Below are 72089 nucleotides of genomic sequence, written 5' to 3'. Positions count from 1 at the left end.
CTATGTCGTTCGTAATAGTTGTTTTTAAAGGCGGCTTATTGGGCCTGCGCAAACCTCCTGTCTCGTCGGAGGGCCGTCGTGTCAGGGCTGTTTAGCGTCCCACCTAACACCAGGACTTGGGCTTGTGCGTTTTGAGCGGCACACGGTCGCTTTGGTGGAGCTTACTTGCGGATACATGCAGCTTTTTATAGAGGTTTAACAGGGCCCACTGTCAAACTCCACCACATCCTAGGCAGGCGCTACAACTCGCAGATGGCCTGGGGAGGGATCGTCAAGCCCTTGGACATAGTCCCTGCTGCCCGTAAAGCACTCATGTGTTTGAGCTCGAAATACAGGATGCTGTCGAAGCATGGGGCCTTCATATTCTTCGACGATTTGATATAGGCCGTCAATTCGTCAGCTGAGATCTCCAACTCCTCCGAGAAGTCGTTGGGAATCAAATGGATGTTGTTAGCATGCTCGTTGACGGCTGCTTCGTGTGGACTGACGATGTTCTGCCCAAGATTGTGTGAGCTGACGAAGTGACGACCTATTTCAGCGACCTTCTCTGCAGGAGTTATCAAGCGATCCTTAGAGCCATTATTGTCTAGCGGGATCAAAGGTGGAATAGGCCGAGGCTTGGATTTTAGAATTTTTTGTCATTTTCCAGAACGGCTTAGCATAATCTGGGAGAGTGCGGATCTTATTCGAGAAGTCGTTATTTTTGAGGTCCACCATTCTGGCCTTGATAATTTTTGTGATTCGATTGCAGCGTGCCTTAAGCTCAGGCAGTCCAGTACGCTGAAACTGCCTGCGAGTGACATTCCGCAATCGAATCAAATCTTTTGTGAGTGTATCGATGTTTAAGGAGTTGCTTACCTGCCGAGCCGTCGGGACATGCTGCTCTCTGGCCACCGAGATTGCCTCTTCGATGGCGCACAGCTGGCGGTCGTTACTTTCCGGCGTCTCCGGACGCACCTCGTAATCGACGGAGTTGTCGACGCACTGCTGGAACCGCTGCCAGTTCACTCGGTGGTAGTTCCGCCGTAACTGCTGGTGCCGATTGACCGAGGAGCCCAGTTCCGCCACCACCGGATAGTGATCCGAACTGAGCTCCTGGTATACAACCGGGTGCGAGACGTGGTCACTCAGGTTTGTTATGTAGAGGTCGAGGGTTGCGTGGACACCGGACCGACTCAGCCGAGTGGGGGAATCCGGGCTCAAGATCGTGTAGTGGCCTTCCTCCATGTCGTTGCTCCAGATGGTGCCGTTTCGATTGCCGCGACTGTTGCCCCAGGCTTGATGTTTGGCATTCAAGTCGCCGGCAATGATATACTGGCCTTGCCTCCGCGTCAGCTTGATGATGTCCCTCCGAAGGGCAGCCGATGATCTATCTCCGGCTTTGGCTTGCGTTGGACAGTAAGCCGCGATGAGCGCGATTGTGCCGACCGAAGTGGTGATTTCAACACCGATGGCCTCGATGGCACTGAGCTAGAAGCTTGGAAGCAGATGACAGTTGATGTTGTAGCGAAGAGCGATGGCCACAACGCCTCCCCTGGTCGGCCGGTCGAGTCGCACGATGCGGAAGTCCGGGATGTTGACGTTCACCTCCGGTTTTAGGTGCGTTTCGGTGATGAACGCCACGTCTATTTCCTTCTCCTCAAGGAAATCCTTCAGCTCAATTATTTTGCTCTTGAGCGAGCAAGCGTTCCAGTTGACCAGGCCCACCCTAGCAGCCATTTTCAATGATGAACATGCCAAGAGTGAAGACCTGGTCGAAGCGGGTTTTGCAGCCGCGCAGCCGAGTGGCGAGCTGCGCGAAGATCGGCATCAGTTGCTCCGGAGTGTACAGCGGAGCAGATTCTTCCGGTGGGACGGCTTCGTTCTCCGACTGCCGACGGAACCCAGGAGGAGGGAGCGGGGGCCATTCGCTGGTGGATGGTGCCGACGATGTTGGAGCTTGGACCGATGCAGCTGCCGCTGCCAGTCGCTTGTGCGGCTGTAGCGGTGGGAGTATTGGAATCACACGACGGGGAGCCGGGATGGCTGGAAAGTTCACCTCGTTGATTACAGGAACACGGTTCTTCTTCGGAATGGTCCTGGTGGAAGCCTTCTTCCGGATTTCCAGGAACTCGGCTCGCTTTGGGCAGCCCTTTGTGGTGGCCCGATGTTTGTCGCCACAGTTGACGCACTTGGGATCGGCCACCTCCATTTTGTCGCACTCGTCAGTCGGATGGGGTTCGCCACACTTGTTGCAGCGCGGCTTCATTGTCATTATCGGATTGATTACGGTTTATAGAGCCTTAAGCGTTTGGTATTCCTGCAGACATCGATTCATAATGTTTTAAACAATCATAAACTCCCAGTTGAACCGCTCAAGAGGAAATTTACATCTAACATTGTGAATGGATCTTTTCAGAACCACTAATATACTTACTAAAGAGTTTTTCGCAATAGAATCATTATGAAAATGTAGTATAATCAAATAATTAGAGAGCGTTTGCGTGACAATTTTATTAATTCGCGTTCATGGCGATGAATTGTTACAAAATTCTGTCTTCCTCGCTCAAAAGACAAAAAGAAATGCGTTTCTTATTCTAAGATTTCAACGAAAATTTTTGAAATTTCTCCATTAGAATTCCAAAAATTGTCACTGTTTTGAGTCTAAATATTTCAATTTAAAATTTGATTTAGGTATTTGTTGATGTGAATAGGTAAATAGCTACTGAATTTTGTGTAACTTTCAAACGTTGGTATAAAGCTTTTGAGTATTCTTGGTTAACGTGATTTTGTGTTTCAGCAAGTATACTCTATTACCATTACCACTATTACCACTCTAGCTAATTTGAAGAGTTAACGCAGAAGCGTCGCGGTATCACAAAAGACAAGTAATGTACACAGATAGAAAAATCCACTGAAATTTACGCCAAAAATCATGCACATAAATGGAACACCATTATTAGCGTAATTACACCATTATTAGCGTAAATCATACGGGATATAGCCTAAAAGTATACAATATTCGACGTGTACAAGTTGTAAGCAATCTTGTTAGCAAGAGGAGCATTTCAGCGTAGAATGGCGTAAATTTTCGCATGTCAGGTTTTACGCGCTGTTTATTTTTCATTATTTTTTTCTGTGTAGTGAAGAGTAAAGACACTATAAACAAAGACGGGAAATGTTCCAATTGGAATTCCAAATTTACTGTCAGTGCTATTCCAATCAAGCAGAAGACCTGTCATTCCAAAAAATCACGCGGAACATTTGGTAAGGGCTAATTTAACTTCCGCAAATAAACATGTTTGAATTATTGTTGTAATATTTTTGGATCATTGTATAGCCTAATAAACCCCTACAAATGGTAGAAAATGACTCTCAACTTGTTTATATTGTATTTGCTATCTGATTTGCGTGGGTATAAGCGTTACTAACCATTTTTTTGAAATTAGGAAAATCACTTACACCAATTTGAAAACTTTATGCAATATGAGCAGTGTTGCGCATTCAGGGTTGCCTGTCGAATTATTTGCTCAGGGATCAGATTTCGCGTCTTTGTATATAGTATGGGAATTTGCAGAGCGAAAAGAAAACACGTGTGTTTCGTAGGTTTGTTTTGATTAACTGACAGGGGGTACACGTTTATTAGCGAGTAGTAAATAGAGGGTTACAATTGGGTAATTTTAGAAATATAAATTCAGCAGTTACACTAGTCAACACTCCCCCTTAACTGGGAATTTCTGAAATCCCAAAAACTGTCTTCATCTGTCCAGCAACGGGTTTTGTTAGCGCATCTGCTTTCTGGTTACCCGAACTGATGTGCTTCAATTGGATTGTATGATTCTCCAACTGTTCACGCACAAAATGGTGTCGCACATTAATGTGCTTACTTCTCGGCGAGTAGCCGATCTCCTTCTCGGCTAGGCATATTATACTACGGTTGTCGCAGTAAATAGCTATTGGTTCATTTATGCCGAGAAACTCCGCTCGAAAGCCACGCCACCACAACGCCTCCTGCGATGCCGCTGACAAGGCCATATATTCGGCCTCCATCGTAGAGAGCGCCACAGTTGGCTGTCTTCTGCTGCTCCACGAGACTGACCCGCCTCCAAACTGAAACAGGTATCCCGTGACTGATCGTCGTGAATCGGGGTCGTTTCCCCAGTCCGCATCACTGTATCCTTCAAACACCGCATCAGGTACCTTCCGGAAGACCAATCCCTGCGTTTTTGTACCTTGAAGGTAGCGTAGGATACGTTTGGCCGCTGTCCAATGGGCTTCACCAGGATTGCTGCAGAAGCTGCTGACAGCGTTAACCGCGTACGCGATATCAGGACGAGTACATTGCGCCAAAAACTGTAGCCCGCCCACTAGCTCGCGGTACGGAACGTCCTGCATCCTTTCCTGCTCCTGCTGCGTCTTTGGGCTCATTGCTTTCACAAGCCGCTGGTTCACTTCCGCTGGCGTCGACGTCGGATTACAGTCCACCATATTGAACTTTTCAAGCAACTCATCAATATATCTTCGCTGGTCCATCGTTATGGTGTCACAAGTCCTGCTGATCCGCATTCCAAGCACCTGTCTGGCCTCACCCAAATCCTTCATATGGAACTTTTCTGACAGCTGACGCTTCACCGAATCAAGCCACTCGGTATCGTTCGAGAAGAGCAGTAAATCATCATCGTATACTGCGATGATAATGATCCGCTTCCCGTCCGTCATATAGTATACACAAGGATCATAGCTGGAACGTTTCAAGCCGATCTTCTTTAGTTCTGTGTCCAGTTTCACGTTCCAGACGAGACTGGCCTGCTTGAGGCCGTACAGTGCTCTTTTTAGTCGACAAACCTTTCGTGGATCGCCTTGAACAAACCCCTCTGGTTGTTCCATAAAAATTTCCTCACCTGACAGGTTCCCTTGCAAAAAGGCGGTGACTGCATCCATCTGATGGACCCGTAAGTCCAGCTGCGCTGCCATGGCCATCAGATATCGGACACTGGCATACCTGACCACAGGCGAGTACGTCTCGGTGTAGTCAATGCCTTTCACTTGAGAAAACCCCTTAATCACGAGACGAGGTTTATGCCGGTCCAATGATCCATCGGAGTTCACCTTCTTCTTCAGCACCCATTTGCACTTTAGAGCCTTGCGTCCTGGTGGTAGATTTGTCAGTCTCAGGTGTCGTTCGTCATCAGTGCGTGGAACTCCTCCTCCATAGCGCGTTGCCACAACTGCTTCTCATCGGATGCCATCGCATCTTGAAAAGACTGCGGCTCGACAGTGCTCGAACCAGCGCCGCCGTCAGGTGGTAGTTCCTGAGACACGGATAATCTTTTAGGGATAACACTGAAAGTCATATCATAATCGCGATACTTGCCTGGTATATTGCGCTCCCGTTCACTGTGCCTGATCGCGAGAGGATCTACTGATTGTGAAGGGAGCGCGATGGCTTCTTCTGATGATGATTCCAAAGATTCGTCTGCACTGATATACAACGGCCCGTAGTCATCGTCGTTCTCGGATTCTGCAACATCTTGGGGTTCTTCACCAGCTCCGTCACCCACTTTGTCATCGAGCATTAACGGTGATCGGTCTACTCCCCCTACTTTCGGTTCACTGATCAGTATCTGCTGCACCGTTGTTCGACTTTCCGGAAATACATTCACTGGAACTTCTGCCGAAAACTGCTCCTCTTCGCTCAGGAAAACTGCATCTCGCACAATATGTATCGCTTTCGTCCTCGGTAGGTACACTCTATATCCTTTCGACTGGTATGCAAAGCCAACAAAGATACCCGGCTCAGACTTTGCATCCCACTTTCGCCTGCGCTGCTTGGGAATGTAACACATCACCTTGGCGCCAAACACCTTTAGTCCAGATAGATCTGGTCGCTTTCCGGTGAAACGCTCCTCCGGAGTCACCGGAACACCCTTGGTTGGCGATCGGTTTATCAATAAAGTCGCCATGGCTGTAGCTTCCCTCCTTGGGAAGTGGGCCCTCCTTAGCCGTGCGGTAAGACGCGCGGCTACAAAGCAAGACCATGCTGAGGGTGGCTGGGTTCGATTCCCGGTGCCGGTCTAGGCAATTTTCGGATTGGAAATTATCTCGACTTCCCTGGGCATAAAAGTATCATCGTGTTAGCCTCATGATATACGAATGCAAAAATGGTAACCTGGCTTAGAAACCTCGCAGTTAACAACTGTGGAAGTGCTTAATGAACACTAAGCTGCGAGGCGGCTCTGTCCCAGTGTGGGGATGTAATGCCAATAAGAAGAAGAAGAAGAAGAAGAAGAAGAAGGCTGTAGCTTCCGCCCAGAAGCGCTTGCCCAGGCCTGCATCCAGTAACAAACAACGAGCCTTCTCAACAACGGTCCTGTTCATGCACTCCGCCAGCCCATTTTGCTCGGGGTTATACGGTACAGTCGTTTCGTGACGAATACCGCAACTGCGCAAAAACCGCTTCATCTCCTTGTTGACATATTCGGTGCCATTGTCGGTGCGAATTGCTTTAATCCTCTGCCCGGTCTGGTTCTCCATTAGGGCTTTGTATTCCTTGAAGCAGTCAAGCACCTCTGTTTTTGACTTTAGAAAGAACACGACCAGTTTGCGACTGGCATCGTCGATTAGCGACAAAAAGTATCTGTTACCAGCGATTGACTCCTGCTCCATCGGACCGCACAAGTCCGAGTGTACTAGCTCTAGCACCTCGGCCGCTCGTGTGCCTTCGTTGTTAAACGGCCGTCGGTAATGTTTGCCTTCCAGGCACGTGACGCACGTAGGAATCTTGGCATTACCAAAATCAACTCCATTTGCCAAATTTCGGAGCTTCATCAAACTTTGCTCATTGAGATGCCCCATTCTGCGATGCCACAGTATGATGTCACCCTTCGACTTTGCAGCGCACGAGATTTGCTTGTTGGTCAAGCACAGTTTGTACAGTCCATTTATTTCCTGTCCAACGGCAACCAAATCACCACTATTGGACCTCACTTCGCACGCATCCTTGGTGAACTGAACTCTGTAGCCCTTACTGCATATCCTACTCACCGACAGAAGGTTGATCGCAATCTCCGGAACACACAAAACATCGGAAATCGCCAAATCACACGGCTCTCCTCCAACGTCCGCCTCCAGCTCCACATTCCCAGTAGCAATCACGGATAGTTCAGCATCGTTGGCCACACTAACGCGCTGCGACGCTTCCTGCACATTCAGTAATAACGCCGTACTGCCGCACATGTGCGATGTGGCACCTGAATCGAAAAACCAATCCGACTCACTTTTCTTCGGGTTCTCAAATGTGGTCATCGCTGCATTCCTTCTTCCAGACTTGTCCTTCTTATCCTTCGGTTCATTTGGTCCTTTCTGCTGGCATTCCGAAGCAAAATGACTGAATTGCTTGCACCTGTAGCACTGGATCTTCAATTTGTCGGTCTTCTTCTTGTTGACAGGCTTCTTCTTGCTGTAGAATGCTTCCTGCTTGCAGTCTCCCGTCGAAACACCACCAATTTTCACATCCTGAAGGATCTTTGCTTTGACAGCGTCCGCCGTGATACGAGTTCCTGACGCTTCGAGACCCATAATCATGGGTTCGTATGACTCCGGCAAACCCATCAGCAAAAGACACGCAAGCCAGGTATCATCCACCACGAAACCAACTTCCGTCAACTTGTGACTGGTCGACATCAACTCATGTACATACTCCTCCACCGACGAATACTCTGACAATCGAATACTTGTCAACTTTCGGAGCAACCCTATTCGTCGGGTCATTCCGTCGTCCCGAAAAGCGTCCTGTAGGTTTTTCCACGCCTGCTTCGCCGTTTTCGCACTCTGCACCAGGCTGTAATTAATCGGCTCAATGCTCAAGCATATCGTCGCCAATGCCCGCAGCGTATGTGCATCCTCCGGATCCTGTCCCTGTCGTATTACTGCGTCCCAAGTGCCTTCTCGGATCATCAGCATCTTGGTGGCAAACGACCATGTTGAGTAATTCTCCCGGCCACGCAACTTATCCACTGCCGGCAATGAGATGCTTCCTCCTCCTGCGCCAATGTTTACATTAGCCGCTCCGCCGACTGTACCTCCTCCGGCACCAAACGATCCCGCTCCGCCGACTGCACCCTGTGCTTTCGAATCCGTCGACATTTCGGAATCTTCCGCCACGGCACTCGCGAAAACTGACTCGAAACTAACTAATTAATCGCGCAATAAACGTTTTATTTTTCTGCGGCCCATAACCTACACGCTTACTTCAGTTCACCCAAATATGGGTGAAGAGTACCTAAAATCACCAAAAAGTGCACATACCTAGATATGGGTGAATTGCCATTTACCAATTTATGGGTAAACCCGGTTCACCCTGAGATTCACCCATATATGGGTACTTTAATGGGAGCGGTTTATTAGTAAAATTCACCCATATTTGGGTAGTTGATTGTTTTCTTTATGTTTGAGAATATTTTTAACAGAAACAATTTCCTTATATTTACAATCAAAGACACATTTCAGTTTATTATCAAGAAAACTTTAATCATAGTTAAAAATAGGTACATCATTAAAGCCTCTATTCAATCAAAACGAAATATTGTCGTAGGGTAAAAGTTCCGATAGTCGTGGGTGCTCCTATAGTTGCGGTAGTGTTGTTTTTACACAATCTACGTATTAAACGCAGCAACCCATATAGTCTATCAATTTGTTGACCTGTCATTACACGAAATACAGGAAAACAGGTTGAGAATTGCATCAAAATTGGTAAAGTATCACTGAAATACCTTTTCCTTTTCTCTGCTTTGCACCAATAGTTGCGGTAGTGTTCCTATAGTTGCGAGTCCCATATGTAAACAATGGGATTCGCAACTATAGGAACACGAATTAAAAAAATACCGCAACTATTGGAACACTGCACCAATAATTGGAGGTACCATTTTAGGTAACAATGATGGATGCTACTGCAATCTGAACCCCTTTCGCATTAAATATAATTAATAATCTTCCATGTGCACCCTTGAGGTAAGTGAAATGAAGTATAGGCTTGGTGTGAACCAACAAATAGTAGTGGAACATGCTTAGTTCCTCCACTATTGGGTCTTTTACCCTACCACTTTTAAAATCGAGAATAGTTGGAGTTGCTTATGGTGAAATAAGTAACAGCTGGTGCTGTCGACATGTCGCCGGATATTCCTGCTTGCTGCGTGGGCGAATCGGGTCTCCATCTCGTTGAACACTTTGTAGTACCAAACCCTATGTTGATGACGATATGACCACAGTTTCCAGCTGTTAACAGGGAGGAGGGATTCATTATTTCCATTGTAGAGATGCGGATAATTGAAACTTACCTGAATTTGGAACTGTGTATACGGTGGCTGCTGATTCGACGGATTCCCCATTGTGGTTCGAAAGGAGGAATGCTCACCGCGTTCTATGTAAGCCTCAGGTTGTCGTTTGTTCAAATTCTCCGCTGGTGCCATCACAGTTTATTGATTCGCTGGGTTATTAAAAGACCGGGTGGAATAGGATGTGTTTCAATATGGGTTTTACACTGCTGCTGGGGTCCTCATAGCCGCCCGAAATGCAGCTACCAGTCGTAGAAGTTTCTGCTTGAAATAGTCTCTGCTGCGGCCATCGATTTCCTGAAACATGCAATTAGGTCAATTATCATAGCAAAAATCATATGCTTCCAGCATCACTTACCGCTATGTTAGGGAATCTCCTGATCACAATAATAATCGGAACTTCACTTTGAGTACCGAGTGCTGGTATTTCATTTCCGGCCGTCGGCTACACGCAAGCCGGATTTTTGTCAGTTCTGTCACGACCGACAACGGAGGTTCCACCAGCGGAAATCCTTGAAAAGCGAGCAGCGCAGTCCTTACAAGGGTGCATCGGCTTATGCTGTTCCTATTAGGGTGACGAAGGAAATGTCATGAATGTTAGAGGAGCGGATCTTTATTTCAACTCACCTATTGACCGGGTGCATACATCGGCTATTAATTCGATGGGTATCCGTTAACGGCTGAGAGGTGATTATACAGGCGCTAATGTGAAGCTAATTATGATTTCAACTGATGAAACTTTGACAGTTACAATTTTTATCACCAACTTCCCAAAACTGATCTGTTGGTCTGATCGTGGTTCTGGTGCAAATGTTTATTTTTTCATCCAAATATGAGTTAATTAGTTTACCCATATATTGGTAAAGTCATATAACAAATAATTTGAGTGAAACTGACTGATTTTCTCAGTACATTTCACTCATAATACGAGTGATTTTTGCAGTACCCAAATATGGGTGATTAAAGTACCCATAAATAGGTAAACTGATCTAAGCGTGTATGGGAATTTGCAGAGCGAAAAGAAAACACGTGTGTTTCGTAGGTTTGTTTTGATTAACTGACAGGGGGTACACGTTTATTAGCGAGTAGTAAATAGAGGGTTACAATTGGGTAATTTTAGAAATATAAATTCAGCAGTTACACTACACTGAAAGCATTATACACGCCCATGCCACTAGTTCCACACATGAATTTTCACTAGTTGAGCAACATACCAGAATAACGTGTAATTCCAGTTTCAAATGTCAAAAATCTAAACGTTCGATACATTGGAATCACACGAAGAACAAAAATGGAAAACACGTTAAATTGATATGGATTGGTTTTATGGAAGATGTCAGAATTGGTACCTTAGTTTTTTTTTACGAACTCCAAAACATTAGCAATTAACTGTAATTTACAAAGAATAATAATACCGTTTTTTATGATTTTTTTAATGAAACAATTTCCATATTTATTGGTTAAGTCATTATTATTTTACAAGACACAAATATATCACACTTGCTCCGTGCTAGTACATATGCAAATAGCTGGTCAATCATCCACATATCTCTAAATCTGAAAAAATCGATCACGTTTGAAAAAGAATAATCTTATAGAAAAAAAAAAAGATGATAAACTTACCTTTATCTTCATCTGATAGTAACAAACATTTAGCGTCTCCGTTTATAAAGCACCCTACATTTTCGTGTTATTGCACAACAAGGATTTCGTCATCCTACTTGACAAAAAGACACAGCATACTGAACCTATAGGAAACGATGTTCCAAACACGTTAGAATAAACAGGATTGGCAAGTGGTGTCGATTCAGTTTTATTTCAGATGAGTTTAACGTGGATTGTTAGTGAAAAATGAAACATTATAAAACACGTTAAATTCTAGTGACAAGAAGCATTGGAGCTAACGTGGATCATTAGTGAAAATTGCGAGTAATGAAACACGTTAGATCTACGTGGAAAAGAACATTGAATGAGCGTTTAGATTATTTTCAGTGTAGTCAACATATAGTGTCTTTAGTGAAGAGACATTGCGAGGGGTGCTTAAACGTATAATTCAATGTGCAGCATAACATGTCGAAATAATGTGCTAGAAATCAACACATGATCCCATTTTGGAATCTTAGTTTAAAAATGAAATGTTGAAAAATGTAATTAAAATTTTCAAAAATTGTAAAATTAGTGTAATATTTATCGCACCCCTGGCAATCATTTTTAGGCGTTAGTCTTCTTTGGTAACCCAAGATGGTGTAAATGTGCTGTCTGTTGCCCAAATATATGGGGATTCTCGAAGTGGACCATGTTGTTAATATACTATACTATATATATGACAAATCATTTTTGCTTGGTTGGTCAACGTAAAGGTAGAACCAACAAATGTTTTGCGATGTATTCATCAAAGAGGTGGAACATCGGCTCAAGTTGCAATGCTATAATGAAGAAATCATTCGCTTTATTGATCAATTTAAAGGTGTAGCCATCACCTGATTTACAATGGTATTATTCATCAAAAAGGCGGAGCTTCGGTGGATTTCCTATGCTATAGTTCATCTTTTTTTTGGCAATTATGGCATTGAATCATCATTCCAGTTCGAGACAGCACCACGTACGGACGTATTTTTTGCACGCGCATTTTTTCGAAGTGTTTTTTTTCTCGTTTTTTCGCTGTTTACGTTTTCGCTTGTCGCGTTGGCGTTATTTTCTCCCGGACCCGTTATGGGAGACTCGGTGGCCGATTCGGTCGCTGGAAAAGTGCCTAAGCGCACTACTCTTGGAGGCGCGGGTAACCCCTCCAAGCAGCTTTTGCAGAGCAACGTGTTCTCGCCGTTGCCGCTTGATAACGCCGGCAATCCGCCGAAAAAGAGGAAGAAGCAGCAATCGCAGCTGCCGCAGGTGCAACCGGAGCGGAAGGAGAAGTGCCCGCCCGTGTTTGTGAAGGGCGATCCGCCGGATTTACGCCCAAAAATTCGCCAGCTGATCGCTAAGGGGCTGAAATGTACTTTTCGGCTCTGCAGCGAGGGCGTGAAAGTGATGCCGGCCAACAGGGACCATCATCAATCCGTCGTGGAGTTCCTCGAGGTCCACAAGTATGAGTACTACACTCATGACCACCCCGGCACGAAGCCGCTCAAGGCTTTGCTGCGAGGACTTCACGACATGAAGGAGGAAGAGCTCCAAGCAGAGCTTGAAAGTTGCGGACTGAAGCCAGTAGCCGTCCACAAGATCGCTCGTCACGACAAGGCGAGGAAATATCGCGACCAGCTTTACCTGATCCATCTGGAGCACGGCTCCACTACCTGGAAGGACCTGAAGCTGGTTGGCGTTATAAATTACACCGTCGTTGACTGGGAGCGATATCGGCCAGTGCACCGCGATGTCACGCAATGCACCAACTGCTTCAATTTCGGGCACGGCACCAGAAACTGCCGCATGAAGCCGCGCTGCAACAAGTGTGGCGAACCCCATCCGACTGACGAGTGCGACAAAATGGAGGTGGCCGATCCCAAGTGCGTCAACTGTGGCGACAAACATCGGGCCACCACAAAGGGCTGCCCAAAGCGAGCCGAGTTCCTGGAAATCCGGAAGAAGGCTTCCACCAGGACCATTCCGAAGAAGAACCGTGTTCCTGTAATCAACGAGGTGAACTTTCCAGCTATCCCGGCTCCCCGTCGTGTGATTCCAATACTCCCACCGCTACAGCCGCACAAGTGACTGCCAGCAGCAGCTGCATCGGTCCAAGCTCCAGCATCGTCGGCACCATCCACCAGCGAATGGCCCCCGCTTCCTCCTCCTGGGTTCCGTCGGCAGTCGGAGAACGAAGCCGTCCCACCGGAAGAATCTGCCCCGCTGTACACTCCGGAGCAACTGATGCCGATCTTCGCGCAGCTCGCCACTCGACTGCGCGGCTGCAAACCCGATTCGACCAGGTCTTCACACTTGGCATGTTCATCATTGAAAATGGCTGCTAGGGTGGGCCTGGTCAACTGGAACGCTTGCTCGCTAAAGAGCAAAACAATCGAGCTGAAGGATTTCCTTGAGGAGAAGGAAATAGACGTGGCGTTCATCACCGAAACGCACCTAAAACCGGAGGTGAACATCAACATCCCGGACTTCCGCATCGTGCGACTCGACCGGCCGACCAGGGAGGTGGTGTGGCCATCGCTCTTCGCTACAACATCAACTGTCGTCTGCTTCCAAGCTTCCAGCTCAGTGTCATCGAGGCCATCGGTGTCGAAATCACCACTTCGGTCGGCACAATCGCGCTCATCGCGGCGTACTGTCCAACGCAAGCCAAAGCCGGCGATGGATCATCGGCTGCCCTTCGGAGGGACATCGTCAAGCTGACGCGGAGGCAAGGCCAGTGTATCATTGCCGGCGACTTGAATGCCAAACATCAAGCCTGGGGCAACAGTCGCGGCAATCGAAACGGCACCATCTGGAGCAACGACATGGAGGAAGGCCACTACACGATCCTGAGCCTGGATTCCCCACTCGGCTGAGTCGGTCCGGTGCCCACGCAACGCTCGACCTCTACATAACAAACCTGAGTGACCACGTCTCGCAGCCGGTTGTATACCAGGAGCTCAGTTCGGATCACTATCCGGTGGTGGCGGAACTGGGCTCCTCGGTCAATCGGCACCAGCAGTTACGGCGGAACTACCACCGAGTGAACTGGCAGCGGTTCCAGAAGTGCGTCGATAACACAGTCGACTACGAGGTGCGTCCGGAGACGCCGGAAAGTATCGACCGCCAGCTGTGCGCTATCGAGGAGGCGATCACGGCGGCCCGAGAGCAACACGTACCGACGGCTCGACAGGTAAGCAACTCCTTAAACATCGATACACTCACCAAAGATTTGATTCGATTGCGGAATGTCACTCGCAGGCAGTTTCAGCGTACTGGACTGCCTGAGCTTAAAACACGCTGCAATCGAATCACAAAATTATCAAGGCCAGAATGGTGGACCTCAAAATAACGACTTCTCGAATAAGATCCACACTCTCCCAGATTATGCTAAGCCGTTCTGGAAAATGACCAAAATTCTAAAATCCAAGCCTCGGCCCATTCCACCTTTGATCCCACTAGACAATAATGGCTCTAAGGATCGCTTGATAACTCCTGCAGAGAAGGTCGCTGAAATAGGTCGTAACTTCGTCAGCTCACACAATCTTGGGCAGAACATCGTCAGTCCACACGAAGCAGCCGTCAACGAGCATGCTAACAACATCCATTTGATTCCCAACGACTTCTCGGAGGAGTTGGAGATCTCAGCTGGTGAATTGACGGCCTATATCAAATCATCGAAGAATATGAAGGCCCCAGGCTTCGACAGCATCCTGAATCTCGAGCTCAAACACATGAGTGCGCCGTTCTTTGAGCACCTCTCGCTGATCTTCAATCAGTGTCTCCGGCTCAGCTACTTCCCATCGGCCTGGAAGTCAGCGAAAGTCATCCCCATCCGGAAGCCTGGGAAGGATCCTTCCTCACCCAAAAGCTATCGTCCCATCAGCCTTCTCTCAGGATTATCCAAGCTATTCGAAAAAGCTATTCATCACCGGTTACTTGAGTCTGCCGAAAATCTCAACATCTTGCTCGAGGAACACACTTAATCGACGTTTTTCTTCTCGGTAAAATAAATTAACGAACATGATCGTTAAAGCTTATTTTTACTGATATCTCGTTAATAAATATGACGTTTCTCAAGTTTACTGAAAATCGACAATCAAGAGTGCCATAGTGATCGGTAATTCGAAACTTTACCGAGTTTCAGCATACCCATCTGTCAAACGCAGAACTTCTAGCGTACTCTATCTCTGTTGAAACAAAAAAAAGTGTGAAAAAGCAAAATCAATAGAAAAATGAATTCTTTTTGGTAAGTATTTAATCTGATTTAACTTAACTTAACTCCGGACACGATACCAATCTGCTCAAAATTCACAGTAGATTTTATATTGACTACTTTTTTTTCAGTCCATCTTGTGGTACGTTTTTGCCTTTCTCGTACAACAAAGTTGTACCAGAAAGGCTTTCATTTCACTCCCAAAACGTACTTTTTATAGAGCGCTTGTAGACCCATAGTATTATATACCATTCGATTCAGCTCGACAAACTGAGCAAATGTCTGTCTGTCCGTGTGTGTGTCCGTGTGTGTGTGTGCGTATGTGTGTGCACATTGAAACATTAGCCAATTTTTCTAGTACTAAACCTGAATCGATTTTGCTACAACATGTTGCATTCGATGGGGAATGTTTTCTTCTTGTTCACTATTGAGTTTCATAATGATGGCACTTCTCAAAAAATAGTAAATATTCAAAGAGTTATGAGACATCATTATTTCGTAACAAATAAGCTATCGATTTTCTAGGTTATGTTCTCCCAAGACACAATTTCGGCACCAACATTTCAAAAGGGCGAAACTGTTTTTGTAAACAACAGCTTCTTCTGTCGCTGGTGGGCTAATTTGTGCTCAGCAATGCAATTCAGCACCATTGAAAGAAAGAAGAGAAGTCGCTGCTTTCATCAGTGAGATTAGATTGCGCGAGTGAGCTCAAATTAGCCCTACAGCGACGGGAGAACCCTTTGTTTACAAAAGCAGTTTCGCCCTTTTGAAATGTTGGTGCCGATTTATTCGAAACCGGCACACTGACAGCATAGAATACACAGCTTACACAGAAGAAAAAACTTCACAAAGAAACATAGAAACCCATTAATGAGTTAAAAAGTACCTATTTTAAGATTTCATGTATACACTGAAAATTCTCGTTTATTTTTTCAAAATGACCTAAGAAACATATTTTCATGAATGAATTTTAATATTGCGATCATCAGACCAATATGATAGCTTTAGATTGCAGTACACAAATTAATTCATGAATAAAAGGTGACATATGTTCTTTTTAAAAGTTAAGCGTCATTTCTGCCATTTCTTTCCCCTATGGGCCGATGTGAGCAGTGAGAAGTGAAAAGTAAGACGTGAGAAGTGCGAAGTGAGGAGTGGAAAGTAAGAAGTAAGAAATGAAAAATGAGAAATGAAAAATCACCAGATGATCCGAAATGAAAACAAAAATGTTTTTCCAAATTTAATCTAGACTATCCTTTGAAAAGAGCTGAAATTTTTTTGCTAATATTTTCAAATGGATATAATAGAAAAACGACGCATCCCACAAAAAAGTGTTGTATGGGTGACCATCGCAAAATCAGTCAAACTTTCTAGTGAAAATATCGGAAACAATCCAAATTGAGCCCTACACTGAAAAAAATCAGTTTAAAAATTTTAAAGTCGATTTGCGAAAAAACGCCTTTTTTTATTTAAATGAAATTTTGTCTCAAGATAGGTGATTATGTTCCCTACCAACCGTCCATACATCGCAAGCTGGGCACTCTTAAGGAAAAAAAGTTTTTCTAACAAAAACTTTTTCTTGTCGGAATTATTTTCAGTGTATTTTCATCTGAAATTAAACCAATGAAAGCCATCGTTATAGAACCCCAAGCAAATCTATTTTTATGATACATTGTCTAATTTAGTCACTAAATATAGTTTGTTTTTAAATTAAGAGTAATATTAAGAAGGGGTTTATATCTTCAAAAAAAACCCAACTTAATTCACCGAGTGGTGATACTGCCTTTCTCGCATTTAGCTAAGACACCAACCTTATATGGCGCTTATATAGTTCGATCCAATTTTCTTAATAACTTTTAAACGCAATGGTCGATCGTTATAAAATTCAATAGTGATCAACAAGGCTTTGTCCCCTGTCGAATGCAACTTGTTGCGAGAAAATCGGTTAAGAATTACTATATGAAAAAGTGGCTAATGTTTTTCGGTTTTCGTGCACACACACACACATACACACGGACAGACAGACATTTGTTCAGTTCGACGAGCTGAGTCGATTGGTATATAACATCATGGGTCTCCGAGACTTCTATAAAAAGTTCGATTTTGGAGTGAAATGATAGCCTTTCGGTACAACTTTGTTGTACGAGAAAGGCAAAAATATTATATTCCATTATTAGCTTCTTTAGTTGCGACCAGTTACGACCAAAACATTGTACTCTGCCTGACTGTACAGGAATACTTAATATGAGTATATTATGTATACACTAGTTTATTTGTGGACGCAGTAGCGCCCCTGGCAAGTGTTTTTTATATAAACGGTTTATGTGTTATTCAACGTCTGTTGTCTGTGATTTTTTTCATTAAATGCTGTGTCTTGTTGTCTAAGGTTATCACTGGTTTTGTTTTCTGCATCTGATAGTAAAACAGTAGTGTAAAGCAGTAGTGATAGTGTCAAATATTTTATTTTTGTGAGAATTTCCCTGCATGCTGCGTCTGATTGGCTAGTCACCGGACAGACAAACAGGGCTATTATATTTATGATATGTTAAATCCACCCCTTAAAGACACTGAAAAAATCAATTCCGTCAAGAAAAAGTTTTTGTTAGAAAATTTTTTTCCTTCAAAGTGCCCAGCTTGCGATGTATGGACGGTTGGTAGGGAACATAATCACCTATCTTGAGACAAAATTTCGTCTAAACCAAAAAGGGCGTTTTTTGCAAATTGACTTTTAATTTTTAAATCGATTTTTTAGTGTAGGGTTCAATTTTGAGTTTTTCAAAAGTTTTATTAGAAAGTTTGACTGATTTTGCGATAGTCACCCATACAACACTTTTTTGTAGGAAGGGTCGTTTTTCGATTATATCCATTTGAAAAAATCAGTAAAAACAAGTTTGACCCTTTTCAAAAGATAGTCTGAATCAAATTTGAATAAACTAAGTATGCACTTTTCTTTTAACTGCACTTCTTAAATATTGACCAATAAATTTACAAAAAGTCAACTTAAACAATCAGAACACTTGCAAGTTCCCAAAAGTTCTATTTTGGCTTTACGCATTTTATTACATTTCCCGCATAACTTTTCAAAAGGACCTAAGTAAATTTTTTCATGAATTCTCGCTTAACTTTTCAAAAGGACGTAAGTAACATTTTTTTTCATGAATTAATTTGAATACTGCAATCAATATTGTGATTCTCGAGATTTTATAGCATTTTGCTCATTCACCTCTGCCTCGCTTAGTTGTGCGCCGCTAAGGTATTGTGTCATATTATGGTACTTTACTCAATTTAAGTGTAGAATATTACATCACAAATTAAACATAATTGCACTACTAATATCCACTTAAACAATATCCCGAACGCAACACAGGCGAAAGAAAAGCAAAAAACTACTAAACCTCGAACAATTTCACTTAAAAATATCTTTTCGTAAAGGGACGACAATATGCTACATACCTTACAAGCGAATGTGGAAAAGCTTACCGAAAGCTCACATCTATTTGACATTGGTTTATTTACTTTTTGCATGGCGCACAACTCGGCGCATGGGACCCGGCGCGTAACTGGTGAGCCAGTATGCTAATTTTAGAAAAGAATCGCAATAGCTTTCATGTTGTTCTGTTGATTGCAGTACTCAAATTAATTCATGAAAAAAATGTTACTTAGGTCCTTTTGATAAATTATGCGAGATCTATAGTACAGCAGAAAGTCCATTGCTGATAAACGTTCATTTCGAACAATACACCGCAGATTGCTGGTTAATTTTTTTTTGACATAAGTATATACTCTGTCTCGCTCAAACCAACAGCGAATAATCTAGCGACTACTTTAACGAACTATTTAAGGAACAGCTACTTTAACCGACCGTGTCCATTTAGCAAGTACGGTGTTGAACATAATCTGGAGATTAAAATAACACTTAATAAAGTTTTATTGTCGGGCCGCCACCAAACCGGACCGCGCGATTGAGCACTCGCGCCGCGACGCGAGTCGCGACAATTTGAAATATTTCATTAGTGGTGCGCATCATGCACACATGGATGTACTATCATGCGCACTAATCAGAAATGAGTTGCGACGTCTGATAACTGTAGATATTTCATTTTATTGAAAACAAATTTTCGATTTTCTACTATACACGGAATAAAAAAACTTAGCAAGTAACCGCACAATATTGAGTAAAACAAATTAAGGGTGTAGCATTTCTGCATGCGGTGAATAAATTTCGCACCGTGTATATAACTGACAGCATGAATGTTTGTGTTGCTTCTTTCGTGCTTTATTGATGATGCTAACCTTTCAAGCAAAGTTTTCCAAAGCTTCAAATGTGGAACACGAAAACTAATGGACGAACACACACGCGCTAGAGACCCGAAGCCGATGACTTCATCCGCTCGCCTCAACACAGCTGTAAAAGTTTCGTCGTTGGAAATAAAAATCGCATACCTACGTACATGCTTTCTCGTGCGCTCGTTACGTTTGCTGCCATTTTGTTTCATGCTTTGGAAGTAAAGAAGAGGCGTGTCATTAAGGCTAACTGCTTTTTGGTTTGGGTGGTTTGGTTGGTTTGGGTGGAATGATGGTGTAGTTTGGGCATATGGGTGATTTGAACTTAACGTTCGTTTTCATACACCTCCTTATTTCCATATTATGCGGCTTTATTTTTCATTTATATTTATGTGAATTGTTGGTTTCATTTTCACAAATGTACTTGTACAATTATTACACAAAGGGATGCAAAATCAATGTATGACATACAACTATGTAGTATTATTGAACTTTAATATTACATTGGTGAAAAAACACTACGTGGGAATCAGGAAAGTTGGAAACATATCGAATTTTAATCCATATGTATTTTTCAAAACGCGCCGTTGCGCTAATCATTGTATTTACTATCGCTAATCATTGTACTACCGCACGATCGCATATTTGTAACATGCATTTTTTCCTTTCTCGTACAACAAAGTTGTACCGAAAGGCTATATGATTGCTAAAAAAAACTTGATAGAAGGCCCGGAGACCCATAGTGTTATATACCGATCGACTCAGCTCGACAAACTGAGGTGACGTCTGTTTTTTGTGTATGTGTGTGTGTATGTGTACAAATTTTGTAGGCACACTTTTTAGAACTTAGAATTATCCGATTTACTCGCAACAAGTTGCATTCGACGGGGAATTGTTTGCTATTGGAAATGGGCCCGATCATTGCTTTTCGGAATTATTGAAAAACCATTGTTTTTCCCCAAAGGTCCCCCTTGAAAATTCAAAGAACTTTTTTTTTTTGAATGGCGGCAAGGCAAAAATATTAAAAATGATCGAAAAAATGTGATCTATTCCCCCAAAGAGCTTTTTTGACCTTTCTAATGTGATTTTTTCAATATATTTTATAATGCACGAGAAAGGCATCATCACTGCTAGGTGGATTAATCTGGGTTTTTTTATTTCAGCCCATTTGTTGTTCACCTAAAAAAATGACGCCTAGATCTATGAAAATCGCTTCCTCCGCGTGAACATATTTAACATGATACAAATATCGTTGGGAAAATTATGAACCAATCGAGGAACCAGTATACGTGAAAGGGCCATTTGGGAAGCTCCCTGTTCCCGCCCCAGCGAGCGAATGGGAATCTAGTGTATTTTTATAGGCAAATTCGTATTTGCATTGGTTGTACCTTTTCTCATGTTTCATTCAACAATTTGTACAACAAAAGAAATATGGCCTTGAATATATTTTACTTTCATATTGATTGACTTTTTTTGATTTTTGTTTTGACTCATCTAAAAATAAATAAAAATGATTATTTGCTGAATTTCGGCAAAACACTTTACCGATCAATTCGGCAACCCACTACCGAGCGGCACGGTAAATTTTGACAGCTGGATGGTATCGAACATTTTACGACCAATCGGTAATTTGAACTTCCACCGAGATTTTTACCGAGATATCAGCTGTTGGATTCTCGGCAATTTATTTTGCCGGCCTCGGCGAAAAAAATTAAGTGTGAACAGTTTGGTTTCCGACGCGGTCGGTCAACTGTACACCAACTGACCCGAGTTACCAACGTCCTCAGACGGAACAAGTTTATCTCGAAAACATCCGCCATGGCCTTACTCGATGTCGAGAAGGCATTTGACAATGTATGGCATGATGGCCTGGTGTACAAACTACAACGCTACAATCTTCCCAGCTACCTGGTGAAAATCATCAACAATTACCTGTCGGCAAGGACATTCCGGGTCTCAATCAGCGGAGTGAGTTTCAATGCGCACAACATCGTCGCAGGCGACCCCCAGGGCAGTATCTTGGGCCCCTGCTTTTCAATATGTTCTCCTCCGACATGCCAGAACCTCCAGAAGGCGACATTATGTCTCTGTTCGCAGATAACACCCCCATCGTCTACAAAGGTAGAATGATCAGAGCGCTAGTGGCAACTCCAACGAGGCCTGGATGCCCTGACAGAGTACCTCACCAGCTGGAAGATTTGTATCAACGCGGCGAAGACCCAGGTCATCATTTTCCCCCACTCCAAATCCCTAAACTTGTTCCGCCTGGGGACTGTAAAATCATCCTCAATGGCACGACTGTGGAATGGGCCAATGAGGCCGACTACCTTGGCTTGACCCTCGACAGCAAGCTTATTTTCAGGCAGCAGGTTGACAAAACGGTGACAAAGTGTAACGTCTTGTTGAAACTACTGTACCCTTTGATCAACCGCCGGTCGTCATTGTCCCTGAAAAATAAGCTTGCTGTCTACAAGCAAATCATCCTCCCTGTGATCGAATACGGCATGCCGGTCTGGGAGAGCTGCGCTAAAACCCACCACCTCAAACTTCAACGGGTCCAAAACAAATTCCTGAGGATGATCCTCAACACCCCTCCCAGGACAAGAACATCCGAGGTCCACCGTCTGACCGGAATAAAAACCTTACATGAACGCTTTGGTGAGTGTAAAGAAAAGTTTAGGGTCCGTTGCTTGCACTCGGACCAACAAGCGCTTAGGGCGCTAGTTCCAATCTAGGTTATCAAATTTTTATTGTAAATATTAGTGTACATAGTAGGCACACTAGCGCCTGCTGAAGGCCGTCATGATACATTATATTTTAAAAATTAAGTAGAAACATAAAAATAATAATAATAATAATAATTAAAATTGAAGTTGGAGGGCCAAGCCGGCCGATCACTGTACATGTTAAAAATAATTGTAGAACAAAAATTGTGTAAATAAAGAAGAATTTTACTACTACTTATGGCATTGAAAATACTTCGAATGTCTCATATATAATTATTTTGATAGTGAACTCTTTTATTCATTAGTTATTATTTAAAAAATTTTGAAATGTTTTGTCACTTTAATTAGTAGTAGTAAAATTCTTCTTTATTTTTTGTTCTACAATCATTTTTAACATGTACAGTGATCGGCCGGCTTGGCCCTCCAACTTCAATTTCAATTATTGTTGTTATTATTATTATAGAGTTTTGGCACTTCCTCAGCAAGCGTGCTGGGAATTTTCACCTACCCCGGGCAATCTGAATGCCAAAGGGGATTAGGCTCTGTGGATCTCATTCGCCGGTTGACTTAAAATCCTATAATAAACGTTTGCACCGGATGTATTAGTTATGGTGGTTCAGGAATCTTCTTACGATGCTGCAAGTTCCAAGAACCACTGTCTTTTGGATGCTATGGAGGTTATGAGATAGTTCCAGCTCTCCTAAGGATCTCAGAAGAGATTTCGGGACGATTCCGGTTGCTGAGATAACAACCGGAATTATACGCACGTCCTCCAGGTGCCACATCTGCTTCAACTCCTCCGCCAAGTCGTGGTACTTCGTTATCTTGTTGGAGAATGTTGTTTGGACATTATGGTCTAGCGGTACAGCAATATCGATGAGGGTTACCCGCTTCATCCTTTTGTCGTAGACCACAATATCGGGCCGATTGGCACGAATGAGGACATCCGTTATGATCTCGCGATCCCAGTACAGCTTCACGAAACTATTTTCCAGAACCGGGACAGGCACATATTTGTAGTAGGCGATAAACTGGTTAACCAAGTTGTGCTTTAAAGCAAGCTGTTGGTGCACAATCTTGGCTACTTCGTTATGACGACCGAGATAGGCTGAATCAGCTAAGGCTGAACACCCGGACACGATATGTTCGATCGTCTCTCCTACTGAATTGCACTTCCTGCAGCGGTCCTCCACGTTTTCGTGCAATATATAGTGCCGATAGTTCTTCGTCGCAATTACCCGGTCCTGGATGGCTACCATGAATCCTTCTGTTTCCGAGAAGAGTTCACCCCGCACCAGCCACGTATTCGACGCCGCTTTGTCGATATATTCCAGCTCCAGTTGATGGGGGTGCGTCCCATGTAACTCCTTCTGCTTCCACGATGCGATCATCTCGTCGACAGATTTGATGTCGCAATTCAGCTGATAGTCCTCCTGCGCCAGATGCAGGGCACTGAATCCGTGGTCAGCTTCACACAGCGCGATAGATTTCGTGGCGGTTCTGGCTTTCCACGAAGTATCTTCGCAACTGCTGGATCTGGGAAACACATAGTGTTTGTATATCGGTGACGCCTCTTCCTCCTACTGTACGTGGCAGGGTGACTCTCTCAATGGACGATTTTGGATGGCGCATGCGATGCTTAGTGAACGCCACTCGTACTGCTCGTTCTAACGCCTCCAAGTCAGTCTTGGTCCACTTCACCACCCCGAAACTGTATGTCAACAATGGCACAGCAAACGTGTTTATCGCCTTCACCTTGTTGCCGGCCGACAAGAGGCTCTTCAAAATACCGTTGACACGATGCAAGAACTTTTCCTGCAGCTCTTTCTTGATTGTCGTATGGCGAATTCCTTTCAGTTGCAGGAAACCTAGGAACTTGTACGTTTCGCCTTCAACCATGTTTCGAATCTCCTCCTGTTCGTTGACGCGGAAACTGTCGGCATCCACCAGGTGACCCCGGTGTAGATGTATGGATCGACATTTATCGATACCAAACTCCATCCGGATGTCGTTGCTGAATACCGTTACAAGCCGCAGAAATTGGTGCAGCTTCTCCACAGATTCCGCAAACAGCTTCAAGTCGTCCATAAAGAAGGTGTGGGTAATGTTTGTACTCCTTTCCCCACTCTTCAAATGATAGCCATAGTTGTGTTGGTTGAGTGCTCTGCTAAGAGGGTTCATGGCAAGGCAAAACCATAGAGGACTAAAGGTATCGCCTTGGAATATGCCCCTCCTGATGCTGAGAGTCCTGGACCGTAACACCTTTTCTCCGTCGGTAATGTGTAGGGATGTGCTCCACATCCCCATGGCGTGCTGCATTAGCCTGATGACGTTACCGTCTATCTTATACAACTGCAGTACCTTAAGAAGGTACGAGTGAGGTACTGAGTCGTATGCCTTTTTATAGTCGATATACGCCATGCTCAGGTTTCTTTGCTTGTGGGTGGCCTGCCCAACAACGACTGCATCAATGATGACCTGATCCTTGCAGCCTCGTGTGTTACGTCGACAACCTTTTGTTCCTCGGTCATCAGGTTGTTGACGTCGCAATGGTTCTGCACCCTCCTCGCTATTACCGATGACAGCACTTTGTACAGACTCGAAAGGCACGTTATTGGTCTGTACTTGGCTGGGTTCAAAGTGTTCCGATCCTTCGGCAGAAGATAAGTGACACCCTAGTGATGAATTCCGGTAGCTGCCCGGGGTTATCTAGTTTACCGTGTTTAAGCATTCCGCCATCCGCCCGTGGACCGTTGTGAGTTTTTATACCAGAAATTATGCACAAAATCGGGTCCTGGTGCAGCCCAATTCCTGGTATACCGAGTAGCCTCACGTATGTCTTGGGCGGTCACGTTGATAGCGGTCATGTCTCCAATTCCACCACAATATTGCTCTTCTTCTGCCATCCACACCCCATCGCCGTTGTGTATGACGGGGTTCTCCCATAGATTGGACCAAAACTGCGTGACTTCGCCAATCTCCGGAAGGCCCTCGCCAAAGTCGGCTTTGTCGTTTCGGATGTGGTTGTAGAACTCCCTTTCGTTGATGTTGAACATTCGATTTTGCTCCTTCCTCTTCGAACATTCTCCATAACGTCGCAGTCGTTTAGCAAGAGCACTCAACCGCTGTACATGGGTGTCGAGGATCTCAGTTATGTTCGCCTCGGTGAGATCACGGAGTTCTGTGGGTTTCACAATTTCAGCAACATTCCGAACTAGCCTGGTTGATCGATTCCCCTGCTTGTACTGTGTTAATCGACCAACCTTTGACCGCAGTGTGGCGATGCGGTTCTCCAGACGTCGCATCCACGCGGGTTTTCGTGCTTTGGGGCGTGCGCGTCCATCACTCTCACCTTGTGGGCACGTTCGCAATCCCAACGTTCTTACAACAGCCACTGCAGCCGAATACACGATAAATTGCAGCTCCTCAAGATTCTCCACGGTTTCCAAGTACTGTGGCAAAATATCCTGGTTAAGGATGCTTACTGTACTCGTCAACCGATAGGAGTACTGCAACTTGGGTATCCGGTGTCGGGACATGGGGTCTGTCCCACGGAACTGTGTAACTGCTGTGCCCATATGATTAGCTAGTTCGTCCTTCAATTGCTGTCGTTGCAATTCCACTGTTGGTCCTGGAGCGGCGGGTGCAATCGAATCGCGACGGTTACTTGCGATTGATGCATCCAACCCAACAGAACTCCTTCTCGACGTATCGCTCGATCTTGCCTCCTCCTCCTCTCCTAATTCCCTCTGCACTTCCCGCTTGATGTACTCTACGTCTTCTGGAGTCAGCATATTATGTGACATAATAGCTCTCTGGCGTGTGTACAATTTGTTGGGCCTTCAGCTCCCACCTACTCGAAATGGTGGTTTTTCATGGACGCCCAGGGTATTTCACCTGAGCTCCCACCTATTTATTATTATTATTATTATTATTATTATTATTATTATGTTTTTACATAATTTTTAAAATATAATGTATCATACAGGGCTGGTAGCGATGAATGCCGTTTAAAATAGTGACTTTAGTGACCAACGATGACAAAAAAGTGATTGGTATGATCATTTGTTTGAGAAAATACAAAGTAATTAAAATAATGAAGACATTTTTAAAATACGATTTTACCTGTTATTGAACTATGGTTTAATTATAAATATTAAAAAAAGTTTTTACCGTGGCATTCTGAGGAAAATTTTGAAAATCCAATAAAACCAATCCAAAAATTCTCTTGTCATAAGACGAGTTTGTACAATCCCATTGAATTCCACCACTTAATTGTATCTTGACAGATACGTATTTCAACCTCAACAGTAAGGCCGTCTTCAGTGTCTCGTACTTGACTCGACTTCGAGTCATGTCGAGTCAAGTACGAGACACTGAAGACGGCCTTACTGTTGAGGTCGAAATACGTATCTGTCAAGGTACAATTAAGTGATTCAATGGGATTGTACAAACTCTTCTTATGACAAGTGAAGACATTCCACTAAAAAGCTCAAAATAATTTTCTTACCAAAAATTCTAATAAACTTTAATTTCTAAATGGCAGACTTTAGTATTAAAGTTAATTAAAAATATGTGGCCAAAAAAATCTCGAGTTGAAAAATCTTTTAAATCTAATTAGTTTTTTGGTTTTGTTTTAGATTTAAAAACTCCGACCAATTCATTCTCCTTCACACTAGTTTTTTGGGTATCTTTCCTTAATTGTTAATAAATAGAATCAATTCCACAATTTTTTTTTCGAGACTTATCTCGAAGGGTCGCAAGGTGGATTTAACAATCATAAACGGATTTAACAACTATTCAACTTACAATGTTATGGAAACTCATATGTGAATATGTACGTTATGTGGAAGATATTGATTTGAAAAATGTATTGGAGGTAACCACTTTCCCTTCGATGGGACTCGAACCCATGACCCTACAGTACGCTAGACTGGTGCTTTAACCAACTAAGCTACGAAGGACCTCCGTCGGCCTTCGCAACCTAGCGGCTACTGAACGAGCTCGAGATTCCCAAATTGGACGCATAGTCAAATCACTCGCAATCCATTTCTCAAGCCAATACTTCCACATGTGTATTGTACACGTCCACATTAGAGGAGCGTGAGTATTTAGAATGTCTGGCGGCTATACACATTCTTCATCAGCAACGGTACTGATCAAGTGAGGTTGTGTAAGCATTTACCAGTCGGTCGTCAAGCTCAGACCCGACCGCATTGCGTAGGCAAGAGCACGCAACTCAGGTTCAGTTCAATCAAAGTTAATTGCCTATTTCCGGGGATTAGTACCGTTGCTGATGAAGAATGTGTATAGCCGCCAGACATTCTAAATACTCACGCTCCTCTAATGTGGACGTGTACAATACACATGTGGAAGTATTGGCTTGAGAAATGGATTGCGAGTGATTTGACTATGCGTCCAATTTGGGAATCTCGAGCTCGTTCAGTAGCCGCTAGGTTGCGAAGGCCGACGGAGGTCCTTCGTAGCTTAGTTGGTTAAAGCACCAGTCTAGCGTACTGTAGGGTCATGGGTTCGAGTCCCATCGAAGGGAAAGTGGTTACCTCCAATACATTTTTCAAATCAATATCTTCCACATAACGTACATATTCACATATGAGTTTCCATAACATTGTAAATTAACGTCCAAGTCGGGTGGTTTAATCCCCGGAAATAGGCAATTAAATTTGATTGAACTATTCAACATCGACGCCCTTATTGCTCATTATTCTACGCAGACTACGTGGTTCTGGTATCAAAACTCCTAAATTCTGTACTCTTTACTTGAGGGTCGCATTTCGCACTTTAACAAAATTCGTGAAAAAAAGATTATAGTTGACATGAATCGGAAATAACCTCACGATTTCCACAACACACTTGGAACTTTTTGGGTGCATATTTCCCTAATTTAATATATTGCTACCAGATCCACATTTGATTTGATTGATCATGGGTGAGATAACCGTGCACTTTGTAGCTCCGTGATTGACCAGAACAATCGTAATTGCACAGGGAACCAATGCATGGAATCATGGGATTTGCTCTCCAACCTTAATGTACGCAGTCCGAGAGCTCTTGTATTTTAAACGGCGATAACGGCGCTGGTCACGTCCTCACGGTCTATCGAGGATGGGAAGGAATTGATGATGCAGTCACTCGCCCACTGTAAACCGAGAACGCCTCTGGACTCGCCACGAGTTCATGCGGAATTTTATTGAAATCTAGGGGTTTTCATGGCATAGGTTCGTCTTGGTTAACGGGTTGTTGCTAATGTGGTAGTGATGAAAAGGTGGTATATGTAAATTGGACGCCAGAAACGAGCTTTGTCGCTCAGATATCGAGCCGCCAGAATTAGTCAAAATGTAACGTAGAAGATAGAAGTAGGAAGGGCCTGGGATTGAAGCCATGACCCTTTGCGTAAGAGGCAGAAGTGGTAGCCATACCATGACCACCAAGCCCGTTAACACATTTGATTTGGTTGATCATAATACCTAGGTACAAATGATTTTTTTTTGAACTTTATTACAACAGGCAATGGAAAAATAGTGACTTTAGTGACCATTTTCCGAAAAATAGTGACTTTAGTGACTTTTGGATGCAAATAGTGACTTTTTAGTGACTAGACCCAAAATAGTGACCAAGTCACTAAAAAGTGACTCGCTACCAGCAGGCCTGCATGACGGCCTTCAGGAGGCGCTAGTGTGTGTGTGTTTTTTTATTTGATAACCTAACTACTAAGTACACTAATATTTACAATAAAACAATAACCTAGATTGGAACTAGCGCCCTAAGCGCTTCTTGGTCCGAGTGCAAGCAACGGACTCTAAACTTTTCTTTACACTCACCAAAGCGTTCATGTAAGGTTTTTATTCCGGCCAGACGGTGGACCTCGGATGTTCTTGTCCTGGGAGGGGTGTTGAGGATCATCCTCAGGAATTTGTTTTGGACCCGTTGAAGTTTGAGGTGGTGGGTTCTAGCGCAGCTCTCCCAGACCGGCATGCCATATTCGATCACAGGGAGGATGATTTGCTTGTAGACAGCAAGCTTATTTTTCAGGGACAATGACGACCGGCGGTTGATCAAAGGGTACAGTAGTTTCAACAAGATGTTACACTTTGTCACCGTTTTGTCAACCTGTTGCCTAAAAATAAGCTTGCTGTCGAGGGTCAAGCCAAGGTAGTCGGCCTCATTGGCCCATTCCAAATTCGTGCCATTGAGGATGATTTTAAAGTCCCCAGGCGGAACAAGTTTAGCGGATTTGGAGTGGGGGAAAATGATGACCTGGGTCTTTGCCGCGTTGATACAGATCTTCCAGCTGGTACAGTACCTTGTCAGGGCATCCAGGCCTCGTTGGAGTTTTGCCACTAGCGCTCTGATCACTCTACCGTTGTAAACGATGGATGTGTCATCTGCGAACAGAGACAGAATGCCGCCTTCTGAAGGTTCTGGCATGTCGGAGGTGAACAGATTGAAAAGCAGGGGCCCGAGGATACTGCCCTGGGGGACGCCTGCGACGATGTTGTGCGCATTGGAACTCGCTCCGCTGATTGAGACTCGGAATGTTCTTGCCGACAGGTAATTGCTGATGATTTTCACCAGGTAGCTTGTAGCGTTGTAGTTTGTACACCAGGCCATCATGCCATACATTGTCAAATGCCTTCTCGACATCGAGTAAGGCCATGGCGGATGTTTTCGAGACAAACTTGTTCCGTCTGAGGACGTTGGTAACTCGAGTCAGTTGGTGTACAGTTGACCGACCGCGTCGGAAACCAAACTGTTCCTCGAGCAAAATGTTGAGATTTTCGGCAGACTCAAGTAACCGATGATGCCTAGCTTTTTCGAATAGCTTGGATAACTCTGAGAGAAGGCTGATGGGTCGATAACTTTTGGGGGAGGAAGGATCCTTCCCAGGCTTCCGGATGGAGATGACTTTCGCTGACTTCCAGGACGATGGGAAGTAGCTGAGCCGGAGACACTGATTAAAGATCAACGAGAGGTGCTCAAAGAACGGAGCACTCATGTGTTTGAGCTAGAGATTCAGGATGCTATCGAAGCCTGGGGCCTTCATGTTCTTCTATGGTTTGATATAGGCCGTCAATTCGCCAGCTGAGATCTCCAACTCCTCCGAGAAGTCGTTGGGAATCAAATGGATGTTGTTAGCATGCCCGTTGACGGCTGCTTCGTGTGGACTGACGATGTTCTGCCCAAGATTGTGTGAGCTGACGAAGTGACGACCTATTTCAGCGACCTTCTCTGCAGGAGTTATCAAGCGATCCTTAGAGCCATTACCCAAGCAACCAGAAGTTCAGATTTTACTTAAATTTACTCTTAACCGAACTAATTGGTTCACTATGGTTCACATCAAGTTCCAAGCATGCTTAACTGTCGCTGCGCGAACAAAATTAGTTCATCATAAAATCAATCACGCCGTTGCACCCAGCATTGCAACGCGTTGGTCTAAGCCATACCGATGTTGATGTCATATTAAGAAACTGTAAGTGATAAGTAGAGCGGAAAAAGGCATAACTAATTTACATAAGGACAGCTAGGAACGAATATCGCACACAGATTAGGCGATAAACACGCCCACGCGTAGGCGCATGTGGCAATAAACATTTTTCCTTTCTCTTTCGTCCTGCCAGAATGCAGTTCTTTGGCAGGAACGATAAAATGTTTTCAATCCTAAGAAGCTAATGTTATGCAATCATAGAAGATAAGCCGCGCCTTAAATTGTGAGCCCTTCCCGATCTGGCCGTAAGAGCAAGCGAAATAGAATCGATTAAGGATAATTACCAGATCTGGATGGGCGTTAGTTAATAAGCTCAATACTATTATACAAGTGGTAGATCACCACACATTCAAGAGTTACATTAGGCGCAATGTGGAAGATCACCACACATTGAAGAATAGTTGTAATGAGTGAAATAGAAAATATTCGAAGATTAATCACTAATGCCCAAAAGAGAGCAAAAATGTGACCCAAATATTTCTAAATTGTAAATCACTAATGTATCATGTAGAAGTAAGACCCTTACCCCTGTGAATGTTTCAAATAAAATTAAATTCGATGTTTTACTCCTGATTCTTTAATTAGAATTTCGAAACTCCGGTCTTCAACTTCCCTGCTTGACTCGAAAACGTCTCTCCGTAAAGGAGAAACAAGTAGTATATGGTTTGGTTCCTTGGATCGAAACAAGTTTCTGTAACAGGAGAAACAGGAAGTTCCTAGGGAAAGTAACTTCGCGGTGTGAACTTGCCAAGGACATCCCCCAACCAGGCGAAAGAAGTAGCTCCTGCACCCAGAAAATTAGTGACAGTCCAGCGAGGTCGTCACAACCCGGTTCCTTGGATCGAAAAGGTCTCTCCCTAACAGGAGAAACAAGTAGTTTCGAGGAATCACCAAGCCGGCGTGCATTTGCGAAAAACGTCTCCTCACACGGAGAAATAAGTAGCTCTTACACCCGAAACTCCAGTGACGACTGCGTCGACTTCGTCACATTTTGGTGGCTCCAGAGAGGACCTCGGAGGGCGAATCATCGTCAGGAACCAAGAGCTTCCAGTTAGTCGAAATCTAACTGAGAAACCGCGGAAGGCCAGTTGGGCCAAGTGTAGGCAATAGGCCAAGTAGGCTTCGCGCCAACGGTGTACTGATCGCCATAAGAATCAGTCGTGTAGGCAGTAAGCCAAGTGAACCGCGGAAGGCCAGTTGGGCCAAGTGTAGGCAATAGGCCAAGTAGGCGTCGCGCCAACGGTGTACTGATCGCCAGAAGAATCAGTTGTGTAGGCAGTAAGCCAAGTGAACCGCGGAAGGCCAGTTGGGCCAAGTGTAGGCAGTAAGCCAAGTGAACCGCGGAAGGCCAGTTGGGCCAAGTGTAGGCAGTAAGCCAAGAGCTTCCAGTTAGTCGAAATCTAACCGAGAAACCGCGGAAGGCCAGTTGGGCCAAGTGTAGGCAGTAAGCCAAGAGCTTCCAGTTAGTCGAAATCTAACTGAGAAACCGCGGAAGGCCAGTTGGGCCAAGTGTAGGCAATAGGCCAAGTAGGCTTCGCGCCAACGGTGTACTGATCGCCATAAGAATCAGTCGCAGGCATTAAGCCAAGTGAACCGCGGAAGGCCAGTTGGGCCAAGTGTAGGCAGTAAGCCAAGTGAACCGCGGAAGGCCAGTTGGGCCAAGTGTAGGCAGTAAGCCAAGAGCTTCCAGTTAGTCGAAATCTAACTGAGAAACCGCGGAAGGCCAGTTGGGCCAAGTGTAGGCAATAAGCCAAGCAGGCTTCGCACCAACGGTGTACTGATCGCCATAAGAATCAGTCGTGTAGGCAGTAAGCCAAGTGAACCGCGGAAGGCCAGTTGGGCCAAGTGTAGGCAGTAAGCCAAGAGCTTCCAGTTAGTCGAAATCTAACTGAGAAACCGCGGAAGGCCAGTTGGGCCAAGTGTAGGCAATAAGCCAAGCAGGCTTCGCGCCAACGGTGTACTGATCGCCATAAGAATCAGTCGTGTAGGCAGTAAGCCAAGTGAACCGCGGAAGGCCAGTTGGGCCAAGTGTAGTCAATAAGCCAAGTAGGCTCCGCGCCAACGGTGTACTGATCGCCAGAAGAATCAGTTGTGTAGGCAGTAAGCCAAGTGAACCGTGGAAGGCCAGTTGGGCCAAGTGTAGGCAGTAAGCCAAGTGAACCGCGGAAGGCCAGTTGGGCCAAGTGTAGGCAGTAAGCCAAGTGAACCGCGGAAGGCCAGTTGGGCCAAGTGTAGGCAGTAAGCCAAGAGCTTCCAGTTAGTCGAAATCTAACTGAAAAACCGCGGAAGGCCAGTTGGGCCAAGTGTAGGCAATAAGCCAAGCAGGCTTCGCGCCAACGGTGTACTGATCGCCATAAGAATCAGTCGTGTAGGCAGTAAGCCAAGTGAACCGCGGAAGGCCAGTTTGGCCAAGTGTAGTCAATAAGCCAAGTAGGCTTCGCGCCAACGGTGTACTGATCGCCAGAAGAATCAGTTGTGTAGGCAGTAAGCCAAGTGAACCGTGGTAGGCCAGTTGGGCCAAGTGAATCAAGTGAACCGAGTAATGACCACGTTGGAAGACGAGGTTCGTTACATGATCGAATATTTCAACGAGATAGATCGTCAAGTGAGTCTTGTAAGACAAACTCCAGCGCACCAAAGGTGGATGCGGATACCGTTGTCAGCAGAAGTTCTGAGTGAGACAAGAACATACACCATTACATTGTGGCCCGGGACTACCGAAGAAAGGACACACCGGCAGAACATCACGAAGTATAAACCCCTTCGCTGGGCCAGAAGGTGAACAACAGTGTACCACTTGGAAGAAAAGCACAGGAGGAGTACGCCTTCGGAATCCGTCGGAACCGCATCCTTAACGACACTTCAGGTGAAGGTCCGTCGTACGGTGCACGCAACATAGTAGCAGTAACGGGCTCCCGCCTCGGTGCAGGCCAGCCCGCTCGACGATAGTGGTTATCACATAGAAAGAAAAACCGCAACCGTGTAAGCTTCCGCCTCGGCGTTAGGCTAGCTATACGGGTGCGCACCTTAAACCATCGGATCAGCTCCCGCCTCGGAGCAGGCCAGCTGACCGGTGTGACCAGCTCATCAATACTGTCGACTAACCACCCGACCGATAGGGCCTAGTCTGGGACGGTACAAGGAAGGAGCACGTCAGACCATCAAGTTCCAACCAAGAGGACATTCGTTAACCAGGAAAGGAGTCAAGTGAGTCAAATTAAAGAAAATTTATATACAAACGTTGGAATGGATTTCCAATTTGAGATTAACAAAAATGGCCATTGTGGCTTATGTCAGGGTAAGGATGATAAGGATGTAATGGTGGCCTGCGACGATTGTAGTCGCTGGTTTCACCTTATGTGCGTAAATTTAAAACATAGACCGTTAAAAGAAGAACCTTGGTCTTGTGCCAAATGTGCCAAAATAAAATTAGAAATCCAAACACTGAAGGATCAGATCCAACAGTTGAAAGGCATAAATAAAATAGAGCCACAAGTAGAAATTTTTGAAGCTCTAATCCAAAAGGTTAACGACATCAACATCCATGGGCAAACGGCTATCGAAAAGCATATTGCTAGACAGTCTATGATAGAGTTACCATATTTTGATGGTAACTACAAGACTTGGTCCAGATTTAAGAAGATTTTCTTAGAGACCACTAAACAGGGCAACTTCTCGGACTTGGAGAATCTAACACGGCTCTAAAAGAGTTTAAAGGGAGAGGCATTGCGTGCAGTCAATGCGCTCTTGTTAGACCCCGATAATGTGGGGATCATAATCAATAAACTTGAAAACCGATTTAAGAATATAGAACTTATATACACAGAATTACTGCAGGATGTTCTTACGACAAGAAATCCTAGATTTGAAAATCCCCAAACTATGATTGATTTCATCTCCGCAGTGGGAAATTTGGTTGTCAACATGACTACATTAAATCGTACAGAATACTTGAACGATCAGCGGTTAATTAGAGACTTAGCAAATAAATTGCCTTCTAATTTGCATCAAAAGTGGTTGATGCACGTAAATGAAGAAAAGGAATTGTCTTCATTAATGAACCCATACGTTGCACTCACCCTTAATGATTTCTATGATTGGTTGAAACCACATGAAACATTAGCCACTATGTTGTTGGCGGAAAAGTTGAAGGGTAATGAGGGAGTCAACAAACCGGGGAAATCCGATCGTGTAAACTTCCATAAGTTACCACCACGGAAATGTCCCAAATGTAACAAAAACCATAAATTGGTAAATTGTACCGATTTTAAGAAGATGCCTGTGAACAAGCGAAGGTTGTTCGCAGTGGAGAAGAAGCTTTGCTTCTCCTGTTGCAGCCCGAACCACAGAGTATTAGATTGCCGAAATAAAACCGTATGCAATATAGATGGATGTGCTGTTAGACACCATCGTTTGCTTCACGAAAACCCAGGGGGTAAAGATAAAGTCGAAACTGTGAAAGGAAATATAAATTATCACTCGAGGAGAACCCAAAAGGTATATTACCCTATACTTCCAGTTACATTATCTAATGGTGAGCATAAAATCAATACTCACATATTCTTTGATTCAGGCTCTTCTATTAGTCTAATTCATCAGGGAACAGCTGATGAATTAGAAGCGAAAGTTTCAATACAGAAGATATCCTTGGCTTGGACTAACGGAGAAGTTCAAGAAGCTGATAATAGTGAGATTATCAAGCTTAGAGTTAATGGATCAAACGGGAGGTATTTTACTTTGAAGGATCTTTGCACAGTAAGAAAACTTTCCCTGCCAAAGCAATCTCTAAATTATGAACAATTAAAGGGACGTTATCCTCATATTGAAGGATTAGACATAGAATCCTACGATAACGCAACTCCCACAATATTATTGGGGCTTCCACACGCTTATCTCTTTAGAAGCATCGAAGATAGAGTTGGTAAGTTCAACGAGCCACTGGCATCCAATACTAGACTAGGGTGGGTCTTGTACGGTTGCACAAATAATAATAATTTTTCGGCTCTCAACCATGTCTTTGTACTCAACGAGGTGGAGGAAGAGGAAAAATCCATGAAAGAAATAATGTCCGCATATTTCTCAACAGAGGCCTTTGGGGTAAAAGTACCATCGACGGAATTAGTTTCAAAGTCCGATGAAAGAGCCGTAAAAATTATGAACGACACTCTCACACGTACAGATAAAGGCTATGAAATAGGTTTACTGTGGAAGACTGATGATGTGAAACTTCCTAGTAGCTTTCAAACAGCTTTAAGTCGATTCTTACAGCAAGAAAAGAAACTTTAGCGTGATAATGATTTAAGAATCTGGTATCATGACAAAATTGAGGAATATATCAAAAAGGGATATCTAAGAAAGTTGAGTCCAAAAGAGTACATGATTGAGAATAGTAAGACCTTCTATCTACCACACTTTATAACTATAAATAAGAACAAATCGAAACCGAGAATGGTGTTTGATGCAGCTGCCAAAGTCGACGGCGTATCATTAAATTCTCAGTTACTTTCTGGACCCGATATGACGGAATCATCTCTCGGGATAAAAATCAGATTTCGAGAAGGAAGCATTGCCGTCGCAGGGGATATACAAGAAATGTTCCATCGCATTGGAATTAGACAAGATGATCGAGGGTCCCAAAGAATTATCTCCAGGGGAAAATCCAATGTTAGACTCGAATTCTACGAAATGCAAGTCATGTCATTTGGGGCTGCATGTTCTCCTGCTTGCGCGCAATTCGTAAAGAATAATCATGCCCAAAAATATAAGGACGAATGTCCAAAAGCAGTGGACGCGATATTAAAGAATCACTATGTAGATGATTACTTAGACAGTTTCGATGATTTAAGTGAAGCTGTAAACATCGTGTCCGATGTTATTAGAATTCATGACGAAGGTAATTTCAGAATGAGAAATTTTATTTCTAATTCAAAATCATTGCTCGATCAATTACCAAGCGACAGAGTGTCGCCTTTGAAGGAGATTAAATTAGATGATGAAGAAGGCGACTACGATAAAATTCTAGGAATGTATTGGGACATTCGGAAAGATAACTTCTTGTTCAGAATAAACTTTCCTAGTGAACCCACTAATGAACCTACGAAGCGGCAAGTCTTATCATTTATAATGAGTGTGTACGACCCGTTGGGTTTGATAGCACATATAACAATCGAGTCGAAGATACTAATGCAAGATATCTGGCGACTCGGAATAGGGTGGGATGATAAAATCTCAAACGATTTATCCAAAAAATGGAATATTTGGCTAAATAGACTATCTTCCATTACTAACATCAGAATTCCAAGATGCTACTCTCATTTTAAAAATCCCATCAGACGAGAACTTCATGTATTTTGCGATGCATCATTACACGCATTCGCAGCAGTCATTTACATGCAAACTATATGTCGCGACGATATTGATGTAACAATAGTCGTGGGTAAATCCAAGGTAGCTCCTACTAAGATTATGTCTGTACCACGTTTGGAGCTTCAAGCGGCTGTATTAGGAACAAGACTTCACAATACAGTTCTACAGGAAATAAGAGTAGAGATTAATAGTGTTACCCTTTGGTCAGACTCCAAAACTGTACTTAGCTGGATAAAATCAGAAACTCGCAAGTACAAGCAATTTGTACAATATCGGATAGGAGAGATACTAGAGAGTACGCTGGGATCTCAATGGAAGTACATAAAATCGAATTCTAATCCCGCAGATGAAGGTACCAAAATTACTAATGCGAAAACAACATGGATTAAAGGTCCTTCATTTCTAACGCTTAAGGAAGAAAATTGGGGACACGTGACTAAATACGATTTCTCGAACGATTTAAGCCATGAGGAATTACGTCCTGCTCTTGCAACAATGCAAACCTTCAAACCAGATCTGGATTGGATAAATATCCAATGGTGCTCTGATTGGACACGCTTAAAACGAGCCGTGATTGGAGCACTCAAATATTTGGGAAAATTAAAGGCCAACATTAGAAAAGTCACCGTTGATATGATCATCTCAGCTGAAGACTTAGAAGAAGCTGAGATATTGCTTATACAAAAAACTCAATGGGAAGCTTTCCCTAATGAAATGATGGATTTAAGCACCAAGCGAACAGTTGATAAATCGAGTCCGATTCGTACACTCACACCATTCTTGGATAAGAATGGCACCATGAAATCGGAAACACGATACAAAAACGCAGAATGCATACCATATTCTGCCAGGTATCCGTACAGGTATCCGGCTAAACATATTGTATCGGACCTCATATTGAAAAACAAGCATGAGGAATTCAAACACCAGAAAACAAAAACGGCAGTGGCAGCCATACAACAAAAGTACCATATAGTAAATATTGATTCTGGGATGAAAAGAATAAAAAATAAATGCCAACATTGCAAAAACGAAAATGCCAAGATAAATATACCAAAGATGGCACCGTTACCAGAATGTCGGCTACAACCATATGTGAAACCCTTCACTCATACCGGAGTAGATTACTTCGGACCCTATAACGTGTCTATTGGGAGACGTACTGAAAAGAGATGGGGAGTCTTGTTTACTTGCATGACTACGCGGGCGGTATATTTGGACCTTGCCCATAATCTAAGCGCGGATGCTTTTGCTAAGCCTGAATTCTATACAGAGTAGAAGGGGACGAATTAAATTCCTTTATAGCGATAATGGTACCAACTTTGTAGGAGCTAATAACGAGATGGCAAAAATCCAACATAGACTAGCATCAGAGGAATAAGATGGCAATTTAATCCCCCAGCAGCACCACATTTTGGTGGAGCATGGGAAAGAATGGTAAAGGAAGTCAAGAGCCTTTTACCTAATGAAACCATGTCAGAATACGCATTTAGAGCTTTGCTAACCGAAATTGAAGGTATCATAAACAGCAGACCTCTTACCGCTATATCATTGGATGCAACCGATGACGAACCACTCACTCCAAACCATTTTTTGATTGGATGTGCTGGTGGAGCGGAACCATCATTAAATGATACTTCTAAACCTGAAGCGAACCGACAGCAGTGGAAAAGGGTACAACATATGGCAAAATATTGGGATCGGTGGTTGCACGAATACCTTCCCTCCCTGGCCAAAAGATCAAAGTGGGCTGAAGAAGTTAACAACATTAAGGTTGGCGACATCGTTATGATCGCTGACGACGATCAAAAGGCAAGATGGCGAAAGGGAATGATCATTAAAGTCCACCCATCGAAAGAAGGTCAAATTCGATCAGCGGTAGTTAAAACGGCAACGGGCGAATTTACTCGTCCGGTAGCCAAACTGGCGGTATTGGATGTACTACCACCAGATGACGTTACTACCTCCGAAGACAAGCCGAAAAAGAAAAGGTCAAATAAGAGGAAAGCGCCCTCTGAAAATGTTTCTGAGTGCAATAAATTTGTCGGAGCAATTAACAATTTACCGGAAGGGTACGAGTACGGTAAAAGAAAATGCGTTGATATCGAAAGGGTCAAACAAATTGCTGCGGCTATCGCAAAACCAAAGCCCAAGATAAAAAAGAAAAGGATACGAGCCGTAAATTGGACAAGCATGATGGTTATATTGTACTTTGTATGTGCTCTTTTGGGAAGCGCGATATCCTTCGAAGGATCTGGATTGATAGCCTTTTATCATGCCTCTTCTTAATTTGGCAGGTTCGTGGCACGTTTTTTACACTGCGCAATCCGTTGCGCTTGACCCTAAAGGGAGTTTCTTTTAAAACAGTGTCCTAACCCAAAATCGGGGCAGATAGGATCACTAATCACAAAACGATGTGGTTCCGAAGAACGCTAACTACGAACAGAACGTTTATTACAGAGTCCAAATGTGTTTTATATTACAAGCTATGTGTTGCTACATTTTCGCGTCATTGCGCATATACAAAGTGGTTTAATTTTGCTTACACTGGTTAAACGTGAGGGTATTGATCCGTGTGACAAATATAATTTATTGAGCATGGGAGAGTCGATGTGCTTGCTCTGCACAAGCATTGAAATAAGTAATTTGATCCGAACGCTTGGGGTGAAATTGCTAAGTTATGAGTTTTGTCAATCGTTAATACAATGTATATGACACCTCCCCTTTTTACAAAAAAAAAAAAATTGAAGTGAAATGAAATTATTTTATTTTTGACAAAATGTTGGCAATTCTTCGATTTTTTTTCTCTTTTCTTTTTTTTTTTTGTTTTTGCGAGTTTATTCTTTATGCTTTTACAATTCTTTTTTTATGAATTACTGTTTGTTTGTTTGTCTTCTTCTTCTTCTTCTTATTGGCGTTACATCCCCACACTGGGACAGAGCCGCCTCGCAGCTTAGTGTTCATTAAGCATTACCACAGTTATTAACTGCGAGGTTTCTAAGCCAGGTTACCATTTTTGCATTCGTAATATCATGAGGCTAACACGATGATACTTTTATGCCCAGGGAAGTCGAGACAATTTCCAATCCGAAAATTGCCTAGACCGGCACCGGGAATCGAACCCAGCCACCCTCAGCATGGTCTTGCTTTGTAGCCGCGCGTCTTACCACACGGCTAAGGAGGGCCCTTGTTTGTTTGTGTTTTCATTAACAATAGTACAATTTGGGCTGTTGATTTCTTTTACAATATATGGGCCTAGATAGAATGGGTCTAATTTTTTACGATTTTCGTTTGTAATATAAATGTGGTCACCGATTCTCAGATCTATTGGATCAATTTTCTCGTTTACTACTTTTTGTCTACTTTCTTTTCGCTCTAGCAAATTGTCTCTAGCTTATTTGTTTGTTATATTCAGTTTAAATTTTAATTCGTTGTAATATTCCTCAAGGTTATAAATCGGCTCATGGTTTGACGTTTTTCGAAAATCAATTGGTAAATTTGCTTTATGTCCAAATACTAATTCAAACGGTGTAAGACTGTGCTCGATATGGGGTGTTGTGTTGTAGCTGAATGTATAAAATTGAATCCAATCATCCCAGTCATCTTTGTGATCATTGGTAAAACATCGCAGATACTCGTTCAAGCATCTATGATTTCTTTCCAATGCTCCAATTGTCTGTGGGTGATACGCTGTTGAAAATTTTTGTTTTATAGATAAAAGTTGGCAAATTTGATCAGGGACTTCGTTGTTATACTCTGTGCCTTGATCTGTTCTAAATTCCAAAATATTTCCGTAAATCAGAATAAAATGTTCGACAAGCGCCTTTGCTATTATTGCTGCTTCTTTTGTAGGTATTGGAATACAAACTACGTATTTGGTTAGATTGCATTGTAGTGTTAGAATATACCGGTTACCGTTTCTCGTTCTTATGAACGGTCCAACTGTATCCGCTGAAAGAACTTCGAAAGGTTTTGATGGTGTGGTAGTAATAACTTGATTTTCTTTAGTATGTCGGTGATTTTGCACATATTGCAAGACTTGACAAAATTTGCAACATCTGCTTTCATGTTTCTCCATTTGTATACTTCTCTTATTTTCAAATACATTCTGTGCTGTCCAATATGACCTGACGTCGGGGTCATATGGAAATTCTGAAGAACTTCTTTGATTTTTTCCTGTGTTGTCAGTAGTTTTGGAGGATTGAATAATATTATTTCGCATTTGGAAATGGCTCTGTTAGCGATTTCCTTGAATGTACTAGCGCTGATTTCTTTGAAAAGTTTATCTTCGAGTGAAATGGCCAATTTATCTCTTCTATATTTTATTAAAATCTCTTCAATTTTCAGAAGAGCATACTCTAGCGCATGACTTCCGTTATTCAGAGTAATTTCAATACTTCCCAATATTTGTGTATAATTATGGCTGTATACATTAAATCTTACTTGGTTTCGGTGCACTTCGCAACCAAGCTTAAGGATTTTCTGGTCTCAGAGGGATTTTCAGTTTGCCAAGCATTAAGGTGATCAATCTTATTACTTGGTTCTTCTGATCTTAGTTTACTATTTGATTGTGAACTGTGTGGTTTTCTTGCCATTGCCCTAGTGTTGACTGTTAAAATTGATAATTTTTTCAGTTCATCTGAATTTGAAGGAATGCGCGAAAGTGCGTCTGCTCCTACATTACTTTTGCCTGAAACATATTCAATTTCAAAATCGAACTCTGCTAAATCTAAGCGCATTCGTGTTAATTTGCTAGTAGGATTCTTCATGCCGAATAGATATACTAGTGGCTTATGATCCGTACGAACTATAAACTTTTTCCCGTGTAAATAACTTTTAAAATGATTGATGGCCCAATGTATGGCCGTTAGCTCTTTTTCAATTGTTGGTTTGTTACTTTCACCTTTTGTGAAGCCTTTGCTTGCGTAGGCGATTGGTAAATCATGGTTGTCATGTTGTTGTGAAAGAATGGCTCCACACGCTACGTTAGAAGCATCCGTAGTAAGGATAAATTCTTTCGTAAAGTCTGGGTAACGCAAAATTGTCGGAGATATCAGTAATCGTTTTAATTTCTCAAAACTGTTTTGATGTAAATGTGTCCAAGCAAATTTTACACCCTTTTTCAATAAATTGTTCAAGGGCTTTGCTATATTCGCAAAATTTGGCACAAACTTTCTGTAATAATTACAGAAAGCGACGAATCGTCGTATTTCATCCGCATTTGTCCGCATCTTTGATGACTTGGAATTTGCTATTGTCTGGTAAAATCCCTTTATCTGTAATACGATGTCCTAGATAAAGAACTTCTCTTCGAAAAAAAGTTGCATTTTTCAGGGTTGAGCTTGAGATAATAGTACCTCAAGCGCTCGAAAACCTTTTGTAAATTGTTCAGATGATGATTTACTGAACAACCTATAATAATTATATCGTCAATATATATAAAGGCACAATCAGGATATAATCCTGCCATAGCGATGTTCATCATTCGCTGGAAGCTATTAGGGCTAATGTTTAACCCGAAAGGTAATCGCTTAAAATTGAAGTGTCCAGATGAAGTGGAAAAAGCTGTGTATTTTTTTGCTTCCGGATCCAATGGAATCTGGTGAAATCCAGACATTAGATCCAGTGTTGTAAAATATTTAGCATTTCCTAATTGATCAAGAATTGTATCAATTCTTGGCAATGGAAATTTATCTGCCAAGATTTTTTTATTCAACTGGCGAAAATCAACGACCAGTCTCCATTTTTGCTATTGTTGTCCGATTTTTTTGGAACAAGTAAAATTGGACTATTATACGGCGATACTGATGGTTCTATAATATCGTCCTTCAGCATCTTTTGAACTTGTTTTTTTATTTCATCATTTTGTGAATAAATATTCTTATAATTCGGGATATAAACTGGAACGGGGTCCGTTAAGTGAATATTTTGAGTATAAAAATTGTTTGTGCTCAATTTCTCATCTGACATACAGAAGATGTCTGAATTTTGTTCGATTAATTTTTTCAAAGGTTTCTGTACAAAGTGGGGAACGTTTGAAAAATCTATTTTAGAAAGCAATTTATGGTTTCGTTCATTATTTAAATTGGGTTTCGTCGCGATTTGTTCATAATTACAAAGTTCGTCGACAACGGGTTGAAAGTTCTGTACTTGTGCTTGTTTGTCAGTTGTGTTGATAAATTTTATCATAGCATTCGTTGGAGATACTATTGTATTTCCACAAAATATTCCAGGTAAAATTTCCTGTGAAAATACTATAGAATCAGAAGTAACTTTGAAGTTTGGTATTCTGCGTACTACTTCACACCTCGGTGGGAGAATAATGGTGTTTTGGAAACTATCCTCGATTGGTATTGAAACAACATGATTTTGGTAATTGAAATTTAATAGCCAATATTCATAGTCTATAGTACATCTGTGTTTGATAAGAAAATACCGTCTGTTGGTATTGGGAAATCATTACCAACTATCTGAAAATTATGACTTATTTGAAGACAGTCATTGAATCGTAAGTTAGTAGTAGTTTCGGCAATGGTTTCAGATATTCCATTGGTTATACCTGAGAGTTTATATTTAATATTTCTATCAATAGGTTGGTTAACAGATATTTTCCCACTTTTAAAAAGTGAAACGTCGGCTCCACTATCAATTATTAATGTACATTTTGAATTGGTCATATGTACATCTAAAGTAATCAAATTTACAGCGTTTACATTTTTTAAGTAAATAACGTTAGACGATGCGGGTTTACCTGCATCATATGTTGATCTAAAAAATTATCGTTATCAATACTTTGTATATTACGTGAAAGATCCAGTTGATGCAAATTGGTTGGTACAGGAGGTGTATGAGATTGTGGTCCTGCATCTTGGGATATGGAATTTGGAATTGAGGTGTTATGAACACGTATTGCATCAGTTGTAAAGATTTGCCTTCGAGAATTTGTATGGTACCTTCCGCCACGTCCTCTATTTTGATAATAGTTATTCGTATTATGAGGAAAACTATTCCTGAATTGCAAATTATTTCCATGGTAGTTTGGTTGAGCGTTATACTGACCTCTTTTAAAGAAACGAGTTGTGTCGTTTCGGTTGCTATTGAAGCGGCCTTTGTAGTTATGTTGCGTTTGTCTGCTTTTGAATGTTAACAATTGAGCAGATTGACATGAAGTGTTTGCAGTATTTTCCAAAACCTTTTGCGTGGCTTCCTTCATGTCCTTAAATGTACCTTATAGCACGCCGTAGCGGCTATGGGGTCTCTCGACCTTGAATCCGTAAACGAGCGGCATTGAGGGCCGCCCGTCTGTTTTTGTGCCCGGCAAGAATCCAAACCTCAGGGCAGGTTCTTGAAAGAATTCAGTGGATGAGAAACGCACTAGCAAACCCGAACGGTTATAAAGTACTTCCGTTCTTTTTCGGCGAGATGACCGTCCCACGCGTAAATTTGCGATGGCTAGAGATCGTCGTTCGGTTAGTCACTGTAGCTCAAATTATCATCATTGGCAGAACCAACCTTCACAATTCTCCCTTCTCGCTTTAAGAACGGAAAAGGAGGGACTGAGATTCTCCAGCAGTCCAACTAGGAGTGAAAAATCACAAAATACGACAAAAAACACTAACCGAACGACATCAAAAACCTTTAGTACCTAGACATTACAAACTCGTTGCATTTGAATGGGAAAAACATTTATTTTTGTAGGGCAAAACGGCAACGATTAACAAGCATGCTTTTATTTGAATTACAAACTTATCCTAGGATCATTTTACTTCCTCTTTTCCTTTCCTTTCTCTCTACTTTATCTTGTCTGTCTACTTCATGTGTGCGGTATTTATAATTTTAGCTAGCTTTCTTTTATGTGTGTGTGTCAATTCATTTACGCATGCGCATTTCTACTCACGGTACCGTGGATGTTTTCTGGTGCTCTGCTTTACCGACCTTTCTTGATGTGGCTCGCTGTCGAAATGGTATTGCGGCAACTCCACCAAGTGACCGCGAGGTTCGCGATCCGGCGAACGGACTGTTCGAGGATGGTTGGTCTTGCGGAGGAACGGTTACCAACGCGTGTCGTTGGACGCTGCGGATCGCAATGGCGATCGATGGCTGCTACACAATAGCGGTCGGATGGCGGGGTTCGGACAACAACGATGGCCACCGAAGATGGCAACAAAATGGATTCCGTGGGCAGCCGGAATGACTGCTCGGCTACGGACGAAATGATTCGTTTTGAAGGTGGCCGGCGTGGCCAAGACGGACGCAATGGTGACGGTGCGGTCCCTTTCCGGTTCACGGACCAAAAGCCGCAACTCGGAGAGTTTTCAACGAGAGCGCGTGGATCGACGAAAATGGTGGCCGAGAGGGTTGGGCGATGCGGTCGATATCCAGAGGTCGGTAGAGGCGTCGGTTCGAATCTCGTTTTCAAAAACTGGCAATAAGAAGCCGTCAAACGGCTGTTTGACGCGTATAAGCACACACATTTTGGAACACACATATTTTACAAATTACCTTCTATTTCTACGATACTCGCACAAAAATACTAACGAACCGCACAACACTCTTTAACTGGACTTTAGCCTAACGGAAAGGAATAAACGTAAAATCTAAAACACCAAAGACTTCTAATGTCGTTTAAACATACCACAACAGATTCACGATACTAGATACTAAAAAACTCGCACTCCCGGATCTTTCCACGGTCTCGGTTGAAATGATCCAGTGTGGTCCCAAATTGCCTCAGATAGGTCGTGAGGTTGTTCGAATCGTGTCCGGGGTTGTTGAACCTTCCCAAAGGCCATCAACCTTCCCGATCTAAATCTTTACCCATCATAAACCTACGAATGAAACTGCCATCTCATTCCCTCATAACGTATCGGATCTGAAAGGGTTCTCATCCTTTTGAACCCTCCTAAGTCCCACCCTTGGTTCAGACGGTTGTGGAAGTTCACGAAGCGACCTGTGAAGCTTTGGCGGTTCATCTTAGATGAACTTGAACGTTCATTCTTTGAATGAACGTTTACGTGGAACATTTAACATATATGCGTTGAGTGAACTTGTCAGGTGTCGAATTGGTATCTATATTGAATAATTTATACACAAAAAGATCTAATGAACATTGAACCATAACTTGAATACAAGATTTACATAACAAGAAACAAAACAATTTAAATTAATTAATATCTATTTCATTCATTTACCGTAATCATCTATTATAGTTCTATTTACATATTTACAATAGCCATCATGCTACATCATCCCTTACTAAAGGTACGAAAATTTGTTTGGAATTCTTTTGAAACCAGAAGAGATTCCAAACAAATTTTCGTGAAATAAATCTAATCTGTCGACAATGATCAAAACGGAAACCAGTACTGGTTGGCAAATACTCAAAATCATACTCACTTTCATACACAATTAAACTAGACTAAAGTACTACTACCGTGTGAAATGAAGAACATTTCAACGGAGTAAAAGTGGCTAGGAAATTCTCTCTACTTCAATTATTAATTTGAATTCCGAAAAAAATTCCAAAACAATTTTAACTTTAACTAGTGGATCCTGAACCGTGATCTACTCCAGAAATAAATCCCGAAAAACTTGATCATGTTGATTCTCCACAAACATAAACCATGGATCAGTTATTGTTCACTCAGAAATGTATCCAAGAACTTGAACGCTACACCTTTCCATTCATAACACAATTTTGAGCATGGAACCAGTCAGAAGTGATTTTCCGACCATGCGTTCCATGCTTCATAATCGATATTCCATCATAAAAATTTCTTTCGAAACATTATGAGGCACACACAATACGCAAACGCCTCAATCATCCACCACTATCACACTGGGGTAAGCCGCGGTACTCACACCCGTTACTCATGCACTCAATGTATTGCCAACACAACGGAACAAAAAAAAATCAAAATGTAAACAACGGTTGAGGTGATACTTTTCGTGATCGAAATTTGTTTGCCAAATTGTGGATGTCGGTAGCTATATTTCACGGAAAGTCGATGTTTGTTTCTAAATAGAACAATCTTCGGGGATCGTGGGAGGGTTTTCTTGTATATTTTTAGGTAACCTTGCTGCATTCTAAAACCACCTACTATTGAAGAACTTTCCAATAAGATTCTACCTTACCGGAGCAAAGCTGATGTAAACAATGCAATGTTCTGCTTGGGATAGATGTAACATGAACGATGATAAGGAAGAACACGAGCTATTTACAAGTTGAGGAATAGAAGGATAACTAACGGATGAGAAGAATGGTATAGAAGAACGATAAACACAGGCATAATTCTAATTAGAAATCGTGAGTTGATTAGAATAATTCTAATCTTACTCCTAAGCACTAAACTAGATTTAACGTAGGTTTCGCGTAACTAATCACTAATATTTACATTATTTACAATGGGGAGTTGCATTACAGTTAGCTAAATGGAAGTTTATGCCCTTTTCGGTGTTTTCGTGGGAAGTTTGTCTGAATTCCGTAGTTGCTTCAATTCAAGTTACATAGCTTGTGAAAGATTTTGTGAGAGGAGATTCCATTGAAGTTTTGAGGTGCCGAAATTCGTTAATGAACTCTAAAGAATTGGATCGTTGCTATGCTCTTCCCTGTCTCTTAGAAACCACTACTCAGATATGGAAGTCATCATTCGGCTCACTTTATGCTTTGTCAATGAACTACTATACTCAGGTCATCGCCAAACTCCTTCATTTGCTCATGATTTCTACTACTACTTGCTTGGAATCATCGTCTAGCTCCCCAATTCATCAGTGTATCAATAAAGTTCTCCACTCTCACTCAAATTATGCTCGAATCCCTACGGCGTGATGGTATTTTCTGAAGTCTAGTTAGCAGTTTTACATGTTTACATAGCTTTATGATCGTTTTCTTAGGACGGATGCACTTTCTTGAGGTGGCTAGCAAAGAAGACACCCAATCGTTTTCCCGATTGATCCTCAAGCTCGTAGCAGTGTTGTCCAAGTTGTCTCCTGACTACGGCGAGTTCGTATTTGGGTGCCAGCTTTGCGCAAAAACCTTTTGCCTTATCGGATTGCTCGAAACTTCTTTTTAGAACGGTTTCGCCCACGCCATACGACGGACAATCCGGGTTCGAGCGTAGATTATACGCTTTTTTGTGTCGTTCGTACGCCTTAGACAAATTTTCCCGGACTTCTTCGTACAGCTGCATTTTCCTTCGTTGGACCTCGTCCTGGGAAGTGGCCGGCGTTGTTTGGTCTCGCATTCTCTGGTAGTCCTTCCCGTCGGATATCATTTCCCGACCGAATACTACGAAATACGGAGAATATTTGGTCGAATTATGAACAGCGGTGCGGATCGCACAAGCAATCTTTTGCAGATTATCCGCCCAATCCTTGTGCTGCTTGATTGTAGCTCTTATTGCAGTGGAGATCACCCTATTAACACGTTCCGTGTTATTCACCTGCGGGTGATAGGCAATGGTTGATGTTGTTCTCCGCCAGCAATTCACGAAACGCTTTTGAGGTAAATTGCGTACCATTATCCGTAAGGATTACCTCCGGAACGCCGAACAAGTAGAATATCATATTCTTCATGAATTCAACCAGAGAACACGCTTTTGCCTTGCGAAACGGTTGGATTAGCACGAATTTGCTAAAAACATCGGTCGTCACTAAGCAAGCACGTGTGTCGACCTCTCCCTGACGGTGGTAGCGGGCCCACGTAATCCAACGTGATAAATTGCCATGGGAATTCGACAAACTCTTTCTTCATTCCCATCGGAGGTGTAACGTTTATGTTTACGGCCTTCGAGGTCTGACATTTTAGGCATGCTCTGCACAGGTTCTTCACATTTTTTGCCATCCCTGGCCAAAACCAACGACGCTTGAGACTGTGAAGAGTTTTCTCAGCTCCAAAGTGTGCAACTTCGTGTTCTTTCAGCATGATGTCTCTACGCTCTTCTTCTCGCGGATACATTTTCCATTGGAAACGCGGATCCTCGTTGCGGTTCGCACTTTTCACTAACCGGAAGATTGTATCGTCCGCAATCCGATAATCTGGAAACTTAGCTGGATCTGAGCGAATATTCTCCATTAGCTCGTCGTAGTCGTCTTGGGTACCTGTCCCCAGAAGGTTGATCGACCTTGACAGACAATCTGCGGTGATATTCGTCGCTCCCTTACGGTACTCAAGTTGGATGTCGTGTGATTGGATCTTAAGGGCCCATCTTAGAAGCTTAGAGTTTCCGGACTCTACTCCGATGGTGAAGAGCCACAAAAGACTTCTTGCATCTGTGATCACCTTAAACCGTGTTCCTTCTACGTAATGGCGAAAGTTTTCTATCGCCAGTAACACCCCAAGGCATTCCTTCTCCACACTTGAGTATGCTCGCTGTGTTCTGCTCAACTTCCTACTGAAGTACGCTATTACTCGGCGCTCGCCTTCCAACTCCTGGATCAACGCCGCTCCCACTGCTGTGTCGGACGCATCACTCTCAATCGTGAACGGCCTTGCAAAGTCCGGGTTCGCTAGTATGGGCGCTGAAGTAAGCACAGACTTCAGCTCCGTCAAGGCTTGTTCCGCTTCTTCAGTCCACTCGAACTTTTTCTTGGACTTCTTAAGGAGATCGGTTATCGGGACTACAATCTTGCTGTATTCTTTAATAAAACGCTGATAGAATCCAGCAAGACCTAGCAGTCTTCTTACATCTTTCACGTTCCGCGGTCTAGCATAGTCCAAAATAGGGGATATCCGGGACCCATCGATGGAAATCCCTTGGTCGGTTAAAAGATACCCAAGGTAGCGTATCTTTTTCCTACAAAACCGTGACTTCTCGATAGAAACTGTCAAATTTGCATTCCGTAGTCTCTCCGCCACGATCCTCAACAGGCGGAAATGTTCCTTGAGACTTCTTGTGGCAATGACAATGTCGTCCAAGTATACAAATACTGCCGGCATCAGATCGAATCCGATCACCTTGTCCATCAGCCTACACATCGTAAACGGTGCATTTGTCACACCAAATGGACACACCTTAAACCGGAAAAGCCCTTTTGGTGTCCGAAAGGCCGTATAATTCCTGCTTTCCTCTTTGAGCGGTATCTGAAAATACGCATCCTTGAGATCAATGATCGAAAAATACCTGGCGTGTTCTAATCGCTGAAAAATCTCGAGCATGTTGCGGATAGGGTACGTATCTTTTACCGTCATGCTGTTGATTTTGCGTGAATCTAAACAAACTCGAATTTTTCCATTGGACTTTCTTACCGGTACCAAAGCATTCGCCCACTCACTATAACATTCTTCAATGACGTCCAAGTCTTTGAAGCGTTGAATTTCAGCGTCTATTTCCTTCTGAATCGTTGGTGAGCACCGATACATGGCTTGCTTTTTCGGTTTAGAGCCCGAAGATAGAAGAATCTCATGTTCGATTAGCTTTGTTCTACCGAGTTTCCCAGAACTGGTGATTTCAAACGATTTAATAACCTTCAGCAATTCCTCTTTTTCATCCTGAGTTAAGTCGTGTTCAATTTCCAGCGACTCGACCGTAGGTTCCGTACTTTCGGGTATTTCGAACGTTGGAACATCTAGGGTCGTATCCGCACCCATAGACGGTATTGTCGGAAGTTGACCAATCGGTTCCAGGGTTGATACTATATGAAACTTTGTGGAAACCGGTTAAGAACCCCTGTAATAATGGTATCACCATAGGAGCAGTGGTCCTCAACACGGTTTCTCTTCAGGGTCGTTTTTCACTTCGATTCTCCCGGATATTCTTCGCTTATTATTTGGTGGCAAGGCGGACATACAGCAACAAAATGGCGGAATACAAGATTTTCTTTAAAACAATAAAATTAACACATCAAAGTTAGGATTTAGCAGGCCATACAAATTTAATTAAAATAATTTTTTTTAAGTGCGCTAATTTGGGCTATTATTTGGCCTTTATTTTTAGATTGAGCTCACCGTTGCGGCCGATGCAGGAACCGTTGGCATGCTTGATGGTCGTCTCAGTCGTCACAGGTCTCCTCTTGTCTCTTCTTCTTCTTCTTCTTCTTCTTCTTTAGCTCAATTCCCTTTCTTTGCTTCAGTCACATTCCCATAATGGACGAGGGAATCACTACACTGACGGTTTGGCTTTTATATAGCGTCAGCCACAGTTCCGAGTCCGGGAGTGGTACAGATTTCGCGCGCACTATCAGTGGTCAGTCTCAAGCGAGCTAGCACCTTTAGAGACGAACAATCACAGATTTTTCGCAATACCACTAGTATTGTTCGCTCAACCACTTTTCATTGTCACTTGCACTGCAGTTCAAAATGTTCACCACTGCTCGCTTGAGTTTGATGGTACGTTGTATGGCCAACCGAAAAAAACGCGACTAGGATTAACTTGAAAAATTGGTGCACATTCCTAGTCGTTTGTGGTGATATCCGTAATTGACCCGTACTAATTAGCTTATTTAGGTGTTTTAAATTTAGTGGTACTATAACTGTAATGTCACCTTTTAGTTCGTAAGTTTTAAAACGTTTTAACTTTTAGCTTTTAAGTTTTCAAAACTGTTCGCTAACTTACGCGGAACTACTACGGTTAGTATTACAGGCGAACTATACCGCGAACCGTCACACCGTTCTTCACTCCTCCGGACTATATTCAAAAAAAGAGACCTCACCCTATTCGGGGAATGGTATTTATAGTTTTTTCCCACGGCATATGACTCGACAAAATTGAGCAATGACAATGACGAAACACAGCAATAGAAGACTACGACGCATACGATGATCTGATGATGGACGAACGACGATAACACAGGCACAAATCTTATATCTACGCTCACATATTGAGCTGGCTGATGTCCCATACTACTTTAAATATTCACTCCGACACTGGCTGCATGCTAAGCCTTAACAATTAAAAAGTCCCTAACACTTGTTTCCGCTTATCAATTTAAATAAACTTTTTAATAAATAAATAAATAAGAAATAAACAAACTTTTTAATAAATAAATAAATAAGAAATAAATAAATAAATAAATGAATAAATAAATAAATAAATTTTTTTAATAAATAAATAAATAAGAAATAAATAAACTTTTTAATAAATAAATAAATAAGAAATAAATAAATAAATAAATAAGTAAATAAATAAATAAACTAAAAATGGAGCGAACGAAACAAACAAAATAAATAATAAATCTGGAGACATCAACTAAAAGCTACTGAACACAAAATATCACTCAAATACTACAAAAAGTGGAGACAGACATTTATTTAATATTCAGACATTTATGACAACACAAAACATTTATAACAATTTTTTTCCGAGCTAAACCACTAACTGGCCTTCCCACCAAATATTTAACTGTGACCCGAAAATGAACGGTCACAATCTTCCCGGAGTCGGGGTAAAAAAAAAACAAAGTGTTTTTTTCTTCCTGGATTTATCCTCACGAGATGCGACTACTGCTCTACCAGAACCAGTTACAATTTGTCGAATGATTTTTCGTGCGGGGCAGAGGAGCTCTGTTCGATGAATTGTTTGATTCTAGTACAGTGAGCCTGTCCATCGGATGCGACTACTGCTCTACCAGATTCAGATTCAATTAGTTGAATGATTTGTCGTGGAATCCAGAGGAACTCTTTTCAACAAAATTGCATGAATCTAGTAGAGTGAGTCTGTCCACCGTTTTCATGGGTAGCACCAGGAATTGTCAAAGTCAGAGGAATAGTGGATTTTAGTTGCTTCGATTGAATGGAGTGATTGTTCTATTGTGCGTCAGATTAAATGCGTTTATAGGCTACCGTCCCAGTTGTTGAGTTCAACTACAAACTAGAAATTCTCACCTCAACTTTTTGCTGATTTTAAATTACTGTTGAGACCAAACTTTCAGCAACGTCTCTTTCAAAATTTTCCGTCACAAGCTTCGCCTTGGACAATAAACACTTATTACACTACCTCATTCATTCAAATTCATTCAGTCATCCCATTCATACTCCCCAACTCATTCACACTTTCTCATCCATTCACTCCACTTTTCATTCAAACTTGACTTATTAGCTAGAGTTACGAACTATCTTATGATGGTAGGGCGCCCTATAACTAGTTTGTCATATTGTCACTCTCCTAGGATAGAGTGACTATGACTATTTGTTTCATTGAATTGGAATTATAGTCACTCGAATCAAAATTTCCAAGTACTCGCTTGCTTACGCAAGTGAAGAAAGGTTGAAATAACGATGAATGATATAATTCCTTTAAAAGTGTATCCACTTTAATCCGACATGGACACGGTTGTGTACGTACTCAGTACACATACCTATTGCTCGTTTGTTTACGTTCGTATACTCTGAACTCAACGACTAAGACGACGACATAATAGACAAACAAACTGACGACTAATGTTTACGAAACAGTTTCTTTTCTATCTTTTGGTAAGTATTTATAATATTTTTCTTTTATTTGTTTTACTATTCAGGTACTATTCTTATAGGTTTACTAGGAAAGCTTGACGATGACAAACAAAATGAAATGAGCATGATTTTAGCACAGGACGAATGACGAATAACAATATTATTTTGATCCATATCCACTGTTTACCCTGGTTTGAGATGAACGGCTGGCCAAATGCCGATATTTTTCCCATTCATGTCTTCGAGTTCGTATGAAGACGAACCAATTTTATTTACAACGCGACAAGGGAGGAACTGAGAACCTTATTTCGATTTATTTATTTATTTCGAGGGTTTCATGTTCTTTTGGTAAACGAGTTGACCAGTGACGAATGCCTTGGAAAATTTGTGATGGCGAAGATTATAGTGACGTTTCATACGCTTTGTGGAGATTCTTACTTACAAGATCGTAAATACGAGTGAACATTTCCTTCCTTCTTTCAGTCTGTTGATCTGGGGAAAGATTGTCGTCTCGCCTAGTCAACTTATGGTCAGATCCCGTTTCCGAAAGTTCGTGGCCATGTGTAACGAAATATGGGCTGAATCCAGTAGAAGCGTGTACACTGGTATTTAGAAGCATTTCGATTTCAGCCGTTCGAGTGTCCCAGAGCCGTTGATCCTCCTTAACGTATGTGCGGATAGCGCTATTTATTGTGCGATTGACTCTCTCCACAGGATTAGCCTGGGAGTGATAACGTGAATTGAGCCAATGCGTTATCTTAAACTGGTTCAGTAAGCCTTTGAACTCTCCGGAGGTAAAGCAACTGCCGTTATCGGTTATTATTATTTCTGGTGCCGAGTTTCGAGGATCCACTGCTCCTTTAGTATCGAACAGAGACTCGAACTGCTGATGCTTCTTACTGGATGAATGAGGGTCCACTTAGAGAAATAGTCTACTACAACTAGTATATGTTGATTGCCCCGACGGCTACGAGGCAGCGGTCCGATGTAGTCGGCAGATATTATCTGCCATGGACGATTGGCAATCCTCATGTTGCCCATTTCAGGAGCAACTGGTCTAGATGCAGGTTTTACTTCCTTACAGGTTCCGCAATCCTGCACATACGGATTTCCCCTGCCATCTTTGGCCAGTAATAACGTTGACGGATTCTGGCTAGTGTCCTCTCATAGCCAGGGTGGAGAGTGTCATCATGGCAGTCTTTGAGGATGCCAGGAATTTCACTGACTTGTGGCACAATTTTCCACTCAAATCGCGAATCGCAAGGATGATCATGAGACGATATAAATTTGAAAAGCTGGCCACCTTCAACCTTGAAATCCACATAATTATCTGGTTGGCTAGATACCTTGCTTACCATGGAAGAATACCAGGGGGAAACGGAGGATTCAATTACCGACACCAGACTTCTAGACAATGCGTCGGCGACGACATTGTCCTTACCTCTACGGTGTACAACCGTCATGTTGAATTGCTGTAGGTTCAGTGACCATCGACTGCACCTGGATCCGACCTTCCATTTGGTCTTCAAAATATGCGTCAGCGCTGAAGAATCAGTGACCAGCGTGAAATGATACCCCTCGATGTAGCCGCGAAAGGCATCGATTGCCATGATTGCAGCAAGCGCTTCTTTTTCTGCGGCGTGGTAATTCTTCTGCGGCGTCGTGAGTTTGTGCGAGAAGTACGAGATGACTCGCTCGCCGCCCTCATGTAGCTGCGTGAGAATTCCTGCCACAGCGACGTCACTTGCGTCGGTTTGAATTACGAATTCCTTCGTGAAATCCGGGCTCTCCAAAATTGGAGAGGAAATCAGGAGTTCCTTGATCTGACAGAGGGCTTCTTCGGCTGCCTCGTTCCAGTGAATCACCTTTGACTTGGTTTTCAGTAAATCACTCAATGGAGCAGTCACTCCGCTGAAGTCCACGATGAATCTCCGGTAGTAGTTCACCATTCCTAGGAATCTCCGGAGCTTTGTAATTGTTGTTGGCCGCTCATATTCGACAATGGGGCGTATCTTGTCTGGATTGGTTCGCAGACCGTTAGTGCTCAACAGATATCCTAGGAATGGGACCTCAGAGACTACGAAGCGTGACTTCTCCAGATTAATGCTAAGGTTGGCTTGGCTTAGACGACGTGCAATTTCAGTGAGGAGCTGTACGTGATGCTCAAACGTTTCTGTGACCACGACGATATCGTCGAGGTACACAAAACGTAAGGTTCCAGTATACCATGGCCAAGCACGCTATCCATTAGTCGAGCCAGAGGGGCGGGACTATTTTTGAGACCAAATGGCATTCTGGTATACTGGAACAACCCTTGCCCTGCACACTGAACGCCGTATATTTTCTCGATTGTGGATCGAGAGGGACTTGTAGAAAGGCCTCGGAAAGATCGATCGTCGAAAGGAATTTCGCTTTAGGGAGTTGGCCAAGAATACGTCCAGGGTGGGGCAAAGGGTATGCATCACGCACAGTTCGCTCATTGATTCTGCGCGCGTCTAAGCAAAGCCTTACCTTGTTTGGTTTGATTACTGGAACGCAATTGAGGGACCAATCCGAATTGCTCCTCTCGAGGATCCCAATGTCTAGCAGCCTTTGCAGTTCGACCGCCACCAGCTCTTGGGTTTTTGGCGACATGCAATACGGAAACTGCCGAACCGGGGGCTGATTTTTCCATTCCTCCTTCAGGACTATTGTGTGTTGAGCTAGTGGAGTGAGAGTTAGACTGCCTTCTCGAGCAGGAAGAAATTTCTTCTTTACTTCTTCGATTAACCGCCTCTCCTCTTCAGATAGAGCGGGATCATTTGAACACTGTTCAAGGGTGGCAACGATTGCATCTTGTTCGTTCGAAAGCATGGTGGGTTGGATATGGAACTTTTTCCAAAAGTCCATTCCACATATGCAGTCGACGGACAGATTGGCGACCACGAGAGTAGGAACAATCCGGATCCTTCCCTGGACGAAAAATGGAAGGTGCGCTTGACCGAGGATCTGCAGTTGGTCTCCGCTGGCGGATCGAAGCGAAACACTACGTGGGGATTTGTGGAGACGCTTGATATTCAATTTAGTGTAGACTTTCTCACTTATTATTGTGAAATTACTACCGCTATCAAGCAGTGCGTGAATGTGGAAACCATAAATTCGGACTGACACATACGGACGGCTATCGTTCTCGTATGGGTACGTAATTTGACATATATCGGAGGTATCTGCGTACAGATGGGGTGAAGCTGACTCCCAGAAAGGCGGTGGGGTACGCTGATGGTTGGAATGAGAAATATTTACGCTTGTGGACCCTGCGGACGACGATTTTGGTTCGCGGCCGGTCCGTTTTTTAGACAATAAGGGCAGAAGTCCGTAGGGAAACCTCGAAGACCACACGTACCACAGAAAGTTCCACGGGGTTGTCTACACATAACCGTGTGATGGCCGAATCTACCGCAATTGTAGCATGTGTTGTCCGGTGGAGGAGAATGGTTATTCACTACCTCTTCCAGGGTAAGTGATGGGCGTTGCTGCGCCCTGGACGATCCTGCTACGGGGGAGCTAGAAGCGATATTCCGCATTTGAGCATTTGAAGACTCAGAGTGCTGATTGTTTGGACGTTGGGGCCTGGTGGTAGAAATATATGGAGGATTGGATGGACCGCGATTGTTCCTGTTTGGGTTAAACGGTACCGAAGACCCGACGCTCGCTGTCTGACTGGATCCATGAGATTCAGGCTGGCCGGACACGCTCTTTTGTTTCTTTATCCCTCCTGTTTCTTTGTTGCTTACCGCTTGAACGGTTTTCTCCGTGCCGAAGACTTTGTTGTAAGCGGAAAAGTTCAAAGCGTCGAGTTTCTGACCAGCCGCTACTAGGGTCTCCAAGTCAGCGATAGGGAGGAAGGTCATCTGTCGCTTGTAATCCATCCTCATATTTTGTTGAAGAATTTGCATCTTTTCCACGTCCGAAATTTGACCACTCATCGTGCGAAATAGCTTCTCCATCTCGAAATAGAATTCGTGGAACGACTCGTATTTCTGTTGACGTCTCTGATAGACTTTCATCTTAATCAGAGCGTCAAGATCAGGATGCATGTACGTTCTACGTAGTTCGAAAATGAGATGTTCCCAGTTCATGAGACGACCAGTGGAACGCTGGGACATGTACCATTTCAACGCTGATCCAGTGAACAAGTGTACCGCAGACTCGAACAACTCTCTTTCCGAAATACACTCCGCTTGCGATAATGCTTGAACATGCTCCAGGAACTCATTCAATTTCAGACCTTGGTCATCCCCGCTGTACTTCGCTATGTTCCACTTGGAAACTGGCAGAGTATGGCGAGTTTGGTATGGCACTGAATATTGATGCACAGGATAGGGATTAGGAAATCGTGTTTGGCTAGGAACAGCTTGTGATGTTTGTGCGAACTGGGGTGAAGGGAACTAATTGCTGGTCTGTTGGGATCTTGATTATTGGAAATCGGGAATGTTGTGTTCATAGGAGCATGGTTAAACGTATTGGCAGAGCTAGTTGCTAGCGATGCTGTCCTATGATTTTGACCGCAATGACTAACTGATGGAAAAGGAATTTGGGGGTGTGAATGAGGCCAGGAGAATGAACTAAGATGGTGGATGGGATTTGGGTTATTTCCTCTGGAATGTTCTAAAGGCATATCACTCTCAAGCGAAGTTTGAGTTCCCACATCCCTTCCGTTCCTGCGCTGTAGCTCAAATTCAAGATCTGCGATTCTGGCCTGCAGGGAGTGAATCCAGTCTAGATCGTCTTGACTTAAAACAGTCATACGACGAGTCGATGTGTTCTGTGTTTCGTCTGGATCTTTTTCACCCACCTGCGTTGTATCAAAACATTCCTCACTCCCTTCTAAATTCTCAGTTACTATCGTTGACTTATTGTGAAGTGATTTAGTGCACTCTGACTGAAGAATACTCACCAACTCTACCAGCACATTTTGTAAATTGCTGTGGAGATTTGGTGAGTCTTTAGCTGAGCTCAAAATCACTACTATACGAGCTCCCACGTGGAGTAAACGAGCAAGATACAACTCCCTATCATTTTCACTGCTAATCATTCCCCATTTTGTTTTCAGTTCGGTGAATTTCTTCATGCATGTCTTGATTTCCTGTTTCACCTCACCTTTTACAACACCTACTGTACCAGTACCTGACGTTTCCTTCTCTTTCTTGAGACTGTCTCGTAGCCATTTTCTTTTCTGAGTCAAACTCAGATTGTCGTCTATTGCAATTGATCGAGATTCAAGCTCCCAATCGAGTTCATCAACTTCAAGAAAGTCTACTCGCATGGTATGATACCATCCAATTAGTAGTTCGCTAGCTTGGTCAAAAGTAGGACAAGCAAAAGCCATTTTTGCTTTATTTATTAAATATGAAAAAATAAATTTTGCAATAAATAATAAGTGTAAATAAATAAATCTGTAATAAATAAATAAATAAGTTGTAAATAAACGTATCTAATAAATAAATAAATCTATAAACAACACTAATAAATATGCAGAAATATGTTTACACTATAATAAATAATTTAATAAAAAGCATCTGAATAAATATATCACAGGAAACACACAAAAAACACAAATAAAGTAGACTAACACTGTTGTTTCCTTTTGATAAATACGAAAATAATATAATTTAACACACTATTTACATTGAAAATAGAAAAAATAAGAATTTATTGCAAGTTGACAACTTGTAACACTTGAAATTGACGAAGTTCCAGATAAAGTACTCAACAATAAAGTGGCTTGAATTTTTAATTTGCAACTCAACTCAACACTTGAAACATGCAGCATTTACGTATTTGGTTATCATCACTCGCAACAATCCTCAATTTTTCAATCTTTGAGAACAAATTTTTGTCCACTTATTCCACCTGACGACCACGCGATTATTGAGATAAATTTAATTAATTGAAATTCTCCGGGAGACCGATTAAAAAAAGGGTTTTATTTCAGGCCTTGAAAGAAAACACTTTTTTTCAACTTATAAATTTTTAACGTTGAGCGCCAATTGATACTATATGAAACTTTGTGGAAACCGGTTAAGAACCCCTGTAATGGTATCACCATAGGAGCAGTGGTCCTCAACACGGTTTCTCTTCAGGGTCGTTTTTCACTTCGATTCTCCCGGATATTCTTCGCTTATTATTTGGTGGCAAGGCGGACATACAGCAACAAAATGGCGGAATACAAGATTTTCTTTAAAACAATAAAATTAACACAACAAAGTTAGGATTTAGCAGGCCATACACATTTAATTAAACTAATTTTTTTTTAAGTGCACTAATTTGGGCTATTATTTGGCCTTTATTTTTAGATTGAGCTCACCGTTGCGGCCGATGCAGGAACCGTTGGCATGCTTGATGGTCGTCTCAGTCGTCACAGGTCTCCTCTTGTCTCTTCTTCTTCTTCTTCTTCTTCTTCTTTAGCTCAATTCCCTTTCTTTGCTTCAGTCACATTCCCATAATTGACGAGGGAATCACTACACTGACGGTTTGGCTTTTATATAGCGTCAGCCACAGTTCCGAGTCCGGGGAGTGGTACAGATTTCGCGCGCACTATCAGTGGTCAGTCTCAAGCGAGCTAGCACCTTTAGAGACGAACAATCACAGATTTTTCGCAATACCACTAGTATTGTTCGCTCAACCACTTTTCATTGTCACTTGCACTGCAGTTCAAAATGTTCACCACTGCTCGCTTGAGTTTGATGGTACGTTGTATGGCCAACCGAAAAAAACGCGACTAGGATTAACTTGAAAAATTGGTGCACATTCCTAGTCGTTTGTGGTGATATCCGTAATTGACCCGTACTAATTAGCTTATTTAGGTGTTTTAAATTTAGTGGTACTATAACTGTAATGTCACCTTTTAGTTCGTAAGTTTTAAAACGTTTTAACTTTTAGCTTTTAAGTTTTCAAAACTGTTCGCTAACTTACGCGGAACTACTACGGTTAGTATTACAGGCGAACTATACCGCGAACCGTCACACCGTTCTTCACTCCTCCGGACTATATTCAAAAAAAGAGACCTCACCCTATTCGGGGAATGGTATTTATAGTTTTTTCCCACGGCATATGACTCGACAAAATTGAGCAATGACAATGACGAAACACAGCAATAGAAGACTACGACGCATACGATGATCTGATGATGGACGAACGACGATAACACAGGCACAAATCTTATATCTACGCTCACGTATTGAGCTGGCTGATGTCCCATACTACTTTAAATATTCACTCCGACACTGGCTGCATGCTAAGCCTTAACAATTAAAAAGTCCCTAACACTTGTTTCCGCTTATCAATTTAAATAAACTTTTTAATAAATAAATAAATAAGAAATAAACAAACTTTTTAATAAATAAATAAATAAGAAATAAATAAATAAATAAATGAATAAATAAATAAATAAATTTTTTTAATAAATAAATAAATAAGAAATAAATAAACTTTTTAATAAATAAATAAATAAGAAATAAATAAATGAATAAATAAATAAATAAATAAATAAACTAAAGTTGGAGTGAACGGAACAAACAAAATAAATAATAAATCTGGAGACATCAACCAAAAGCTACTGAACACAAAATAAATATCACTCAAACACTACAAAAAGTGGAGACAGACATTTATTTAATATTCAGACATTTATGACAACACAAAACATTTATAACAATTTTTTTTCCGAGCTAAACCACTAACTGGCCTTCCCACCAAATATTTAACTGTGACCCGAAAATGAACGGTCACAGGGTGAAGGTGATTGACTCGCTCGGTCCATCAAATTCTCCGATCTGTTCCGGTCCAGCGCCTAGGTCAGCCATTGGCCTGATGCCAAAACTTTTCCAGAAGTTACATCCGAGAATCGCTTTTGAAATTTCCGGAACTACCACAGTCGGTACTACCCTGGTGACATTTTTGTACGTGTACGGTATATTGAGGTATCCAAGGCAGCGATATTCCGTATTATCTGCCGTGCATACCCTGAGCTTCGTAGGTTGAAGTTGTAGACCATACTTCTCAGATAAATCTAACGAGTTGATCACGCTAATTCCGGCACCGGAGTCTAGTAGAGCGATTAGCTCGGTGTCGAAGACATTAACCCGTAAATAAGGACATTTCCGTGTTTGAATTTTTATCGTGTGTATTCGATTAATTGGGTCAAAGTTAGTTTTTGGTTTGGGAATCAGTTTTTGGCGAGGAATGACCGGATCCCCAGACGTGCACTCCTTTACTGGTTTCCCTGGTTCCTGTCAAATCTTGGCTATCTTGGTCCCGCACATTTTGGACATGAACGAATCGTTCTTCCGAGATTTCCACAGCCGTAGCAGAAGACCGCTCTCGTTTCCTTACAGTCCCTCCAGTTGTGCCCAATCTTCCTGCAATTCCAACAGACATTCTGCTCTGGTCTGGACGTACTTCCTTCACCGGTATTCCTATTCATCGGCCTCACATTTCGATTATCTGTCGTTGCTCTGACGATGTCTATTTCCTCGGGATCATCGCTCGCATACTCCGAAAGACTGTAATCAACGTGGTGTATGTTTCGTTGATTTCGTATTTCCGACGAGTACTGTAAGCTAGGATCCACTGCATCAATCCCGTGATTTAGTCTGGTCAAGTGATCCAAATCCTGAACGTGGATCGTGGCGATCTTCGAGCGATAGTGGTGTCTCATGTTATCCCACACGACTTCGAATTTGCGCCGCCTCGACAAAGGTTCCGATAACATTTTGTTCAGCCGTTCAATCTCTGACACAAATGCATTAAAAGACTCCCCCCTCAATTGTTTCCGTTCCTGAATTTTCAACCTGATGCCCTGATCCTGATTAGGATTCCCGAAGCGATAACGTATCCTATGCTCAAAATCTCTCCAGTCTATAAACTCGTCTACGTACGTAAAGAACCAGTCTGATGCTGGACCCTCCAGAATTAGATGGATGTCTCTTAGTAGATTCCTATCGGACACACCTTCTCGGACTGCGATCTTTTAATTTGTATAAAAAATTCTCTACTGACACTGACTTACTGTCTCCGGAAAAGGAGAGCTTCCAATGCTCAATCCTTCTATGCTGACGTAGGCCCCTGTTGCCTTGGTCCCCGTACCAGTCTGAACTGCTTATACCTCCTGCATATGCCCGCTCGTACTCTCTACGCGGTCTTTGGTGCGTGCTCCTGTTCCGGTAGTAAGGGCCGCTAACTCCGTTGTAGTCTTCAGAATCGCTACTGTTGCCATTCGTTGTCCTTTGAAAATTTTGAGTTTTTTGCCTGGAACCGTCCTGGCTGTTACGTTCACGCTCTGTATTTCCGCGCCTTGCTTCTGGGTAGCGCACTGTTTGATTAACGTACGTCCTATCAGTTGATTCATAAGCCTCCAGATTGTCCTTTTGCTTGGTCTGTTCTAGTCGCGCTTCGAGCTTTGCCAGACGTTCCAGCAACTCTTCGTACGATGGCAGAACTAACGGTTTTGTACCCGTTTCCTGCTGTTTGTTCCCTGTTTTGTTATTCATCTCTTTCGGTATTGCCCCGGCGGACTTCAACCTGTTCGGCTCCCGTTTGTCTCCAGTAGTTCCTGATGGTTTCTCCGACTTGTTACTGTCCAGCTCAGTACCCCAGCTGCCAGTTCTAGCTTCTCCTCGACTTCCACGCCTTCCGGTGCTTGTAAGGATTTGGGTGCCTTCTCTATTGTGTCCATGACTGTTTCCAGCAGCTCTCGCCGCCAGGCTTCTCCTTCTTCGGACCCAGGCTCCCCTCTAAGTACCCTATGGTAATAGTGCTTCAACCGAGAAATCAACCTCCCATCTGGTTTTTCCAGGAGACCTTTTGTCAGTTGATCTACCCGGCTCCTAATCAGGTCCACTTCCTGTTCGAATGGACAAAGTGGTCGGTACCGTCTTTTTTCTTGTTGATCTTCCTTGAAAAGCCTCCTAAGTAACCGAAGTTTTGACGACAAATCTTTCCCTTTATCGACATCCTGTTTCCTAATCAACAATTCATAATCAACCTCCTCCTGCGTTAGGTGGTCCGCGTACGGATTTGTAATGACCATTGTGTTTAGAAAAGGGTTTAGTTTATGGTAAATCAATTCAATAATTTTATAGTTCAGTTCACTAGATTCAAAATTTGAAAATTGCAAATTTGTTCACTTAACTCTAAAACCTTAGATACTAGAATTCATGCAAAATGTGTTTATGTGTAGGTAATAGAGTAATGATTCAACACTGTATAGTTTTAACACTCAGAACGCATATACAAACGAAGAAAAAAAAATAAATATATGTACAATTTCGTGCTCTTTTGCACTAATTCCAAATAAATTCAATTGCAAAATTCCCAATTTTTTAAGAAAATTCCGAAAAGCCTTTTAAGCGTTGGGCGCTGTTATAGCACGCCGTAGCGGCTATGGGGTCTCTCGACCTTGAATCCGTAAACGAGCGGCTTAAGCGCCACCTCAATCAACATTGAGGGCCGCCCGTCTGTTTTTGTGCCCGGCAAGAATCCAAACCTCAGGGCAGGTTCTTGAAAGAATTCAGTGGATGAGAAACGCACTAGCAAACCCGAACGGTTATAAAGTACTTCCGTTCTTTTTCGGCGAGATGACCGTCCCACGCGTAAATTTGCGATGGCTAGAGATCGTCGTTCGGTTAGTCACTGTAGCTCAAATTATCATCATTGGCAGAACCAACCTTCACAATTCTCCCTTCTCGCTTTAAGAACGGAAAGGGAGGGACTGAGCTTCCCTAGCAGTCCAACTAGGAGTAAAAATCACAAAATACGACAAAAAAAACACTAACCGAACGACATCAAAAACCTTTAGTACCTAGACATTACAAACTCGTTGCATTTGAATGGGAAAAACATTTATTTTGTAGAGCAAAATGGCAACGATTAACAAGCATGCTTTTATTTGAATTACAAACTTATCCTAGGATCATTTTACTTCCTCTTTTCCTTTCCTTTCTCTCTACTTTATCTTGTCTGTCTACTTCATGTGTGCGGTATTTATAATTTTAGCTAGCTTTCTTTTATGTGTGTGTGTCAATTCATTTACGCATGCGCATTTCTACTCACGGTACCGTGGATGTTTTCTGGTGCTCTGCTTTACCGACCTTTCTTGATGTGGCTCGCTGTCGAAATGGTATTGCGGCAACTCCACCAAGTGACCGCGAGGTTCGCGATCCGGCGAACGGACTGTTCGAGGATGGTTGGTCTTGCGGAGGAACGGTTACCAACGCGTGTCGTTGGACGCTGCGGATCGCAATGGCGATCGATGGCTGCTACACAATAGCGGTCGGATGGCGGGGTTCGGACAACAACGATGGTCGAACAATACAGCGTCTCGTGGAACGTGCCACCGAAGATGGCAACAAAATGGATTCCGTGGGCAGCCGGAATGACTGCTCGGCTACGGACGAAATGATTCGTTTTGAAGGTGGCCGGCGTGGCCAAGACGGACGCAATGGTGACGGTGCGGTCCCTTTCCGGTTCACGGACCAAAAGCCGCAACTCGGAGAGTTTTCAACGAGAGCGCGTGGATCGACGAAAATGGTGGCCGAGAGGGTTGGGCGATGCGGTCGATATCCAGAGGTCGGTAGAGGCGTCGGTTCGAATCTCGTTTTCAAAAACTGGCAATAAGAAGCCGTCAAACGGCTGTTTGACGCGTATAAGCACACATTTTGGAACACACATATTTTACAAATTACCTTCTATTTCTACGATACTCGCACAAAAATACTAACGAACCGCACAACACTCTTTAACTGGACTTTAGCCTAACGGAAAGGAATAAACGTAAAATCTAAAATACCAAAGACTTCTAATGTCGTTTAAACATACCACAACAGATTCACGATACTAGATACTAAAAAACTCGCACTCCCGGATCTTTCCACGGTCTCGGTTGAAATGATCCAGTGTGGTCCCAAATTGCCTCAGATAGGTCGTGAGGTTGTTCGAAACGTGTCCGGGGTTATTGAATCTTCCCAAAGGCCATCAACCTTCCCGATCTAAAACTTTAGCCATCATAAACCTACGAATAAAAGTGCCATCTCATCCCCTCATAACGTATCGGATCTGAAAGGGCTCTCATCCTTCTGAACCCTCTTAAGTCCCACCCCTTGGTTTAGACGGTTGTGGAAGTTCACTAAGCGATCTGTGAAGCTTTGGCGATGTTCATCTTAGATGAACTTGAACGTTCATTCTTTGAATGAACGTTTACCTGAATATTTAACATATATGCGTTGAGTGAACTTGTCAGGTGTCGAATTGGTATCTATATTGAATAATTTATACACAAAAAGATCTAATGAACATTGAACCATAACTTGAATACAAGATTTACATAACAAGAACCAAAACAATTTAAATTAATTAATATCTATTTCATTCATTTACCGTAATCATCTATTATAGTTCTATTTACATATTTACAATAGCCATCATGCTACAACCTGCTTTAAGAATGAGCTTTGTCTCAGCCGAACCAATACCATTAATTAAGGTATCTACTCCAGCTTTTGTTGACATTGCTGTTGATACTGTATCAGGAATTCCACTATTAAGGTAGACAGCCTTCAATTTTATGGTAAGTCTTTCCACCTCGTCGCAGAATTTTTCTGCAGTGTCTTTTTGCTTCACTGCCTTCAGCTTGGCCAAAATATTCTCCGGTGTGTAATATCGTCAATCGTTGCCAATCTTTCGGGTAGACCCAATCTGGCTTTCCCCGTAAGACGTGTCTTCAAAAATCTTGCTGCTGTTGCTTGTTGGTTCGCCTCCGTTAGATCCTTCAAAAGATTTGCGGAATCCAAAAAAGCATCGATACCGTCAGCCGTTCCATCGTATGGCTGTACGATAGATGTAGCTACTTTATAATCAAACGGCATTGTGACTTGTGGTTTAGTGTTTAATTGTTCAAATTTGAGTTTAAGAATATTTCGCATTTCAGATATTGAATTTCGAGATGCTTTAATTAAAAAAGTTAATTCCGTATCCGGTATAGTATCTTCTTCTTCTAGTAACCCCCTTTCAATTTGGTTATATAACTCGTTTGCGTAGTTTAATTTAGCCTGAAGAGTGGTAACTGTGAAATTTTTATTAATGGATTTTTTTTAAATTATTTAGAAGTGTGTTCAGTAAGCCAATGTCGTCTTGTAAAGTCGACATTGATAAATATTTCAGCTAGATTAAATATTATACATCAGCTATATTTGCGATAGATGCTGCTTTTCCCATGGCATACCCTTTACGCTGCCAGCGTTTCTTCAACGTTTTTCTCAAGACTAAAATAAGTTGAATAAGTACAATTGCAAGGATTAGCCAAAGTTTAATTTCGTGACTATCATGGTAATTTTCATTTTGTTCTAGGTGTTCAACTATGTTAATATTATTTTCGCCTTTTTGATCTACTTTTGAATTTGGTTTTCCCATCGTAATATAAATGTACAATATTTAATACACAATAATTATAATAATAACAATAATAACACGATGTAATAGTTTGAGTACTTCACCTTACTGAATTTTCCAGAACTCCAGCTGCTGTATTTTCACTCCACTGGTCTCGGGCTGGTGTTTTTTGGCATCTGCATTCTCTTCATCGCCTTGCTCGTCTGCTGTACAGATTATCTTCCGTATCTTGGTATCTGCATTCTCTTCATCGCCTTGCTCGTCTGCTGTACAGATTATCTTCCGAATCTTGGTATCTGCATTCTCTTCATCACCCCTCTCGCCTGCTGTACAGATTGTCTTGCAGATCTTCGCATCTGCATTCTCTTCATATCCTTTCTCGTGTATCGAACAGTTTGATTTTCACTTCACTATTTTTCTCGTGCATCGTAATGATCGTTCACGCATTTTACTAGCACTATACAATTATTTTGTATTGTTTTGCACATTTCACTAGCATTGTACGGATTGTCTTCCTCTCTTTTGTTGTGCACCGTGCCGATGGTTTTAAACCTCTGTGCTAGCACTTAAATACTGGCTGCAACGATTGCGACTCAATTCCACGCAAACCATCTCTTCAATTTCTTAATGGCTGTTTTTTCTTCATTCTCGGTAAACTGTTGCACTGCACTAACTCTGGCCGGTCGCCATATCATGCCTCTTCTTAATTTGGCAGGTTCGTGGCACGATTTTTACACTGCGCAATCCGTTGCGCTTGACCCTACAGGGAGTTTCTTTTAAAACAGTGTCCTAACCCAAAATCGGGGCAGATAGGATCACTAATCACAAAACGATGTGGTTCCGAAGAACGCTAACTACGAACAGAACGTTTATTACAGAGTCCAAATGTGTTTTATATTACAAGCTATGTGTTGCTACATTTTCGCGTCATTGCGCATATACAAAATGGTTTAATTTTGCTTACACTGGTTAAACGTAAGGTTATTGATCCGTGTGACAAATATAATTTATTGAGCATGGGAGAGTCGATGTGCTTGCTCTGCACAAGCATTGAAATAAGTAATTTGATCCGAACGCTTGGGGTGAAATTGCTAAGTTATGAGTTTTGTCAATCGTTAATACAATGTATATGACACTTTGATTGCGGAAATCCGGAGGTCAATCTTACGAGCTACTCCCTGTTAGATGTAGCTTCATGTATACCACCCTCGAACAACTTGTCGACAAGCGAATTGCAAATACAAGTATTGCAGAGGAGTGTTAAAAGTGAAGTCAAGGCCTATCAATGTAAAGTAATAGCCAAGAGGAGGATTAAGCATTGCGGAATGCATTCTCACACTTCAGAATATGAACGCGGCTATGAATACATTGTGAAAGAGTTCACATCCGAAGAATGTCATTTATCACATCAGCTAAGCATAATTAAATTAGCTTACGATCATCAACTGCGCGAATTGAAACGCAATGCTACCACTCGCGGAGAGGCACTGATAGTGGGATCAGTTTGGGGAAGCCACTGTAAAGGAGGCACACTTGGGAAGATGCCTTGGTTTATTACGAGTATGAGATCACATTGCGAGATTACATGGCAGTTGTAGATCATGAAAATGATGTTATACACTTGAGAAACGGTCTCACATGCAGATTTTCTCAAGGAAAATGTTTAGATTCGGAAGACGGATACATAACATGGGACGCCGTCTCCAACAACGGATGTGAAGAATCAGAATACGAGGTAATTTATGAGGGTTTGGTAAATCGAACCCAAAACGAAAAAAGGGATAAACATAACAAAATCTCAAACGCCGTCTATAGCACAATTTCAGACACACATCTGTTCTCTATTAGAGCTAGGGAAAAGACAAAAATTTGTGGGCACTTAGGTTTTAAAGCCTGTCCACGTTAAATTTCGGACACTGTGACAATGTCCAATTGATTTGTAGCCATTTTATCACTTTAGACAAGAATGAAAACACGCTAAACGAATCACATAAAGCGGAGAGATTGAGCTGTCATGTAAATTGATCTTCTCAGTGATTTGTGAAAATTTTAAAAAATCACGTTGGATGATGGGTGTCCGAAATTTAACGTGGACAGGCTTTATGACCGATCATCCTCGTATCGTTATTGTTGAAGTGGTAGGCTTCAACTCTCCTTTCAAAAGGAAATCTACGACGGGTAGAAACTTTGATTTATTTACATATTTCAATTCCAAAATAACCCTAGTAGAAAACTATATTGGGAAAAGCATGTCGGAACTTTACAGCACGGTTATGACCGAAATGTGTAAAGTGAATAAAACACTGATGGAAACCAAATTAACACTGGCACGTCTCAACCCTACAGAATTTGTAACCAGTATCATAAAACGATCTGGATACACCGCTGTGGTGGCAGGAGAAGTTTTGCACGTATTGGAATGCAAACCAGTTTATGTAACTCCCAGGTCGGACGAGAATTGTTATCAGGAAATACCTGTAACTTATAACAATCTTTCCATGTTTATAGCACCAGTAAGCCACGTACTGCAAAATAGAGGTACACAGATTGATTGTACACCTCTTCTTCCGGCCATGTTTCAAATAGGTGGAAGATGGTACACCACCGACGGACGGATAAGAGAAACCACGTCGCCGTTAAAGCTAACTACAGATTTAATAACCACGTGGACTTATACTCATCTTCCAAACCTAATACAAAGTGGTGTTTATGACGCAGAAAGCGTGATCAAGATGAGAAACATGATCTATGAACAGGGTGACAAAAGAGCAGCATCTAATGTTTTACATAAAATTTTGGTCGGAGAGCGACCAGATTTTCAAGGATTCCGTTTTGATGCTTTGCTATCGGATCGAATGATTGAAAATTTTTTTGAAAAATATTGGTCTAAGTTACTCTCATGGTCAACCTGGTTGGGAAACATAACTTCTACCTTTATTGGTATATACATGATAGGAAGAATAATTAAATTTACGATTGACACTATTATGCACGGGCGCATATTATATGACATATATGGTTTGGGATGGCAACTACTTGCATCATTTTGGGATTCTTTAACAAGTTTTCTTTCTCATAGAAATGCTATGACAAGAACAGAAACACAAAATAATAAAAATGAAAATCCACCGCAACACGAAGTAGAAGTCGTTCAAGAAAATTTGGACAAGCCCAGCGCTCCATTCTACCCAAATTTATTTTCGCGGATTAATGAGCAAATTTGAGTAAACCTAGCGTTTTACGGGCTCCGGAATGTCGCTGCGCGAACAAAATTAGTTCATCATAAAATCAATCACGCCGTTGCACCCAGCATTGCAACGCGTTGGTCTAAGCCATACCGATGATAATGTCATATTAAGAAACTGTAAGTGATAAGTAGAGCGGAAAAAGGCATAACTAATTTACATAAGGACAGCTAGGAACGAATAGCGCACACAGATTAGGCGATAAACACGCCCACGCGTAGGCGCATGTGGCAATAAACATTTTTCCTTTCTCTTTCGTCCTGCCAGAATGCAGTCCTTTGGCAGGAACGATACAAATGTTTTTCAATCCTAAGAAGCTAATGTTATGCAATCATAGAAGATAAGCCGCGCCTTAAATTGTGAGCCCTTCCCGAACTGGCCGTAAGAGCAAGCGAAATAGAATCGATTAAGGATAATTACCAGATCTGGATGGGCGTTAGTTAATAAGCTCAATACTATTATACAAGTGGTAGATCACCACACATTCAAGAGTTACATTAGGCGCAATGTGGAAGATCACCACACATTGAAGAATAGTTGTAATGAGTGAAATAGAAAATATTCGTAGATTACACTGCGCCACCAAAGTACTCTTTAATGGGTGAAAAAGTACCCATTATGAAGTTAACTAGTTCAACTCATTAAAAGAGTAAACACCGTTTACTCATTAATGGGTAAACGAGCTGTACGTCAGTTTGAAGTGTAGTTTTTACTCATTATTCAAAATTTTTTTTTTCAGTGATGGGTGAATTTTACACTTTATTACTTTAAGAAATAATTTGTAATTTTGAAATTTATTCTTAAATAAGCATGCAGTTACATACTAAACACAAAAAAATCATCTATATAATCTTTATTATATACACATATAAGGTGGACACATATAGATTGAATTTGTTTATTCTCTCTTTGGAAGCATTATCCATATATGAGCCTCAAATTCAATGTTCTCGTCTCGGTGCTCGCTTTCAAAGTTTCTCCTATTTTCCTACAGCAGCTGTTGAGGATCCACCACTCCCTACTTAAACCACTCCGTATGGGCATCATATTTACATGTCTAACGCCAGGAGAACCATTTGGAGAATATTATCGATTCGCAGTTGACCTGTCCCGGAATGGCTTGACCTTGCGAGATGCCAATTTTTGTTCTCATATGCAGCGCTGCAAAGTGCACACCGCGAAATGGCTTTCTATAGTTAGTGAAAGACGGAAGTACAAGATTTTAACATTGTTACGCAAGTGGACCAAGGAGATGTTCTTACCACAGAAATCTTCTTTCGTGTGTGTCGACATGCAGCAGAGGTAGGGGTCATTAATTTGAGTTCCGGCGGCACCTCATTGTTTCCACCAAGAATCAGAATGTTCTGCGTAAATGCCGGTCAGCTTGGAGCAAATAGCTAGGATCGCCAAACAAAGCCACTTCCAGCTTCCGACTTCATTAGCAATAGCTGATGACTAAAAAAAAAGAACTGTCAGAAGGTATTTTAAAAGATTTCAAAAGAAAAATACTTACGCGATACTTTTACTTAACCAATTTTCATCTCAGAAGAAAGCTAGATCTTAAGATTTTTCAAATTTGATAGTGGCAGACTAAGGAATTTTTCACCCATTAATGTGTAGTCTCTCGGAACATAGAAATGGGCACAAAACACTCATTATCAGAAAAAATAAAATACCCATTATTTTGACAGTTTCATATGTTGTTAAATAATGAATGTTTTTTACTCTTTAATGAGTAATGCCAGGTTTACAGTGTAATCACTAATGCCCAAAAGAGAGCAAAAATGTGACCCAAATATTTCTAAATTGTAAATCACTAATGTATCATGTAGAAGTAAGACCCTTACCCCTGTGAATGTTTCAAATAAAATTAAGTTCGATGTTTTACTCCTGATTCTTTAATTAGAATTTCGAAACTCCGGTCTTCAACTTCCCTGCTTGACTCGAAAACGTCTCTCCGTAAAGGAGAAACAAGTAGTATATGGTTTGGTTCCTTGGATCGA

General features: G+C 42.3%; 3 long non-coding RNA genes across 3 annotated transcripts; all 3 read right to left on the bottom strand.

The window, feature by feature from the left end:
• Nucleotides 1–8846: 8846 nt before the first annotated feature.
• Nucleotides 8847–10354, bottom strand: LOC134220527 (uncharacterized). The gene is made up of 4 exons (XR_009981941.1): nt 9939–10354; nt 9670–9876; nt 9315–9608; nt 8847–9252 (listed from the first exon to the last, which is right to left on the bottom strand). It is a non-coding gene; the product is annotated as an uncharacterized LOC134220527 (long non-coding RNA).
• A 34379-nt stretch (nt 10355–44733) lies between these two features.
• LOC134224823 (uncharacterized) lies at nt 44734–45886 on the bottom strand. Its single transcript, XR_009983075.1, has 3 exons — nt 45665–45886; nt 45532–45600; nt 44734–45476 (listed from the first exon to the last, which is right to left on the bottom strand). It is a non-coding gene; the product is annotated as an uncharacterized LOC134224823 (long non-coding RNA).
• A 25064-nt stretch (nt 45887–70950) lies between these two features.
• Nucleotides 70951–71690, bottom strand: LOC134226026 (uncharacterized). The gene is made up of 3 exons (XR_009983374.1): nt 71600–71690; nt 71349–71541; nt 70951–71276 (listed from the first exon to the last, which is right to left on the bottom strand). It is a non-coding gene; the product is annotated as an uncharacterized LOC134226026 (long non-coding RNA).
• Nucleotides 71691–72089: the final 399 nt, after the last annotated feature.

Source organism: Armigeres subalbatus, chromosome 3 (genome assembly GCF_024139115.2).
Source record: "Armigeres subalbatus isolate Guangzhou_Male chromosome 3, GZ_Asu_2, whole genome shotgun sequence".
NCBI lineage: Eukaryota > Metazoa > Arthropoda > Insecta > Diptera > Culicidae > Armigeres > Armigeres subalbatus.
The sequence above is the reverse complement of the archived record's forward strand: the minus strand, read 5'-3'. Positions and strand labels throughout refer to the sequence as shown.